The sequence below is a fragment of the Diospyros lotus genome, chromosome 4 (genome assembly GCF_014633365.1).
Source record: "Diospyros lotus cultivar Yz01 chromosome 4, ASM1463336v1, whole genome shotgun sequence".
NCBI classification, from domain to species: domain Eukaryota; kingdom Viridiplantae; phylum Streptophyta; class Magnoliopsida; order Ericales; family Ebenaceae; genus Diospyros; species Diospyros lotus.
Window position 1 is genome coordinate 4,689,534 of NC_068341.1, and position 72,089 is coordinate 4,761,622.

Consider the following 72,089-nt stretch of genomic DNA (forward strand, 5'->3'; position numbering starts at 1 on the left):
GTGTGGATAGAGGCCGGGAAGAAAACAAAGATAGGCTTGGGGAAAGGTTGAATGAATTTGGTTAGTATGCTTAGCTTAATAAAGAAGACCAAATAGAAAACAGAAAGGAATAGAAATCTTGTTAAGACTAGCCTAATGATTAGACTAGGCTGCATTCTCATGGATGTTAATATAATTCTTAACAAGAGTTTGAAAATCCATAGTTGAAGGACTTTCCAAATTGTAAAATTAAAAGTTCACCATATTAGTATAAAATTGCAAGATAACTCTAGAAATCTGCATCCTCCTCTATTCATTCTCCAGCCAATGCTAGAAGATTCTCCGGTTCTCTCCTTTTGCCAACTCCCATGGCAAATATTCTCAGTGCCTCTTCTCTTTTTGGCTGTTAGTAGATTGAAAAGAGTTCCTTCCCATCACCTGGAATCTTCATCCACCTTTATAGGCATAGGATTTACCTCTCTTGCTTCCTAAATCTGCATCCTCTCACAGCCCTCTTTCTTTCTTTCTTTTCTATTTTTTACCCAGCTCTTTTTTCTTTTGTTTCTTTTTGCTGGGTACACCCTCCAACTGAATATCTTGCTGAAGGGTAAAAGACTATATGAACTGAAATTGCAAGGAAGGACTGGCGGAATTCATTTTCTATGTCCAAAGAAAAAGAAGAATAAAGGGAAAGTAAAGAGTTTCAACACTTTAGTCAGATCATATTTCTTGAGAACTTCAAGAGAGGAGACAGAGAGAGGTTTTTGGAGAGAAAAACAATCTTTAACAACTAACTAGGTGCCAATACCATACTCTATTTGCAAAAACATCATGCCAAAGTGCACCCTTATATATACATCGCCATGTGATCGAAGATCAGAAAAAGAAATGAAGATATGTTTAACAACTAACAGAACAAAAATCACATATATAAAAGGATTAAATACAAAGAAAAAAATATTGAAAGAGTATCATACAATAGGATCCAGAACGAAGGAGGGGATCACTCACTGATCAACATTGTTGATCTTGATTTCTATGAGTTCCTCAATGGGTTGACGGCATATAGGGCACTTATTTGTTTGAAGCCTCAATTCTTTTGCACATTCAGTGCACATGCACTACAAAATAAGAAACTCTCATGTCAGAAAATAAGCAACTGAAGTAATAGAAATAGAAGACAGAGACCGCATATCACAATTGTTGCGCCAACCTGGAAATTTCACCATTAATATTAACTCAATTACTCCCACACCACAACAAACAAAAATTTAAAGGAAAGGATACAAAGGCCATGGGAAGATTATATAGTTTGATTTGAATATATCCAAAGTAACATTAATCATGAAAAAGAAAAAAGGACGAGAAACAAAAAAGCTCTTAGACCCTTTGGGTTAGCATTTCTTGCAAGCATTAAATATCGACTACCTAGCCTTTTTTTTTTCTCCTCATAGTCCCAATTGATTCTTCAGTACATGTCTTTGCTGGCAAAAATGGAACAGCAAAGTGTTTCAGGGCCTGTACAGATTGTTCTACAAAAAGAAACTTTTATTCGTCATTTCTCCCATATTTTACCCACAGATATCCTAAGTGCTAAAAATGTATACTTCTAGTAGAGTTTCAAGCAGCAGACTAGAAACTGACAAAAAGCCAGTATACCATTAACCATTTGAAAGACATGCTTCACAAGTTCAGCAACAGCTGATTAGTCAACAAAGACAGTAAGTTATAAATGAACAAAACACCCCCAAAGAAGAAATGAGAGACTTATGAACAGGCAAACCCATGCTCTCAGTGTGGGGAACATCAAATTTTATGTAAGTTGAACTATGCCAAGTCCATATTGGAAAGTCACAGCAAGCATGGGCAACATGCCTTAGGGTTGAGCTCAACTAAGTGTGTGCTTGAAGGCAGTTCATGGTTGAGTTAATCTAGAATTGTCTTGGGTAATCTTGAGAGTTTATGATTTAAACTAATCCACATTATGTACTCAAGACAATGAGCTTGCCCTGATCCCATTATCACTCTCAAAAGCTTGGCTTCTTGTCCAGTATGATGAATCCATGACCATTAACACTATGTTCATTGCACAATTACACATTTGATTTCCACTCATAACAATACAAAACAATAACTTTTAGATAGACTCTCACCATATGTCGGCATGGAAGGACAGCTGTATCCTTAGGTCCTGTCATGCAAATCACACACTCTTTGCCTGGATCTTCATCTTTGAAGCTTCCAGCAGTTGAATTTGCGATTCCATAAATCTCACGAAGTTCATACCGAACCCTATCAATCCATAATATCTGTTTGATCACTCTCACATCAAAAGCATTGTCATTGTTCTTGTGAATAACAGCTTGAGTAATCTGCATATGAGGGGATGAACTTGGTGAAGGATCAGTAAGACTTTCTTCTGTAGGATCAGCTGGCACAAATGTTTCAGCAGAGATTACAAGAGGGAACATATCTTCTCCTGGTGATGGTGTAGAAAGTTCCTCCAATTCGAAGAAACCCAAGTCAATGCCAGTTCCAGAAGGTTGACGAAATTTCTGGCCAGGCCCTTTCTGAAAAGGGACTTTCACTGGCACATAAGCTTCAGGAATTACTGGAAGAAATTTACAATTGGGCTCTTCCTTGGCAAAGTAAAGAATGGTAAAGCTGTCCATCAGAAAGAAACATAAAATGATATTAAATAGCAAAAATGGTAAATCACAGAAATCAAATATTTTTATGTTTCAAAATTAACAACTTGAAAAGATCAACATGTGGCATCAAGTCGTTCCAACTTGGTGAAGACATCATGCAAAGTTAAGTCAAGATTTCTGATCCCATGTAATATATCCCTGCCGTGATAGTATTTACATTTCTCCAAATAGATAGAACTGTCTGTCAGAAAATGTCCAACTCATCAGTTATTGAACCCAGGGATGCTGTCATTCAGTATTATTTAATTTAGTTTTCTGGAGTCAAACTTTCTTTCATTAATAAAAAGTTATCAAATGTAAGGATGTCACATAGCTAAACATGAAACAAGTCAGTACTGTTCCTTTCTTAAGCTAAAACCTTCCACTGGACAGGATTATCTAAAGCCCACCACCAGAATAGTTGATTGAATGGTTTTCTGAAACAATAGCTAGTCCAGCTATAAGTGTTATCCTTAATTTGGCTACCTCAGTTTGCCAAGGGGGCAATTTTCAATATGCTTCTTTTTCACATTAACATTGAAACTCAATATGGCTTTCTATACCATAATCAAGAAGATTGAATTTGGGTGGTTGCTTTTGTATTTTGAAGAACAGGAGAATCTAAAACAGTAGTCATAAAAATATTTTCCGAAGATAGAACAAGACAATAACTTGCAAGCTGCTCAATTACAAGCAAGAACAACTTAGTCACCTGGTATCTAACAGAGCCATGATGAACATTCAAGTCCAGGCAAACTAATACGAAAGGGTTTTCCATGTTATCAGCTGCTTGGTTCATGGCTACGCAACATTCTACAGTACCTCAGGACAATGCTGTAGCTGAACCCAGCTTCATTCTTTCTTAAGAAGTTTGCTTTCATTTGTGAAGACTCTCTCATTGAAAGAGGGCAGTAAAGAAGTACAAGCTAATAGGAATAAAACTCTTCTTATCAACTGATGATTTCCAGAAAGGGTAGACATCTGTTAGCTTTATAGTATGGTACATGCTTAGACTTGTACGTGGTGCTTCCTAAGTTGTACCTAGTAGAGTGTATATATACCTAATACACATGAATAAAATATTTAACTTTTTTGTCTCTTTCTCAAAACATCCTCCCATTTGTACAATTGCAGTGCCCCACCTTCCAGAGTAAAATCAATCCAGGATAGCAGTAAGTCATCTTTGGCAAGCTTATTTATCTGCATATTTACTTTCTTAAATAAATATCCCTAACGTCATGTTGTCTGGTCATGAAAATAATCCATATTCTCCTTGTTCTATGTTTTACAGGAGCTAATGTTTCATCATGTCCACGAGAAAGTAAATGATAAAGTGAGACAACACATGATGACTTCAATCCTGCAGCAGAATATATACAACATTCAGTTAAAGAATTGGGATAAAGGTTAAGTTAAAAGTCTAAAAATATTGACCAGAGAGACATGATACTAACAAAGAGAGCAACAAAAGCAGATGTAACCCAAACTTCAACACCATCTGCAAGTGTGCATATTGAACTTGGAGTGATTTGAACTTATTATTTCTGTAAATCACTCAAAGGTCCAATAGAACAAGGGCTAGCTAGTAGTAAAATAAGGATGGCCATACAAGCAGTATATCCCCAACTTTCTCTTGAAAAATACAAAATTTGAAAAAAAAAAAAAAAAAAGCGCAAAAAAATATGAAACCAATACAAATAGCAACAAATCCAAGTATAGCGAGTGTGAGTCATGGTGAAAGGAAGGCTGAATTGGTTGATGGCCTTCTGGGAATTATGATGCAACAAGCATGCACAAAAACCATCAGAGCCAGAAAGAAGAGAGCTAAAGCAATTCAGAGAGAGAAAGCAGCAGTGGAAATCATATATGGAGCAGCAAGGATTTTGTTTATTCTTTTGCAATCCCCTCTCTCAATGGAGTTATGAACTCCATATTTATAGTGAAGGGATAAAGTTAGAGAATCAACATCTTCGGATATGAACACAAGTCATGGCCTAGAATCCTGTTAGAGGAGTGACCATATGTTGGAGGGGTGGCATTGGTATCGATCACTATATATGCATTTAGTACCTGAACAAACCATTGCCAACGTTTGAGTAGAAGCATTTATTCATACTATTGGCATTTGCTCATGGGAGTATTCACTAACTATTTGTTCATGGAAGTATGGAGAATTCTGTAAGCTTTTGTATTGTGTTGGACATTAACCCTTGTCAGATATTTATCCAATGATGTCTTGTTATTTTTTAATTTTTTTCACTACCAGCACTTTTAGGATAGGATGCTTCTAACTTTCCATCATTTCAACAAATTAGACAATGAAACAAGTTAAAAAAAGTTGAAAATCAATTATAAAATAAAATAAATGCAGATTTAATTTATTAGTCCTCATTTGTCTCTTCTCCTCAGTTCTACAATCCATTTCTCCCCTCAATTGATCAAGAGTAATCTATTCTGCATTTGGCCACAGAACTGGATGGGGCTAAGGTTCTTCGTAAGGGTCTGGATTTAACTATTCTAAATATACAGCTGCTATCATTTCCTATTGTATAGTTTCCTATTGTGTATAGATTTATAGTTTCCTATTGCATAGATTGATTGCTTTTCTTTTATGTAAATATCTCTTAGATTGATTGCTTTCCTTTTTATGTAAAACCTCTCCTATAAAAGAAGAGCCCGTGTAATTAGATGTGTGAAATTAATAGAAACAGAATTTTTATTCCATTGTTTACATGGTATCAGAGCCATCACAGCCCTTCAAACCCTAGTGCCTTCATTGCACCTTTCAGCACTGTAGTACCTTCTGAAACCCTTCCTGCATCACATACATTCTTCTTGTCTTGTTGCCAGCCTTCTCGCATTTTATTTAAGCTCTCTGCAGCGTGTCTAAACTATCTGAAGCAGTGATAACCGGAGAAACCTCACCAGCAGTAGATGAAGTTCCAGCAGCAATTCCAGAAGCTGGGCATGGAGCAGCAGCAGGGGAGTTGCCCAATTTCCACCTATCCTATCGACTAGATGGGAGAAACTACTTGCAGTGGGCTCAATTGGTAAGGACATTTCTTAAAGGAAGGGGTAAGATCAATCATCTCACTGCCTCTCCTCCAAGGGCAACCGATCCTATGTACCCAAAATGGGATATTGAGGATTCCCAAATAATGTCTTGGTTGTGGAATGCTATGCTTCCAGAGGTAAGTAAGAATTATATGTTTTTGGGTACTGCTAGGGAGATTTGGGAAGTTGTGAAGCGAACTTACTCCAAAATTCAAGATGCATCAATCATCTATGAAGTGAAAACTAAAATTAATGGTTCTAAACAAGAGGGGTTGTCTGTCACCGAGTATTATAATCATATGAATGGTCTTTGGCTTGAGTGAGACCACTACCAAAATATAAAGATGATTTGCAGCATGGATGCTGCAACCCTTAACCAAATAGTCGAACGGGATAGGATTTTTGAGTTTTTGGCTGGCCTTAACCTCGAATTTGATCAAGGGTGCAGCTACTTGGTCGAGAAAAACTTCCCTCTCTTAATGAGGTATTTGCTGTGGTAAGAAGTGAAGAAAATAGGAGGCTGGTGATGCTAAGGGAATTTGCCACTGACGGATCAGCAATGGCAGTGAACAAAGGAGAGGGGACACGGCCTAGATCTGGGCGAATAGAGGCTCAAACTCGAGCCAATGGAAGAGAGGGACTATGGTGCACTTATTGTAAGAAACCCAGGCATACCCGTGACACATGTTTCAAGCTTCATAGCAAAGAGGCTGTCCTAAATAGGAGTGGAGGAGGATTCAAGAATCTGTTTGCAAGAAATCAGGTTTATCTATCACACAATGAGCAAGAGGAGGACCATCCGGGAGTGAAAGCTGAGGCTGACAGCAGCTCAAATCTCACTCCATTTAATGCTGAAGAGATCAACAAGCTGAAGTCCTTCCTCAAATCAATGCAAGATGGATCCTGCTCTCTAGCACAGTTGGAAATCCCAGGTAAATGTACTCATTCTGCATTCTGTTCTACCTTAAAAATTGATCGGAATGATGTTTGGATCTTGGATTTGGGAGCAACAGACCATATGACACCTAACCCCTATGTATTTTCCACCTATCAACCTCTCAGGACCACCAAAATGATCACAATTGCTAATGGCACAACAGTTCCTATTGCTGGCCATGGCAGTGTGGATCTTGGCCCTAATCTCTCCATCAAACCAGTCCTTCATGTCCCACACTTATCAGCTAATTTGCTGTCCATCATCAATTCACTAAAACCTTAAATTGCCAAGCTGGTTTTTCACCTAATATGTGTGAGTTTCAGGCACTAAAGACAGGGATGAGGATTGGTGTTGCTAAAGAAAAAGGTGGGCTGTACTGCTTTGTAGGGAAGGCTTCTTATCTATCTAGAAACCAGCCACTGGTTGCTTGTTCCTCTCAAACTACAGCAGATCATCATAATATATGGCTGCATCATTACCGCCTTGGTCACCCTCCATTTACTCTATTAAAAGTTATGTTTCCTACTTTATTTCATTCTATTGATCCCAATATCTTTCATTGTGATGTATGCATTCTTTCCAAACAACATCGTGTTCCTTATCCCATGAGTAATAAAATCAGTTCTAAACCCTTTGCTCTAATTCATTCTGATGTATGGGGGCCTTGTAAAATTCCTAATTACTCTGGGGCTCGGTGGTTTATCTCCTTTATTGATGATTGTACTTGAATGACATGGATGTTTTTGCTAAAAGATAAGGTTGTCATAGGAACAATGTTGCCAAATTTTTGTAAGATGATTACTACTCAATTTGGAACACCTATACAGAAACTTAGAACTGATAATGCCCGAGAGTATTTTAATCACCATATGCATCAGTTTTTCCAACAAGAAGGAATTGTCCATGAATCTTCCTGTATAGATACTCCACAACAAAATGGAATAGCTGAGAGGAACATGAGACATCTCCTTAATGTGGCCCGTACTCTTCTTCACCATCATAGAGTTCCTAAAAGTTTTTGGGGAGAGGCTGTCCTCACTGCTGCCTTTCTTATTAATCGAGTACCCACAAAGCTCCTTCACCAACAAAGCCCTCTTGCTTGTCTAACTACTCATTTTCCAAATTTTAATGTGCATAATCCTCTTCCTCTTAAGAGTTTTTGGGTGTGTATCATTTGTTCACATATCCAAACAACATCGAGATAAGTTGGATCCAAGGGCACTTAAGTGTGTTTTCCTAGGGTATTCTCCTACCCAAAAAGGATATAAGTGTTATCATCCTTCTACTCGCAAGTTGTATGTCTCCAAAGATGTTACCTTTGTTGAGTCCCTTTCTTTTTTTGGTACCTCTCCCCTTGGTCCCCAGGGGGAGAGACTTTCCTATGGAGACTATAGCTTCGATGAAAGCTTTGATGATACTCTCTTGTCTACCTCTCAGCATACACCTCACTCCAGTTCTAATTCTCTTGACCACACCAGCCCTACTACCGCTCAAACAACTCAGCCATCACCAACCCGACCTTCTCATCCTCTCATTAGTCTGTCCCCTAGCAGTCACAAAGAAGTGCATGCTTAGGTTGAGTTGGGTGAACAAGCGGCCATCAAACGGCTGCCCTCTCCAGTTCGGTACAAGGGGTCTCCTTACATCTACAAGCGAAGGCAGCCTATCCAAGACACACATCATACACCACCCTCGGATTCTGGTCTAGGTATGAATCTCACACAAGATACTTTTTCTTCTGATGGCCCTATCTTTGATGATTTAGACCTACCTATTGCAGTTAGAAAAGGGGTTAGGAGTTGTACACAACATCCCTTAACCAATTTTCTCTCCTATCATCGTCTCTCTCAAAGGCATAAGAGTTTCCTAGTTTCCTTGGATTCAATTATCATTCCTAAGTCAATAAATGAGGCATTACAGGATCAGAACTGGAAACAAGCTATGTTGGAGGAAATGAGTGCCCTAAAAAAGAACCATACATGGGATCTTGTGTCCAGACCTAAGGGGATCAATCCGGTGGGGTGTAGATGGATTTTTAATGTAAAATACAAGACTGATGGCACCCTAGAGAGATATAAGGCCAAGCTGGTAGCTAAGGGATACACACAATCTTATAAAGTCGATTATCTTGAGACATTTGCTCCAGTCGCAAAAATGACCACGGTACGTATTCTCCTCTCATTGGTAGCCTATTTTGGATGGAACCTACAACAACTAGATGTAAAAAATGCATTCCTCCATGGGGATTTGGAGGAGGACGTATATATGGAATTGCCACCAGGGTTCCAAGAAGGGCATGAAGAGAAGGTATGTCAGCTCAAGAAAGCTCTATATGGGCTTAAGCAGTCTCCTAGGGCTTGGTTTGGACGGTTTTCCAAAGCTATGAAAGTTTTCGGATATGACCAAAGTAGGGGAGACCACACTCTCTTCATAAAACACTCTAAAGAAGGTAAAGTGACAGTTCTATTAGTATATGTAGATGATATGATTGTCACAGGCAATGATAAGGAGGAGCAAGAAAAACTCAAGGAAAGGCTATCCAGGGAATTCGAGATCAAAGACTTGAGGGTTCTCAAGTATTTTCTGGGAATTGAAGTTGACTATTCTAAAGCTGGGATCTTCCTTTCTCAAAGGAAGTACGTGCTGGACTTGTTGGCAGAAACAGGGTTAACAGGTGGAAAAGGGTCTAAAATCCCTATTGAACCTAACAGTAGGTTATGGAACAACCCTAGCAGCCAACCAGTGGACAAAGGAAGGTATCAAAGACTTGTTGGAAGGCTGATTTATCTCTCCCACACAAGGCCTGACATCGCTTTTACAGTTAGCCTTGTGAGCCAGTTCATATATAGCCCAACTGAGGATCATATGCTTGTTGTCAGAAAAATTCTAAGTTACCTCAAGTCCACTCCAGGCAAGGGAATTCTATTTAAAGCAAGGAATGAGATGGACATCAAGGGTTTCTCAGATGCTGACTATGCTGGGTCTATCACAGATAGGCGGTCAACAAGTAGTTATTGTGTTTATCTAGGCGGGAACTTGGTGTCATGGAGGAGTAAGAAGCAAAGTGTTGTAGCAAGATCAAGTGCAGAAGCGGAATTTAGGGCTATGGCCCTTTGCCTTTGTGAAGTTTTGTGGCTCAGAATTATCCTTGAAGACCTGAAGATTCAAGCCCAAGGACCAATTAGCCTTTGGTGTGATAATCAATCAGCAATTAGCATAGCCCATAATCCTGTCCAACATGACAGGACTAAACATGTTGAGATAGACCAACATTTCATCAAGGAAAAATTGGAAGCTGGCCTAATTCATTTACCCTATGTGCCATCCGAAGAACAAATTGCGGATATCCTAACCAAAGGGCTACCAACGAAGAGGTTTGAAGACTTGGTAAGCAAGTTGGGAATGTGGGATATACATTCTCCACCTTGAGGGGGAGTGTTAGCATTCAGAGGATTCAATGTGATATGAGTTTCCTAAAATTGGTTTAGGGAATCTTGCCTAAACCAATCTTAGGAAACTCTTCTAAATATACAGCTGCTATCATTTCCTATTGTATAGTTTCCTATTGTGTATAGATCTATAGTTTCCTATTGCATAGATTGATTGCTTTCCTTTTATGTAAATATCTCTTAAATTGATTGCTTTCCTTTTTATGTAAAACCTCTTCTATAAAAGAAGAGCCCATGTAATTAGATGTGTGAGGTTAATAGAAACAGAATTTTTATTCCATTGTTTACAGTAACCCACTCTTCAAAGCTCTTGTAAAACTCTTTTTTTCTTTTTTGCACTTGCACGTAACCTGAAGATTTTTAGATGGTTTTCTCTTAACTTGTATTCCTCACTCTAAATTTTTTCATCTTGAGATTTGCTTTTAAACTACTTTTTCTCCTAAAAGAATATATTTCCAACTGCCTGGCACTTTAAGACTGGCTGGCTTTATAGTCATCTCACAAAATTTTTCTTTTAACTTGGCAAGTGTCAGTCTCAAAATACAGAACAAGTACTCTTCTACATGTGTATACAATCAAATGTTCACCATGGAGCATTTTCTCTTTTCCTTTTTTATTTTTATTAGTTTCTCTGCTTTTTTAGTAATATTAGTAAAAACTCACCATCAATTGTGTGAACCCTATATAAAGACGTGAGATTAAGAATTTACAATTTACTGGCAACCAGCAATGAAACCACCTAGCGATCCCATGGGCCATTGTTAAATATGCTCTTGGCACCTCCTCAGCTTGGCCAATTTGCACCCTCTGCCCAAGCCCTTTAACAATCATGACATATCATTGCTTGATGTCATGTACCGTGGGAATATAAGGGTACTATTGCAATTAAATGTAATAGAGGGACTGAATATGAAAGGAATATAGGCGGAATTAGTTAGTTGTTGTAAGGGATAGTACAGAATTTGTTGCTGCTATGGCAGCTTGTACATTCCCCATACCTGTAATCGGTTACAACACATGAGGAGAGAATCCCTGCTATATATGGATACTCTCTCTCTCCCTCTCAGATTATTGAGAAATATTATCACTCGTTCTATTGAATTCCCCCTCATTTCTCTCTGATTTCCCTCTCCCGATTCTCTAAATCCTAAATCAGATCCTCGGGATCTGACAATCTGGTATCAGAGCACCATTCTTGGGCGTCGATTGACAACCATGGCCGACAGGACAAGAATGAAGCAAATGGAATCTCAGCTACAACAAGTACGAGGGCAATAGCGGAGGTGCAGAATCGAGTGGGAACGCTCGAACTCTCTATTGAAGCGGGAGTCGATTCCAGAATTGACCAGGCAATGGAATGTTGGAGGCTGGAGAGTCGCAAGCAGAGCACTTTGCTTTGGGAACAAATGATGGAACAAATGCAAATGATCGCGCAAATGTTCACCCATCAACAACCGTTAAGGCTCTCTCCCGAGTTTCCTCCGAGAGACAAAACAAAGCCCATTTTTCCAGGAGTAGGGGTAGAATCTCAGTCGGTGGGAACGTCGGAGTTCGAGTTTGATACGAACACGGTGGGGGAGAATGTAAGGGAAAGGAGGCCGGGAGCTTCGGCTAATCGACACCACCCGAACTACCCCACGCTGAAGCTCAAGATTCCATTGTTTGAAGGAGAGAACCCAAGGTGGTGGTCAAGAAGATGTGAACGAGTATTCTCCCTATATCAAATTCCGGAATAACAGAAGGTCACCATGGCTTCTGCTTACCTGAATGATATGGGAGACGCTTGGTATCAAGGGTGGCTCGCGGTCAAGGAGGGAAGCCCCTGGAGTGTGTTTGTAGAGGATTTGTGTGTAAGATTCAAAGATAAATGCATGAGGGACATAATCGAAAAATTTAACAAACTCAAACAAAAGGGGACGATCCAGGTCTATCAGCAGAAATTCAAGGAGCTAAGGTCGTTGATGATGGTGCATAATCCTCAATTGTCCGAGGAGTACTGTGTTTCGAGCTTCATTAGTGGCCTAGGGGATGAGATAAGACCTATGGTGAAGATGATGTAGCCCCACATGGTGAAATAGGCTATGGAGAGCGCAAGGTTACAAGAGATGATCGTTGATGCAATGGCTAAGAAACAGAGGAATCAGGCGAGAGGAGTGATCACAAGAGGCTGGCAAGTTAGAAATAGATTGGCACCCAGAGAAGGGGGATTCCAAAGTAAAGGTGTCCTGGCCCTACCTTCCATCGCTGGAGGTAAACTGATGGAGCAGAGGCGAATAGCTGGTCTATGCTACAAATGTGGAGACAGGTATTTCGTGGGCCATAAGTGTAAGAGACAACTACTACTGTTGGAAGGGGAAGATGAGGACAATGAGGAAGGAGAGGAATTATTGAAAAATGAGATGGAGGATCAAAGGGAGATTTCATTACATGCCTTGAAGGGGGTGAACCATAGTAAGGTTATCAAGGTAGAAGGAAGGGTAAACAGTCACCCGATCCTGGTTCTCATTGATAGTGGGAATACCCACAGCTTCTTGGATGAAGCTGTGGCAAGAAAGTTAGGGTGCGAAGTCAGCCCTTCCCTTCCCTTATCAGTAATGGTTGCCAACAGCAGCAAGGTGATGAGTCAGTCGTCCTGTAATGATTTCTGTTGGGAGATGAATGGAGAAAATTTCTCAATTGATCTGAGGTTGCTAAAGTTGGGAGGTTGTGATATTGTGTTGGGAGTAGATTGGATGAAGGGAGTTAGTCTAATCAGTTTTGATTTCAATAAAATGGACGTGACTTTCGAAAAAGATGGTAGCAAGAAGGTCCTAACGGGCAATCCAAAGGTGGGAGTGTGTAAAATCATCTCGGGTAAGAGGTTGCACAGGATGCTCAAGAGCAAGTTATCACAGGTGGCTCAACTATTTTCTATCCATGCCATGGAAGTTACCCTCGGGGAGCAAGGAGATGAGCACCGTCAGGCAAGGACACTGGGCAATAACCCTCATAGTCCATGACAGGTACAGGAATTTGACTTACTTACATACTATTAATTGAATTTAAGGACCTCTTCTCCGAGCCAAGTTCCCTACCACCCAAGAGACCTTATGACCATACTATCTACCTTAAGCCTAATGCAAAGCCTGTTAACCTAAGAGCCTATCGATACCCTCCTAGGCAGAAAACAGAGATAGAAAAACTCATCAAAGATATGCTGCAAAAGTCCATTATTCAACCCAGCCATAGCCCCTTTGCATCACCGGTATTGCTTGTTAAGAAAAAGGATGGGTCATGGAGGTTTTGTGTTGACCATTGTCAACTTAACGCCATGACCATCAAAAACAAGTTTCCCATTCTAATTGTGGAAGATCTCCTTGATGAGCTTAAAAATGCCTCTGTCTTTTACCAAATTAGATCTCCGATCAGGCTACCATCAAATCAGAATGCGGCCTGAAGATATCCCTAAGACAGTTTTTAAGACTCATCAAGGGCATTACGAGTTTCTCATAATGCCCTTTGGCCTAACTAATGCCCCCGCAACCTTTCAGGTGTTAATGAACAAAATTTTCGAACCATACTTGCGTAAATTCATCCTAGTATTCTTTGATGACATCTTAATTTACAGCTCTACCTTTGCACAACACCTAAACCACCTGAAAATTACCTTTGAGGTCCTTAGAATCAATAAGCTGTATGTTAAGGAGTCAAAGTGTACTTTTGCTAAGCAATAGGTTGAATACCTTGGGCATATCATCTCCAGTTCAGGGGTGAGCACTGACCCTAGTAAGGTGGTTGCAATGGTGTCCTGGCCCAGGCCGCACAATGTGAAAGGGTTGAGAGGATTCCTAGGATTAACCGGATACTATCATCGGTTCATTAAGGGGTATGGCATAATCAGTCGACCCCTTACTAACCTATTGAAGAAAGATAGATTTAAGTGGGATTCTGAGGCCGAGGAAGCTTTCTGCAAACTTAAACAGGCTATGAGCGAAGTGCCAACTCTAGGCTTACCTGATTTTAACAAGCCATTCATCCTAGAAACATATGCAAGCAATAATGGGATTGGAGCAGTCTTGGTTCAGGAAGGCAGACCCATAGCCTTTCTTAGTTAAGCCCTTACCCTAAGACACCTCGGGTTGAGCATCTATGAAAAAGAACTCTTGGCAATGCTAATGGCAGTAGAAAAGTGACGCCATTATCTTGAAGGGGGGAGTTTTGTGATCAAGATGGACCATGAAAGCCTCAAATTTTTGCTATAACAGAAGCTGCATACACAATTACAACAAAAAGGTATGACTAAATTAATGAGTTTGAACTATGTGATTCAATATAGGAAGGGTAAAGAAAACCTAGCAGCAGACACTCTATCCAGATGTCTTAAAGAGGGAAGTGTAGCTGCAATCTCAACTATTGTCCCAGATTCGTGCTAAGAGGTTGCTGCTAGTTATACCTCAAGTGAGAAGACCCGGGAGATCCTACAATAGTTGGTAGTTGATCCCTCATCCAAACCGGGCTACACTTTAACCAATGGGATGATTAGGCACCGAGGGAAGCTGGTGATTCGGGAGGAGGAATGTCATGAACCTAGGGTTTAGCCTAGGATTGGAATGACAATTGGAAGGAACTGATGAATAGAATTAAGAACAGAATGTTGGAGAGGAAGAAATGGACAGAAATAAGGAAAGAATGTAGAGAGAAATGGGGGAGAGAAATAGAGAGAAAATGACAGGAACATTGTAAAGAATTGTAGAGAGAGAATTATAAATTCATTTAATCAATTCAAGCATAAAATCTCTCCACTTACAATTGGCCTTTTTATAGGCATAGCTAGATGCTTAACTAATTTCTAACAACATCCTAACAGCACCCATGTGCTTCTAACAACTTGTAAAATACCTCTAACTAACTATTATACCCTATTACAATAATGCCCATTTATTACTCCTAGGGTCATGACAATTTCTCCACCTTGAAAGGTTTCTTGTCCCCAAGAAACTTATTACAATCAAGTCATTGTTTCTTCATCCAATGCTCAACTTCACCCATTGGTTTTTTCTTCGTTTTTCCTTCTTCTTGTCTTGTTTTTCCTTTTCTTTTGCTTTCTCTTTTCTTTCTCCTTAGCAGCAATAGCATTACGTCTTGTTGCCACACCAATGCAAACATGAATAAGCAAAACAACAAGGGTCTCGGTCCCTTCAACAAAGAATCTCTTCCCCTTCTTCCTTTCATCTTGTTTCGCTTTATCCTTCTGCGTCCTCCATAGCTCCAGATCAGAAACATATTGATCCATAGTAGGAAATTCAGCAACTCCTTCCATTCCTATTCTTTCAAGAGAAATAGATTTAAGACCTCCACAATCTAAGGCTGTTGTGGTCATTTCCATTCCAAGATCTTTGGCTCCCGGATTGCTAGCGAACATCTCAGCTTCATCCTCAACAGTTACCTCCTCCAATGGTGTCATATTGAGGGTTTTAGCAACAGGATTCTTAGTACTAATGGGGGTGCGTGGGGTGCTTCCAATCGTTAGACTGCCATCCCCCAATTCTTCAATCCCTTCTTCCATGTACTCCTCAATCCTCTCCACCTTCTCGCTGCCCATTTTACCCCAAGCCAAAGAATCCTTAGCTTTTAGTAGGTCCAAAATAGGAGGAAGGATTCCAACACCAATATCTGTGTAGATTGAGGGTCCTTCAGTCAGATTTTCTTGATCCAATGCTATGCCATTTCCCACAAACTTCTGATCCGAAACACCCCCAAATCCTTCAGCCCATGCACTACCCAAAGAAGGTAATGAGTTGGCATCTTCCTTGTCAATTTCACCTAAATCGGTATACTTCTTCTGCTCAACATTGGAGGTGAGCAATGAATTTGCTTCCCGCCTCCTCAATTTCTCTTTCAATGGCCCTATTTTAAAGAATTTGTCTTTGTTAAAACTTCCGCGATAATCATCGAAGTATTCAGCGGGGAAGTTGTAATGATACTTCTTGATTAGTATACTGCCGCCCCTAGCTTCACGAGTAGGACACCCCATTGAAAATGCACTGCTACCCATAGCCGAATTTTTACCAACAACATACTTCAACAACAAAGAAATAGGAGTTCTATACATTTTGGATCCAACCCCTCCGCAAGCTAATCAGTTCTGAATTTGAATTGCCTTAAACGACACGGAATTACCATCGGAAGCACTGGGCTTGCTCCTATCCCAAAAATTAAACGAAAATTCGGATCAGCCGACACGTTACAATCAAGAGAATAACTTCGCTCTGTGATGCCTTCCGATTGGGACCGTGAGGTGATCAGAAATCACTTGACCCTGCTTCTCCCTCAATCCTTCCTCATTTGACAAGGGCTATTCACCGAATCCGTTTGAACTGGTTGCGACAACCTTCCTCACCCCTGTCGTTAACTCCAACGGAGCTCCTGTAACCTGTCTTTGGTTTCAATCGCACACGCCTACGCCGTTTGCTTCACCTTCGATGGATTCACGCTCGCCTTGGACAGTCGCAACACTCCCAAGTCCAAATCGCGACCTCCTGGTTGTTCGCATCACCCTCTGGTCACCCACTCCAGTCGTCCGACCAACCCGCGTCACTGCTGTCGCTCCCTAAGCTTGCCTAGATGGCCAAGATCGGCTCTGCTTGCCATCGTTGTGGATTCACAATCGCCTCCCCATCGATGACTCCTTCTAACCCAATCACCGACCACAGGCTGGAGGTGCCTTAAGCTCCGGCTAAATTGTTGTTCGACCAACTTCCTAACCTCACTTTGTTCCTCGCTCTAATCAAAATTGAGAGAACCGCGCCTTCCTCCTCTGGATCTGCCTGCTCACTGGTCGCGTTTGATAATGGTCGCAACACCTTCCTCATCTGCATCGCCCTTCGACAAACTTCTGCCTACTCCCAAACGCTTGGGTTGCTTGCCTTCATTGATCGGTTCTGTTACTCAGTTGGCACCACTCTAATACGTAAATCGACTCTAGCGCAACCCTCGCTGGCTGAATTTCGCAACCAATAATCGACAGCCGCTTTGTCTTCAAAACTCGAGTCTCCTTTGCGACTCATTGCTGTAGTTTATGGAAATTAGTTGGTACACCATTGATTTCGCAGCTTCCACATCACCCGAATTTCGACACAGAGATCACTTCTATAACTGCCTACCTCCATCGCAATCTCCCCGCTCTGCTCAATCAATTCTGACGAGAGTTGTCCAAATCAACTACCAAAATTACATGAACCACAGCCGAAGAAAGACCGTTTTGATATCATTTGTCATGAACCTAGGGTTTAGCCTAGGATTGGAATGACAATTGGAAGGAGCTGATGAATAGAATTAAGAACAAAATGTTGGAGAGGAAGAAATGGCCAGAAATGGGGAAAGAAGGTAGAGAGAAATGGGGGAGAGAAATAGAGAGAAAATGAGAGGGAGATTGTAGAGAATTGTAGAGAGAGAATTAGAAATTCATTTAATCAATTCAAGCGTGAAATCTCTCCACTTACAATTGGCCTTTTTATAGGCATAGCTAGATACTTAACTAATTTCTAACAACGTCCTAACAGCACCCATGTGCTTCTAACAACTTGTAAAATATCTCTAACTAACTATTATACCCTATTACAATAATGCCCATTTATTACTCCTAGGGTCATGACAAGGAAGCACTGAAAAAGAGAATTACAGAGGCACTGCATGCCTCTCCCATTAGGGGACACTCGGGTAATGTGAACACCTACCATCAGGTCAAACAACTCTTCAGATGGCCAGGACTTAAGAAGGATGTTATGGAATTTGTGATCAGGTGTGACACTTGCAGGCGGTGCAAACCAACACATGGGCTACTCTAGCCTCTGAATATTCCTAGGGGTCCATGGGAGGATATCTCAATGGACTTTATAGAGTGGCTGCTCAAATCAGAAGGTAGAGACTGCATTATGGTAGTCGTGGACCGCTTCACCAAGTATGGGCATTTTATGAGTCTAATTCACCCATACACTGCCCAAGAGGTGGCCAAAGTATTCTTAGAAAAAGTGGTTAAACTACATGGAACACCTAAGGCTATAGTCTCTGATAGAGATAAAATCTTTACTAGCCTGCTGTGGAGGAATTGCTAGGATTACTGGGGGTGAAACTGAAGATGTCCAGTGCATACCACCCTGAATCGAACGGGCAAACCGAAAGGATTAATTAGTGTTTGGAGATGTATCTCAGGTGTACTTGTTTCCTTCAACCAAAGACATGGCACAAATGGCTTCCGATGGCTCAATGGTGGTACAATTCCAGCCACCATTCAGCCATAAAAATGTCCCATTTTGAAGCCCTTTACGGTTACAAACCACCCCTCCTATCAGCCCTGGCAAATAACTCAATAGTGGCATCCCTCGATGCATACCTACAACAGAGGCAACAAGCTCTGCAAGGGATTAAGGAGGAGCTGGCTAATTCTCAAAATTGAATTAAGCAATTTGTAGACAAGAGAATGAGTGAAAGAGAATTTCAGGTAAGTGACATTGTGTATCTAAAGCTGAAACCTGGACACCTAAGGACCCTACTTCCCCACCCCAGCTCCAAATTGCATCCAAGGTTCTATGGACCTTTTCCAGTTATTGCAAAGGTAGGACTGTGGCATATTGATTACAATTACCGAAGGGTTCTAATATACATCCAGTTTTTCATGTTTCACTCCTCAAGAAGACAGTGGGGGCACAACCAACTCGCTCCATCCTACCAACTCTTCCCCAGGCTGAAGACACTATTCGGGAACCTATAGCTATACTTGACAACAGAGTTATCTACAAGCAAGGCGCCCCAATTACTCAAGTTCTCATTAAATGGTCTGATCAACACTCAGACGGTAACACATGGAGTATCTCCCAGACATCTTAAACCAGCTCCCTCGCGCGGCCAGCCTTCTCCACATTTCTTATGGACAAGAAAAGTTTTGAAGGGCGGGGTAATTGTCATGTACCGTGGGGATATAAGGGTAGTATTGCAATTAAATGTAATAGAGTGACTAAATAAGAAAGGAATATAAGCAAAGTTAGTTAGCTGCTGTAAGGGATAGTACAGAATTTGTTGCTGCTATGGCAGCTTGTACATTCCCCATAGCTATAATCGATTACAGCACGTGAGAAGAGAATCCCAGCTATATATGGATACTCTCTCTCTCCCTCTCAGATCATTGAGAAATATTATCACTCGTTCTATTGAATTCCCCCTCATTTCTCTCTTTCTCTCTCATTTCTCTCTAATTTTCCTTTCCCTATTCTCCAAATCCTAAGTCAGAACCTCGGGACCTGACAGAACTCTCTGCTCAAGCAATCCATATTGTCAACTTATTGAAGGATGCTTGCAGCACCTCCACAGCTTGGTCAGAGGAAAGGTGTACCGCTCATCATCTAAGATGCCCACAAGGGTGTTCTCTTGGAACACCCACAGTACCCCAATGGCTCAATTAATGAAACTCTCTTCTTGAGCACTCTATTTTTCATGTACTCACCATGAAAATACAAGGTTTTTATGTCCGTTTCCTCTTGACATTCTTAATTACATTCTAGAAACTACTTGTTCATGAGGTAAATCCAACAACCTAGGCTGAGGCTAGGTTTCTAACTAACAAGACTTGAAGGGACTTATGAACTGGAAGCTGGGCCTCTACTGGTTTCGTAAGGCTTCCCCTTTCCTCCTTTAATGGAGTCAGTCTTGATCAATCACTAGAGAGAGAGAGTCCAACTACTACGTAGATTTTGCTGCGTTGTGCCCACTTTCCCATATCTCAACATAATAGGTGGCACTGCCACCACTATATCCTTGATCACCAACGCCCCCACCATTAGAGTGTTAGGCTACAATATAGTGCTCACATTCCTTGGACACAAGATTCAAGCCTAACTTCTCTATGACAAATAGGGGCATCAGTCATTATTGAAACAATAAACCTACTTCACAACAAGCCTTTACTCCATCCAGCAATACAGAACTCTTTCTCTGTTATCACTCTCTCTAATGACTACAAAACTTTACTCTATCCATCAACAAACACAAAATTCTCCCTCTGTTACCACTCCTCTCTCTAGCGATTACCAAACCTTCCTTTTTGGCTCCATCAACCTCCATGCTTAATCTATGGCCTAATTCCCTGTAGATTTTCCTCCACCAACTTACCAGCAACCTTCCACAATATTATTCATCTCAATAAATTGTATTTCCTACTTGAAGCACATATTTTAAATTTGCTTGGACGGTCCCCAATCATTTGTAACCGCAATATAATCCTACAAACATCAATCTTTGCTTTTGCAATTTGTGATCATTGTGAGGGATTACAAGGAAACAAAAGTTTCCTGGTAATCCCTTGGGTACGTTTCATACATATGCTTGTTACCCTTTTACCAGTGCCAAATAAAAAAAGAAAAATAATAAAACTACATGCCAGCTATGCTCCAAATCTTAAATCCCACATGACATTGCTGCATCACAATCCAGACCCAGTTCAACGAATAGCATAAGCAACCAATTCATCTAGACCCCCAAAAGAATTTAATTTATACATGAACGTAAATGGTACAAAAATTACGTACCTCCCATCAAACAGTGCATCAAAAACGAATGAGATCAGATGATGATCTGGGTTCTGCTCATCAACCTCAAGCCGCAGCGTATCCTTATGCACATTCACATCATTCCTGACCTTCTTAGCCTGCTGGTGTTCCACATACGGCGGAGGCGGCGGCAATGGCGGACCAGTCATCGGAGGAGGCGGCCGAATTCCAGGAGCCGACCAGCCAAGGTTGTGGTAAGCATAGTGCGGGGCAAAATTCGCACGCCCCGCCATGGGATTGCCGTAATTTCCAGCACTGTACCCACCAGGGTAGTAGTAGGAAGAGTGAACCGGAGGAGCAGGAGGCGGCGGCGGAGGAGGAGGAGGGTGCGCAGGATAAGGGTAGGAAGACGGAGCAGGATAGGGGTCAGAGGAAGAAAATGAAGCAATGAGATGAGAAGGAGGTGGGTTTTGATGGTAATTGTTGTTTCTTCTTCTTCTGTTGTTGCTGCTGCTGTTGCTCCATGATATCCCCATCTTACTACACACAGAGAACGAGAGACGAATTTTGATTTGAAGACGGTGGAATTGGAGAGAAGAGTAGAGAGGGGTTTGACGGAAAGTCGAAGAAGAAATACACGGTAGACGTAGTAAAAGGAAAAATCTACAAGATTGGTTCGGTTCGAACTTCGAATCGTTGCCAAATCGGAGAGGCTGAAGAGGAAGGGGATTATTCTGGAAGCTGCTGAGACTTGGATGGTCTGGATCCAAACGTGTTTCGGCTTGGACTTTTCTCCTCCCTCTCTCTATCTCTCTCTAGGTGTCAGCGTTGATTGTAAGTGTGCTGGCTGTGTCGCCTGATCTTCGACGCTGCTGGTGTGGTGACAATATTTAACGATGTTTAAGAAATTTCCATCTTTGTATTATTGCTACTTTGATCTTTTCTTCATCTTTTGGGTTGATCTGTTACGGATATTATTTTATATTTCTTTAGTTGTATTTTGATAAAACCCATTTTATCTTATTACTTAATTGTTGAAATTATTTAAATTTAAATCCACATCTAAAACATGGTTCTAGAATTTAGAATTCTTCCATCCAAATGACAACCAAGAAATAAAGATGAAATGTAGAGAGCATGGGGCCCAGACTCCATATCTTTTGAGGTCAGAGCCGCCCTCAAACCAAACCCACGTTACTTTTAAAAATATAACCCAACTCTTTTAAGATTTTTGCTTAAACTACAAGTTCTATTGATTCAAACGCTACCTATAATTCTTGCCCCGCCTGTAGGATTAGATTTCGTAAAATCAATTGAATACTTCTTTATTTATCTTACACGAAAGAATAATCTATACTATTTGTAGATGAACAGGAAAACCAATTGAACGAGGAGGCGATGGAGATAGAAAGACCTCCACTGAGAATCAAACAAACAGATCTGTTTAGCTGCAGCCTACAGTACATTAATATTCAAATACCCACAAACAAGAAGGAAAAAGAAAAAGAAATTCCAAGAACAGATGGGAAAAACAGATTCACAGAGATCCACCATCCATGACCATGACTGGTCCTGCATATATATATATATATATAAACATGCTGTAAAAACAACTTCATATATATGTATGTATGTTTATGTATATATATATATATATATGTTCAACAGAAATCGGGCCTCGGCTTCTTGCGAACAGATATGCAGCCCCTCTGATGATCCCTGAAGATTCTGATCTCTGAACAATCCTTCAAATCTTCAAGACTGATGAATTGCTGCTTCACCATCCTTGAGCAATGTCCCACACTGTCGTGTATCCAAATGTAAGGGTGGCACGTTTCATCATAGTAATACAACAAGTTCCTCATTCCTCCACCATTGCCGGCGCCGCCGGGCATGAAAGCCTTGTAGATGGTCTTGCATTTCAGTCTCTTGGAAGAACCAGGCTTCAAAGTGTGGACTCTCTTCAGGATTGATCCCACCCTTATCTGAAGTTCCACTGGCTTGTCACTGAGGTTCCAGATCCTCGTTCCAAGCCCCGAAACCTGGCTGTGATCGCGGCAGCCATTAAAGCACCTCACAAGCGAGAAGAGTCCTAATCTTTGCATTGTTTCCTGTGGGAAAATGAAACTATCTCTGGTGAACTGTGTGTTGTGAAAAGATCAGCTCTATCGACCGGCTTCTGTGATCTCTTGTGGAAGCTGAATACTTTCAACTTTCGGTGTTCATATAATATTCTTTTCTTGTACCCAGCGGCTCTGATCATTGGATTGTGGGTCAGTGAGAGTAGAAAAATACAGTAAAGATGGGTGCCATACACTTTAAATTTGGCTCAGTTTCAGGAAATGGTAGGGTCCCAAACGTGCAAAACCTACTTGAGAGGACCGTGGGGAAGCAAAGATATGAGTGGTAACTAAAATTGATGAACAAACGGCAACAAGGTTGGCGCGCCTTTTCCCTCTTCTGCGTCTTCTTTTCTAAAAGGTTTTTGTTTTAGACGGAAAAAGAAAGGTTCGGCACTAGGACTTAATGGAGTCAAAAGATTATGATTAGGCTGGGAATGATGATGTTTGCTTCACCTTTCATTAATTAATTGAGCATTTAAGCCTTCTGATTTGCTTTTCTTCCAAGGCACAGGTAGAGGTGCCCTGCAGTGTACAAAGCAAAGCAAAGCAAAGCAAATGGTGGTGGGAGAGTCTCGTGAACTGCATATCAATTTGATGGTGGCGACCACATATCTGGTGGTGGTGGTGGTGGAGGTGGTTGAAGAAAGATCAAAGCAATCTGCCCTGTTGACAAAAAAAAAAAAACTTTCTTCCGAAAGTTAATTTTTAGATTATTATGCGTCCTTGATGAGTTTACTAAATGTTCTTGATAAATTTATTTATTACACATTTTAAAGAGAACTAGCTACCAAATCTCTACTGCATACATGCCTGACCACACTGGTGGTTTAGAACAAACGCTGAAATTACGAGTTGATCAAACATTGAACTTGAATTCAATTAACCAATCAATTGTTGGGGAGAGATAGAGAGACAACTAATCTTTGCCTGAACCATCAAAGGTTTCTAATCTATTCAATTGCTGCAAATTAAGTCGCCGACAACCATGAATCTTGCTGTTCAGCAGACGTCAATATTCTGGTTATGAGCTGAATTTTCACGCCAATTTCCCTTCATGAAACATGGTATCAGGAAGAAGAAAAACATTGCTACTCCAATCATGCATTGGGAAAAATTTATTTCATAAATGTATCAAATGGACTGATTCCAGAAACACATGGGAAACAGACCCCAACCCAAGAGTTACGCCATTGCTATCTGAAATTACACGATGATAGATATGCAATGTGGCTGTACAAATTCGTATCAGATTAATGCTTAATATTGATTAGAGGAAGTATAAGGCTTCTAGGAGGAAGGTAAGGAATTTACAAAGACTAATTTTCAGTTTTCATGGTCGTCCCTGGAGGGGTCTATCTTCACGACAAGTGGCTGGTGGAGGTACGATGTTGGATCAGCCACGGTTGGCAGCTCTGGTGAGGCTCCTATGCCGTCTATTGTATCTTCGTTTTCAGCCAGGGCTTTCTCTAAGGCAGCCTTTGCAACTTTAGCAACACAAACCAGTAGGACAACTGTGTGCAGAAAAACCAAGACAGAAAGAAACAAGATCAAGTGATTTTACAGATAATAATGAGAAAGATGCTAATCATGTAGGCTTGACGAAGAATTTCACAATTTTCTCTACAACTTCGTTGGGCAGCGATTAACTTATTGTAGATTGAAGGGAGAAAGAAACTGAAGAACAGCATGCTTAAGATGTCCAAATCATAGCACTGCTAAGTGAAGCCCAAAGCTTCATCTTGATGCAATTGGTTATTTCCCTTCTCAAAAACAATATTTAATCTAAATATCTCCATGCATTTAGTTGTTTTCCTTCTCAAGGAGGACAATCTATTCTAATTTATTTCTAGATTTTTTTTTGGCAACAATTCAATCTACAACTGAAGTAATATTCTCCTACCGCAACTTTTTGCTCCTACAAATTAAATGAATAAATAGTGTGATTTGATCAATTTACACCCTTCACAAATCATCCTAACAAAAACATTTCTCCATCATCCTAATTTATATATTAAGTAGAAGACCTTCAATTTACACACACACCATAGCTTAATGCTCAAAGCTTCTCTGTAGCAGTACTTCAAAGAATTATTTTCCTCCAGACTTTCATTAAAAAACATTAATAAATTTAAAGAGTAATGCATTAAACTCAGCAATTAGAGAATATTGAAGAAACAATACAGTTGTAGACACCTCCAGTGTTTAACAGTTTAGTTTCGTTTAGCCCTTATACTTTCAAAGAGTGGATAAAAAATTCTAAGCATCTTATTTCCGCAGATTAAAAACAAAAAAGAATAGTAACGAATACCTACTGCCTTATTATTTCTTTAAAAATCTTCAAAAGTTGTAAGTTCCAAATTTCTTGTGAAAAATATGATTCATCAAAATGAAAATGATTTAACTATTCAACTGTATTAATAAATATGCTGTTTTGGCCTGATTGGCATGGTAAGAGACTATTGCTCCACAATGCGAAAGAAATCATGCCATATAGTGAAGATAACTGAATGAATGCAAGTCCAGGTAAATGAAGGTAGGATACAATACATAGCACAAGCCATCTCTTTGTATAAACTATGTTTCATGAATATTCATATAGCTATATGTAACATAAATTGCTACTCACCAGACATCAAAAATCCTGTTATAATCATTACCTGCACACACATAAAAGAGTGGATGTCAACTTTCATACGCATAGAGATTTTGATAAAAGTCTCTTAAATCTTAAACTGTGCTCTCAAGCACTTCCTGGCCCCATCTATGGAAAACCAAATTGCCAACACCTTTAAGTGTTCATAGGCCAGTCCTCAGGATTTGATTTCATGTCCCGAGCTCTCAAAAAATCTACACAAAGCAAAGTCTAAGCCTAACCAAAGCTGAGAACTACCTTCATTGCACAATAAACACAGCAATGGTCAACTATCAGAAAAAGGAAAAAGAAGAAGAAGAAGAAGAAGAGAAGCAAGGCATTTTACTTTAAGGCGGCTTGTAATCTAATGTACAGTTGAGAAATGATCGAGAGTATATATAATATATGCGCAAATAAGGAGCAAAACCAGGTATCCACGAAATTCAATTTGCCCCTCTGTACCAAAATATTACTTGAACAAAAATACTGATCTAGCTCACTAGAAGTATAGTTCTTCCCATTAATTGAACCTGTCAATTCACACTAAAGCCAAATTCCAGCAGAAAAATGGCAGGAGGAAAACATCACAAAAAATAGAATAGAGAAAATTGTGCCAAAATTAAAATAAAAAAACACTGTTTGTAGAGGTTCTAAGTTACAATAGTTGCTAAGTGATTCAGTCAGAGAGAAATTTAACATACTCAACTGTTGACCTATTATATTAGAAATCAAACACAACATTTTGGTTTCAATCACAAGGAGGAAGAAAAGAGATGCCAAGTGGGCTTGACTTTCTTAAATACAAAATGAACTACAGCTCTTACCCAACGTGTTTTTGAAAATTCATGCCATCCATGTGTTACATCAGAAAGATCCTTCAGAGTTGTTCCAACATACACAAGTGCAAGTGTTATTGGCTGTGCCAGAAACAAAATGAGATATAAGTACCAGGAGAAATAGATCATGACCATGTATGAACTTGTCCATCTCAATTCAGAAACAAAATAAATAATAAATAAAATCGCAAATACAAAAGGCGATCAGTAATAATCCCAAGTTACTTGGAACCACATGATTATTTGAGATTGATTCCAGAAAAAGAATGCAATAAAGAATCTAGCCATCATAAAATTATAAAATAATAGTAGTTGAAGGTACATATTTGGTACCATCATGCCCAACCATGAAGCCAACATATACTCTGCCAGTGGAACGGGAGTCACGGACAAGAGGTAATTCAACATATTGAAAGGAAGAAGAGGAACAAAACGAAGCAGTAAGACAATCTGCAATGAGAGAAAATGTTCAAAACCTTTAGTGCCACAGGCAACAGTGATAAGAACAGAGATACAAATAGCAAGAAAAATAACAGTAAGAAAAAAGAGTAAAGCTAGAACTATCAGAGGCCATGGTACATTGATGACAACCCCCTCAAGGAAATAGTAAAGAGAGAACCTGACAATTTTGAAGCTGGAGTTTCAGAAGCAGCATTTTGACACTGCCTTTAAAAGCCAAATTATATTATAAAATCAACATTTACTCATTTTAGTAAAAGGACCAAAGAATTTTTTCTGTCTTTCATTATATTCACTGATTTATTCTTGGATCAACTGTAGAGACCAAATCACTGATCAGTGATCACCAATCCACCTTATAGATGGCATGCAGACTCCTTATCCTTCCCCCTTTATCAAGTTACTCCCAGAACGATTGCAGATATTTGTTATAAGAGGAACCGTGAATGGAAGTATGAATAACACAACTAATTGGAGGAGACAACAAGAAATCCAAATAGTAAATAGAAGAACTGAGAAGCTGAAGGTAAGATACAAAATACACAAACCTTAAATCCCGATCTCCGAATGGCAATTGCAACTGCCTGAAACTGTGGATAATCTTTTAGCTTGGATGTAACATATGACCTCCCAATCTGTTTAGGATATATAGGATGATATGTAATGAATGTATACAGAAATTTCTTTTTTTTCTTTGTTTCCTGTTTTAAAGTTCATGATATATAAAACTCTTTGAAAGATATAAGAAGAAAAATAAAAATTTAAATTCTAAGAGCCCCCAAACAAAAGTAGAGTATTAGATAAAGAGAGTAGGCAGCCCTTAAAGCTTTGCCAGTTAAGTTTTTTTTAGAACATGCCACTTAAAAACAAGGCAATAACCCTCTACCATGGTGTTTCACAGAAAAGAGTAATTGAATGAGGTAATTAGAGGGGACCTTAGATTACCAAATGTCAACCTGTGTATACCATGGAATAGAAGAAAATGTGATCAATAGATTTTAGAAGCTTACTGTTCTGCCAATAAGGAATGCAGCTACGGCACCCAGAGTAGCACCAATAGAATCAGCAACAAAACCCACAGGCAAGCCGAATAGATAGCCACCGCCAAGCTGGACGATGCCATTCATCTCATAAGATTACATTGAGGGGAGAATAAGGAGAGTGTCTCTTGAACATGCATCTTTAAAGTTCATACAATAAAAAAATTTCAGGTATGATACAAGAAACAAAAATAGAACACCGTGTATCTTTGAGCGCACATGTGCATGCATGTAAGAGAGAGAGAGAGAGAGTGTGTGTTAAGAAATTATTTCCAAAAAAACTGGAAGCCATTACAGTTAGAATGAAACAAAGCCACCAGAATATTTCAAGTCATTTAAATTGTCAAACCAACTATTAGACCACTTCAGGCTACAATTTTTATTTTTTTTTTCAAAGTGAAGGACCAAGGTTTGCTGCACTTACCAACAAGCAACTGCTAAGCAAATACTCCAATTCCTTGAGTCACATACCAAGAAAATACTCTAACCTTCATCCTCATCCATACCACATCCCCAAGAATCCACCTCTAAAAACCTCCCTCATACCCCCAGCCCAAACCCCAAGGCTAAGAATGACAATGGGTCAATAAATGGATCTCATTTACCCATTTAAAGTTAAAATGATTATGAAAAAATCATATTTTGGGTCAGACGATAAAATTTATTTGAAAATAAGCCCTGATTACCCCTTTAAAATTGAAATAAGTTTGGAAAGTTCATATCTGAAGGATATAGACATAAGACATATTTTGAACATTTACTAAATGGGTATGCAAATGGGTAAACAAGTAACCCATTGCCATCCCTAACCTCACCCCATCCCCCAATAGCCAGGATCCTCCCTAACAATCCAACTACCGGAACTCTCCAGACTTCAAGAGTTATTTACTCTTCAACACCAAAAGTTCCTTGCTTTACTAAATTTCTCAAGCAATCACAACTCACCTAGCCTACCTTTCAAGGTGCCTGAAGGCAGATGAATGTACTGTTCAAGGGAACATGCTGGTATTAACTCATACGATTTAAGGATCTATGTTGATAAGGATTTTTAAAATACATATGTGTGTGCGTGTGTGTCTGTGTGTTGGTTGTTGCCTAATGAGTAGGATCCTTGGCCTTTATTCAGATACACAGGCTTGGGACACCATCATCACAAGCCTCAACAGACTGTAAAATTAAAACATCAAGCATATGCAGGTGCAATGCTTAAGGCATGCGAGGTAAATAAAGTCCCACAGATGGTAACACTCCATCCCAAGTGCAAGTTGACATATAACTTCGACCACTCAAAGTAGGTAGTAAGGTACAATCTAAAGTGGGAAAGATAAAGGAACAACAAGATGTTTAAAATTATCCAACAGAAAAATAAAAAAATTACATACAGTAAGTACTGAAGCTGGAACTGCCAGAACAGTTAGGGGAATATATGCAAGAGCCCTGCAAAGTTAAGCACATATGAGTCAGAAGGCGCAGATGTTCATTATTAGAAAAATTATACTCCTGTCAACTAAGACTTACTCTAGGATAAGACAATGCTTACATCTAATGCAATGTGCTTTAGACAGCCACGAAATCAAGAAACAACCTAAAGTATGAATAATTCTGAACCAAATTTTACAGGAATGCATTAATAAGGACAAATTTGGGGCATGGATGCGTTCAGAGATCTATGCTCCAGCAGGGAAGGGATTTAAGATTTATTCCTTCTTCAGGCACAAGGCAGAGCATGGAGGTGTAGGAATCAGGGACTGGATGAGCAAAGCTTGACCCTGCTTTATCCTTATTGCCATTCCAAATGGAAGCTACTTTATGTACTCTGCTAAAGCAAAGCTTGACCCTGCTTTATCCTTATTGCCATTCCGAATGGAAGCTACTTTATGTACTCTGATAAATATGCATGTGCTCTTGAGACCTTGGAAAGGATAAAAAAATCAGTTTCCCACATGTTGGACATTTAACCAAAGGTATGAAGTTTACCATGGAAGTCATATTGATTGCCTCGAGGTTATATTAAGCATATGCCAGTTGCTGATTGAATTATAATCAGAATTTTCAAAAATTCCAATTTGACCATCAACCCAAAGCCTAACGCTATAAAAACATGAGGATCATTTGAAGTTTTGGTCCAAAATAAGTCAATAAAAATAATTCAAAAACATGCAAGTTGCTGATCCAATTAGATCAGAATTTTCTAAAATTCCAGTTTGACCATCAACCAAAAAGCCTAACACTATCAAACATGAAGATAAATTAAAGTTTTGGTCCAAAACACATCAACAAAATTGAGGTCCACTGTAAGATTATCGGTGGTAATATTGCTTATTTTCCTAGAGTTTCTTCTTTTTTTTTCTTTTTGATAACTAAAGACCTCGTTGAAAAGAACAAAAAGAAGGGGAAACATTACATAAACCAGAAAAACCTGTAAGACTACTTAAGCAAATCCAAAGTGTTTTTTTTTTTGGGGGGGGGGGGGGGGGGAGGGGGGGGGTTAAGAAAGCATGGGAAAGGAGAAATGTTCCTAATCCACAAAAATATATTTAAAAAAAAAAGCCAAGAATGGCTCTCTTGATAAAATTAAACTGGCTCTCATATCCTCAAAAGCCCTACAATTATACTTCCTCAAAATGGACCACAAAATACAAAAGTGCTCATCTAGGTACGTTTAAGCTTCTTATTAGGGAAAGCCTGGAACCAAGCACAAATCATCAAGACATCAACTACACCTTATCCTAACCAAGTTAGGATTGTTGGCATGGCATCTATAGTGTCATTGACTTCTAAAAGTCATATTGACAATACTAATCCATGCAAAGGAACAATGTGCAAAATTTTATGTCAGATGCTCTTCATGAACAACCCTCTAGTGAGGGAATGATGAAACAAAGTTCCAACACCATCTCCATATGAAAAAGTTTCATGAGATGGTGGTGAATGAAAATAATTGATATGATCGTGTTCCATCACATAGTTGAGAACCTCCTAACAGTAGCCAGCACTAACTTACTCTACACCAAAAACAAAGCAAAAAAGACACCGAAAATGCTGAGCCATTGTACAATGCAAAAGAAGGTACTCTATGGATTCACCATCTCTTTTTTCACATAAAACACAAATCCAACATCACCTGACTGATCCTTCTCAGATAATCTGCAGTTATAATCAGCTAGAGAGAAGCATCAAAACAAATAAAGGCTTGCATGGGAGGGGTTTCAATCTCCATACCACTTTCCAAGGAAAGCCTGCTTCCCCTTTTTCATAGATGATGACCTCATAGAATGATCAAACAACGGACACTCACTTATTAGATGGATGCAAACCTACTGATCCTTATCCAACCCAATGGTGAAATGATCATGTAATAAGCCAAAGAAGGCATTCATGGAATCAAGTTCCATTCTTGGAGATTGTATCTAAAAAAGGGGACCAGCCACACCATCTAAGGAAAGAGAAAGACATTCTTTCACCATAGCCATCTTATTCTAAGTTCTAACAAGAATCTAACTGATGTTAGACATAAGAACCCAACTGCGTTAAAGAAAAAAGGAAAATAGATATGATCTGCAGGGCAGTAAATAAATTTCTGGAAGAAAATGATAATGCAACAGCTCACTTACAGCATAAGTGGACCCCAAGGCCCAAGATCTTGTTTAACCCACACCAAGAAGTCCTTCAATATCTGCATGAAGAAATTCTTTTCAAAAATCCATATATGAGTTGAAAATAAAAAAAGAACGATGTTTGTCTACAAGAACCATCAGGATGTTAGAAGTGCTGCTCTGTTAAGCTGAGTACTGCATTCATCTACTTACATTGATGTAAATGAAATCACAAGCTTCTGCAATAACCAAAATACTACTAAGGAAAAAGAATTGGGCAATCATATGAACATCTGGTGGCAGAACAACAATTAGAGAAGTCAACTCGCATAAAGCTGGTAAGTAATAAATTCAATAGATAAAGACTCCACCTATGGCCTGACTACTTTTTCTCTTTCCTAGCTACTAGCGAAATGTTGTTTCATATGAAGACACAAAATCATCTACCCACTGCTAAAAACCATACCACAGTATATACTTGAGACGCATACACTAAAATTAGACTACATTTAGAATTTACAAAACTGAGAGTTAGTCTTACTTGGTAATGCATTGTAAGATTAACTTCATACTGATAAAGAGTAAAGCAAAAAATCAAAATTAAGTATAGCCCTCCAGGAAAAGTTGGAATTTCAAAATGGAAAATTGATGGACTGAATGTAGGAATTGAAAAGACCATAGTGAAGGTGACTCCATCGTGATCATTTCCTCTAACGATTATAAAGTACTAACAAACTCAAGAGAGCTGACAGAAAATCAAATGATCGAAAATAAATAAATAAATGGAGTTCGATAAAGACAATATACGAAACCTAAAAACAACATTTTCAAACAGATAACTCAATAACAACAAATTCAGGAATTTAAAGACACGGAACCATTCGCACCAAAACGAACAATCGTATTAAAACCGAATTACAAGCGAAGAAAATCAGGACACAGACAAGAAAACTAGATCAAAAATCGCTGAATCTGCCAAAGTAAATACCGACGTAAATCAACAGAATTGACGAAATGAGAGGGGGAAAACAACCTTTTCGACGGGGAGAGTGAGAAAAGCGGTGGCGATGGCGGCGAGGAGGAGGAGGAGGAGAGTGATCTTGAGGAAAGAGGTCCAATTAAAGGCCATAATGGATAGCCTGCGGCGCCAGAGAGGCCTGCAATGGTCGTCGTCGCAGTGTTGGTCCTCCGCTGTGGCTTGCTTCAGCGACATGCGAGGCCTCAAACCGGCTATGTTTGCCAGTTTTCTTCTGGTTTCTGCCCCAATTGGAAGTTTTCACTTTTATCTGACCCCCCCCTCTCTCTCTCTCTCTCTCTCTCAATCACTCGACTCTCACTTTCCCTGCCCTTCTTATAATAATGGATCTGGATTCTGTCCGATCCCGCTTCCAAATACCCACTTCGCCGATCTTAGGATCCCCCTCCTCTCTCTCTCTCTCTTCTTTGTTAAGCCACGCCAAGCAAGGAAACTGATCGTCGCTCGTGCCAGCAAACCTTCAACCGGTTCTCACACGTTGGGGGGACGTAAAAGCTAAGCTTTTAGATAGAGTAAATCATAATAATTATTTTTGAAATTTAATTTAATTGTTAAAGTATCACTCATCTTTAAGAAATGACAATCATTTTCCTATAATTATAAATAAATAACAAAATGACCGACATACCCTTTCTTCCCCCCCCCCCCCCCCCCCTCTCTCTATTTTCCTCTCATCTCTTCCTTGTTTCTAAAACATTCAAAAATATTACAAAAATCCAGTACTCACTTTTAATTCTTCAAAATTTTCACACTTTGTTGAGATCTCGACATAAATAAAACCCATAAGTCCATCATGCAAGAGCCTGACTTTAACTAAATGTAACTCAAGTTTTAGTTATTATCAGTGTTAATAAAAATTAAGTATGATAAAATTAAAAAAAATTGAAATAGAAAAAATATGAAATTTAATAGAGAAAATGATCTTCACTTGATGAAAATTCTTGGTGTGGTGGATTTATAATTCCTTTGAAATATTATGTAATATATAAAATTTTTACAAATTTAAAATAAGAAAAGAAGCTGATCAAGCTCGATCTTCGTAGATATTGCTTATTTGAACTAAGAAATGTTGAGCGGATTATATCTTGAGCTTCTTGTTATTTTTTTTATTTTTTTTTTGTGTGTGTGTGAGAGAGAGAGGGAGGAGGAAGAAGGAATTGGTGTTTAAGAATTTACAAATTTTAATTTTTCTAATGAGTTTTATTCATCAAAACATATAGCTAAATTTTAATAAACCCAATGACCATATAAAGGGATAGAGAATGGAGAAAAATAAAGAATTATTTTCATGGCCACCACTAAAGAAAACAATTAAAAAAAAAATAGAAAGATGAGAGAAAAAAGAGATAGACAAGACAATGAAAAATATAAGGGTATTTTAATTTAAAAAATAATTAAAATTAAATAACCATGGGTAGATTAATGCATCAAAATTTGTAAAATTAAGAAAAATATTTTCAAATTTTTAAAGATATCACCTGTGTTTATTTTAAGACAACCCTTTCTACTCTATGATAGAATCAGGTCAGACCTATTGAGTTGATCAAGCTAGCCTTCAGCCCATGCAAGCTTTTGCAAGAGGGCCTGCATGGCTCAACCCAATGTGAGCGACTCATGAGTTGGCCCATAGAGTTGGTATTTTTATTAAATTTTTTTTATAATTTGCATTGTTTTTCATTGAAAACTAAAAAAATAGAAAATTACAAGCATACAAATTAGAATATAAAAAATTTAAATTAATAAGTTGAATGAAGTAATATCTCAAAACATTGCCAAATGCTAAGTCGGAAGGTACGTACAAATTTAAAATTTACTAAATATAATGTACAAAATTTTAAATAACACAATAAAACAATTTTTGTACTAAAATAATAGAACCACGTTATATTTTGATTGTTTCAAAGTCTCAAGGCATAAAGAGTTATAATTTATTTTCTTTTTTCTTTTTGGTATAATAATGAGAACGTAGTAGCTAGCATGATGCTAATGGGTCAGTGAATCTCAAAGAAGGCCAACCTATGGGCCCCAATGTGAGTCCACAACAAATGCTCAAATAACCTTGGATATCTAAATGGGCCATGGCCCACAAATGTCAAGGTTAAATTGGGGTCTGCATTTGGTGACTCTACTGTAGCTCCAAGAGAAATCAATGAAAATTCTTGTGTGACAGTAATGAGACAATATTATTTTTTAAAAGTATAGACCATTAGTTTTTGAAAGTAGGTTCATAGAGCATCTGTAATACTTTATACCAAATAAAGGCACATAAATTTATTTGGAAAAATCGATGTGAACTCTTTATAAATAGGCCAACTTATAAAGAACTATTCTATAATAATAATAATACTCTTACCAATTAATTCTTGCTCTAATCTAACCAAATTCTAATTTTAGAATATACTTACTTGGCTTACGGTGCCCCCACCCCCACCCCCACCCCCAAGCACAAAATTCTTCCTTTCCTTGCCGTCAATTGAAAGGGAAGGAAAGGAAAACAAATAAAGAATTCCCAAACATAATTGAAGAGTTAAAAGATTTATATACTTCATTGAGAGAGGAAGGATAATTAAATCCGTTACAGAAGAGGCTTAAACAATGAACCCCCAAAATGGTAAAAAACAAAAATTATGCTAACTTGGAAAGGGGAAACCATGTTACAAATATCTCTCTCTCTCTCTCTCTCTCTCTCTCTCTCACTATAATACATACATACATATATATATATAGAAGTAGATGCGGGCCCTAGCAGCAGCTCAGCTGGGCCATGCCAGCAATTAAAAACGAAGCACACCACTTTGTGTTTGCCTGCTCAATCCAGCTTCGTGCTGCCCTCTCCAAGCCATAATCCACCGAAATGACAACCAGCTAATGGTCCGATTGCAAGTGCTTGGATTTGATGAAAACCCCCAAAAATAAAAATATTAAAAGATCGAAAAGAATTTGGAATTTGGAACAGGTCGCATGCGGCGCACGTTAACGGAGCCTGGAGCGTGGTGCTATCGTGAGCAGAAGAGGTTGAGCAGCACGTGGCCAAGCATGAGGTCGACGAAGTAATGGTGGCCGACCTGGCCGTCCCTCCACCGGGCCTTGGCCGGAGCTCGGCCGTAGTGGACGCCGTCGTTGCAGCGGTTATCGTAGTGCCACGGGAACGTCATGTCGAAGTGGTCCACCACCCAGTCCACAACCCCGCGCCGCCGCAGCTTCTCCAGCAACACCCCGTTGAAAGCCTCCATCTTGTGCGGGTTGAACGCCAGCGTCCGGGCGTACCCGCCCGTCGCCACCGTGCTCCGGAACACCACCCTCGGCGCCGGCAGCCCCCTCTCCGACACCGAACCCACCACCTCCGCCCAGAACGCCGCCGCCCTCTCCGCCCCCTCCGTAAACCTCCTCACATTCTTCCAGTAGACCCCGTCGTGCAACCCGGAATTCAACACAACCGTATCCGGAACCGCCTCCCGGGAGAAATAACCCCTAATCAGATCCCTAAAACCCTCGTCGTCCAGCGAATGCAGGCCCTGGTAGTTGCCGGTTTCATTCTGGTGGCCGTTGAATATGGTCGTAATCCGAAAAGATTGAGATGGGTGTCTCGGATTGGTGATGTTCAAATCGCATCTTCTTGGGACTTCTTTGATCTCATCAAGGCCGAGAATAAGTCGAAGAATGTTTCTTATGGTGTCGGAGTGATTCGAATCGCCCCAGAAAAAAATCCACCGGTTTTTCAAGCAGTTCCACGCGCTCTTGCCGGAGAACAGCTTGAACGAGCAATGCGCGGAATAGGTCCAGCCGTTGCTCTCCAGCGCCGCCAAGGAGCCGTCGCACCAGGGTTTCGGGCATTGTAACCTCGGGTCAAGGCACAGGAACCGCCCGGCGTTGTCGACGGAGCAGCTCGGGTTCTTGGCGTGGCGGGTCCAGCGGCCGGACCAGAGGTCTCGGGTGAAATCGGACTTTTTACAGACAGCTAGCTGCGGCAGTTGGGCTGACGATTTGGCGAACTTGATTGGGATTTTGCGGAGCTGTCTATCGAATGCGGACTTGTAAGGGGAGAACTTGAGGCCCTCGTAGCGCCGAAAAAGTAAGATCACGGTGAGATTGAAATCGCCGGCAAAATCGGGGTGAACTTGGAGGCTGAAAGCATAGCTGCCATTGCCAAAATCCTTGATTGGAGGACGAGATTTCCAGTTTTCGCCCGAAAGGTCGGTTTCGAAAAAATCCCCGCCCCAGCAGATAGCCTTCCCTGATTCATCCAAAGCATGGAAAACAAACTCGTGGATTTTCCCCGTTGACAGCTCGATTCCGCCGTGCCCGTCCAAGCTTGGAATTGAAATATCCACTGTTCTTGCCTCTCGACACGGCTCGCCTCCCGGAACCCGCCATCCAGTTAGCAGAGTCGAGGTGTAGTTCGGCTCTAGCTCGGCTGAGATCCAATGCAAATCACTCTCTTCACTAAAATCGGTATTGTTGGACTCTTTCTTAGACCCAGAATCGAGAGAATTTTGTTGGGTATGCGTTAAATTAGCAGAAACAGTGGAATTTTGCGAGGGTTTTTCCTGGGTTCTGGTCAGATTTGGGTGGGTGAGATTCAGATTTGGTACGTTTGGTTTAGCTTCTTCGCGCATGTGGAGAGTCGGGCGAATAGAGGCAATATTGGAGGAGCTTGATTTTTCCTGGGTTCCATTCCCTTTACTGACCTCGACCACCACAAAATCCTTCTGTAATTTTCTGAGACTCCACCCGTCAATCCCCCAAACAACCAACAAGCCAAGAAAGAAGGACAACGTCAACAGCTTAAACGACCAGTGAATCATCGGACTAGGCCGGGAAAACCATGAATACGCCACGGCCACACCTTTATCGGGCATCCCAACAAAAAAAAGCAACTCCTCCCAGAAAAAAGATCAAAGACCAGTTGTCCAAAAAGCTCAGCCACTCAGCTCCCACCCAGAAAACCTGCAGACAAACACATTCCCAGAGGATTTCCCCGGATTTTCTCGAGAAAAAAAATGTAACCGACGATTGCGCGTCGACCTACCCCAATGCTCCAGTTTTCAGCCAGAAAGAAACAGCAAAAGCTTGGAGACGTACGTACCCGACCGCAGTTTGGCCTCTGCTTTCAATGCGTCTGGTAACCTCCCTCTTTTTGTAACAATCCAAAGACTGCAGTTTTATATTCGATTTAGGATCTCTCTCTCCCTCTCTCAAAGTAACTCGACTTAATTAAAAGACAACAATCTCATTCTTACATTAAAAATATTAAAAATTAATCCCAGTTTGTATCCAACGAGAAATTTAGCAGATATTTTTTTGAGGTAATAAATAAATTATTTCTTCGGATAAATTAATGCCTCGGATTCCTGATGTAATTACTGCGACGCGATGAATAATTGATGCCGACGCTGAGGAAAAACTAAAACTAATAATAATAATAAAAAAAAAAAAAAGCAGCCGCTCAGCGTCGGTGGGGCGGTGCGGCATTTTGGTCATTTAACCGTTCACGTACGGTAGTTCAGGACAGCGAAGCACGTCGACTCACCTTTATCAGTGTTTGTTTATTTCCCTTTATTTATAAAATCACGAGTCGAGAAAGCGAACGCGTCTTTGAGAACTGAGACCAATCTCTATTATTTATTATTATGTCTCACTGACTGACTATATATACTTCTTAACTCTTCACAAAAATAGTCACATCTTTCTATACTTTTACAATCCCATTTAATATATAATAAACAATACAAAATTCAAAATTGTAGTTGATACTAATAAATATAAATATAATATAATATAATATGGGAACTAATCTTTTGGATGGGGGGATAGTGACTTGCGAAAGGGAACACCAATAATGTCAAAAACTCAAAAAGTGATTTCCAAATAATCAATTGAATTGAATTGAATTGAATGGTGTTGGCCATCGCATCGCATTCAGATGTAACATCCATTTAATTATTAAGCTTGATTTGAATACCCTCCTAACTAATATATAACAAATAACTACAAGACATTTCTGCATCCGTGGCCGGTAAATTTCATTTGTTGTTCTTTTTTTTTTTTTTAATTCAATTAATTGATTGATTGCTTGTACTTTAGTTAATTGCTCCTATAAAATCACTGGCTCGGGAAGAATTTTTATTGTTTCGTGCGGCTTGAGGATATATTTATTTGTCTATATATAATATATGACTGCATCATATATAGACATGCATGTGAGCTCATCACGTGAAGTTCATATGTATGATGCGCCAATCAGTCGCGGAGAGATGGATGGATCAATTCTCCCAGGGGCAGATAGGATGGGAGAAGCAGAGAAATGGTGATGCTCATGTGCATGGGATGAGGGGACATCCATGATTGGCAAGGGTATGATCTCCATGAAAGATGCATGGCAAATTGCATAAGAATGCCCCCCTCAATTTTGGACAAAAGGTCATTTGACCCCTGCAACTGTAAATTAGATTTATTGTATCTCTTCACTTATAAAAATTATTATATTGTTCTTGTAAAATAATATAAAATTTATCCGACGTTAACAAAATTAGAAGAGGGCGTGAGTCTTACCCCTCTCCATACTGATTTTAAACAAATTTGACGCGAGCAATAAAATAAAACTGCTCAACTTATAATTTCATAATAATTGTGTCCAATTTTTAATTTTGTAACAATTAGATATCTCTTGATCCAATCAATATAATACGTTAACAACATGTGTGGTTAAGAAGTGTGAAGGGTTAATTTCACCGACATCCATCATATTTTTCTTTTTTCTTTCATCACATGTGTGATTGCATGAAAGAAGCATGGCAAAAAGGCATAAAAATCCCCTTCCAACTTTGGGCAAAATGTCATTTCACCTTCTTATCTTTAAGTTAGATCTTTTGTATTACTCAACTTTTGATTTTATAACAATTATGCTCTTCAATTTTTTATTTTGTAACAATCACACATTCCTTAATCCAATTAGCATAGCATGTGAATACACGAGAGGTTGAAAAGGGTAAAGGTCAATTTTATCAACATCCATCATATTTTTCTTCCTTATTTCTCACACTGACGACCTCTTACCTTATTTGCCAAGGTTGATTGACTCTCGCTTTCCCCATTGCTAATCGATCTTTTATTTTTCTCGCCTTAACTGTCCTCTTGCCTTTCATATTGTCGATTGACCCTAGTATTTCCTTCTTCATTGTCAACCAACTATGTTCCATTCTTCATCGCTTTTCTTGTTGTCGATTGAACCTAGTCTTGTTTTCCTCTTTATTTACTGACCAAGTTCCCTTATTCATCACGTTTCTCACCACCGACACACATATGAGAATCACCAAAAATAAATCACCAAATAAATTATATCCTTTTAAGCTGAATCAACAGTGATACCGAGCAATTAGAGTTTGTGTTTATGAATCAACGACGATAAAAGGTAATAATGATTCGTGTTATATGAAAACGACATCACCGAGCATGGAAATGTTGATTCGTGATTGTGAATCGACTATGGCTCGACCAATGTGTGTTTGTGAATTGACTACGACACTGAGCAAATATGAGACTAAATCGATTTGTGTTGCATGAAAATAAAGACACCGATATGGAAATGTCAATTTATGTTCATGAATTGACAATGACGCAACTCAGTTTGTTTTTGTGAATTGACAATCGGATTGAGCAAATGGAGTCGTGTATCGATGACGATGCCAAACATCAAATACTGAGTAATTAAAGTTGTGAGTTGACGGTGACACTATCAGACTTTCACCTATTCATCAACTACTTTGACTGAGAAGGGTTTAGGTAAATTGACAGAATTCGGCCATATTAGATATATGACTTATACCCGTTGTATCTTATTTATTAAGAGACACAATTATTACTAAATTAAAAGTTGAGATGTACAATAAATTCAACTTAAAATAAGGGGGTCAAAACAGCCAGTGTCATTTTTATGCCCCAGCTGCATCCTTTCCATCGCGCACTCATTGATTCTTCTTCTTCTTCTTCTTCTTCTTCTTTTTCATTGATTGCTGCCGCCTGCAAACAAATGAATTGTATGAGATTGAGATGCTTCCCTTTCCAATGAAATCCCAAAATTCCAACCCAGTTGCGTTCCTATCCATTCGCACAATAATAATAATAATATATATCTATATATAGAACCACCCAAAAACAAACAGAATAATAGCCAAAAATAAATTCTCAGAAACAATTAACAGAGAGTTATGCTGATTTATACATTCAGGTCGATATTTACGTCGATACTCTATTAATTAATTATTAATACATTTCTTATTAAATCATTCAAGTAAGAGATATATTAGTAATTCATTCAAGCAATAAATGTATATATTTGAATGAGTTATCAATATATCCTTTACTTAAATGATTTAATGAGAGATATATTGATAATTAATTAATGATGTGTTAATATGGGTGTTAACCTAGATGTGTAAGTAGCATTACTCTTTAATATATATCTTTTATTTGATGATTTAATGAGGAAAAATGCTAGAGAGCCCGACGGATTTATCGACGGGCTTACCGAAAGAGGGCAAAAAGACCATTTTGCCCCCACGCCCTGCTCTCCCCTTCCTCCTCCAATGGATTCTCCCCCCCCCCAGCTCTGCACCTCCCCTGCCTGCCATGGCCGCCGCTCGCCTCTCCGCAGTCGTCCGGCCTCGCCTCGCCAACAGTCGCTGTGAGCGGCAAGCAGGGGAGGTGCAAAGCGGGGGGGGGCAGTGGCTCACTTTGCAAATTTGCAAAATAGGCAGGGGCAAAATCGTCATTTTGCCCCCGCTCTGTAGGCTCGTCAAACCCTGTAAAGCGACTCTTTAATGAGAGGTGTATCAGTAATTCATTCAAATAATAAATATAGATATTTAAATGAATTATTAATACACTCTTCACTTGAATGATTTAATAAGGAGTGTATTGATAATTGATTAATGGAGTGTCAACATAGATGCCAACTTGGATGTGCAAGTAACATTGCTCATAGATAGCATTTGTTAAAATAAGCAAGATAAGAGAGTATCAAGATAAGATTGAAATGCTTTCCAAACTAATTATGGAATGATTAAGATAATGTTGGAAAGTATTTCAAAATTTCTATAAAATTGTTTTTAAATTTTTTTTAATCCATTTAGAATTGTATTTTTTTTCTATACGTTTATTAAATGCATATGATAAATATTGAGATAAGAATTTTTTATCAAAATATTCTTATTACCAAATTTATTCAAAACAGTATGTTAGCATCAACAATAAATTTGTGATTAAAATAGTATTTTATGATTAATGTAAATTATTAAAAAATAAAAATAAAACTTAAAAATAGTGTTTTATTTTTTAAATTCATGTTAAAAAATACATTTTAAAAAGACTTAGAAAGTATAAATAATTATTAATAAATTTACAATAATTTCACTTAGATAATTAAAAATTTTCAAAATAGATAATAAAATAGAAAACTAAATAAAATAATTTTAAAAAATTGGTGAAATAAATTTGTATTAATTATTTTATAAGGAGCATATGAATATTTAAATTTATCTATAAAATATTAAATAAATTTATTTAAAGGGAGCCAAATAAATTTATATATAAAAAATTAAATACATTTAATAAACATATTAAAAAAATAAACATCTAAAATACTTTCCGTTTTACCTTTTCCACCCCTTAACCAAACATTACCTTAACAGAATACAAAAATATTTAAAGGGTGCTGACACGTGTCAAAAAACAGACAGCCGTCAAGGACAAGCAGCGTTCCGTTACGCATAGGAGAAGACGAGACATTGACCCTAGTGTTTCGCGAATTACTTACACTTTCCTAGTTTTTATTTATTTTAATATTATTATACGTACATGTACAATAATGTACTTCATCTTCATGTGTAATTTGTAAAACACTAAGCTAAAACGTCGGTTCTTGTCTACCCTTATCGGAAAGCCACTGGTTTTATTAATTTAACCAAAATGATTGAGGGATACTTAATTTAATATTTTATATTATATATCATATTATATTATGAAAGAATTATTTTGTGCCTCATCTAATAATTAAGGTAAATATCTTATCAAATAAATGAATAAAAATTATTTTGAATCTCACATAATTATTAAAATAAATATGACGTTCATGTGATGTGATGGAATAATTAAAGGATTTAATAAAATAATTAATTATTTAAAATTTAATTTAATTTAAAATATATATATAACTTTTGATAAGCCTTGATATGAGGTTGCTCCTAGCCTCCACTGTTATAAATAGGAGCTTCATCCTCTTCTTATTCGGTACACAAAAAATAAGTTACATATTTTACATTTATTATTAAAATAAAAATTAAGAAAGATAAATCAAATTCGACTATTTTTGTCATCAATTAATAGTCTCTTTTACGACTTAAGTTCTAATGAATCAAGATATATTTTAATTTAATTGCATTATTTAAAATACATGAAGTTTTTGTGATTTGTGGACATGACATTTTATTGTTTGCTATTATCTGTACGAGCAATATTATAGCTTACAAAATGATTGATGGATACTTAACTCAATATTTTATATTATATATAATTTCCTCCCAAATGATCAATTAGTGCAATTAGTGTCATTTTTCTCAATAAATTTGATATTTTTTAATTAATTAATAAAATCATGCGTAATTATTTAAGAATGATTAGGACATTGTAGTCATTTTCTTTTTAATATCTAAATCTGGTTTTTGGGTAAAAATGATGTTAAAGGGGCTTTTTAGTAAAATAATAATAATACAAAAGGATTAAATATTCTAAATTATAAACTTTGAAAGGGTTTAATAAATTTTACTCTATTTTCAATAATTCAACCTCATCATCTCACTTTCCTCGCCTCACCTTAATCCCCAGTGAACTCAAAATAACTACAAATATAATAAATTAACTATACATTTTTTGTTATAAATACCATGATTAAGTAGATGTTCATTCATCTTCTAACCTTTACTCCTTTCATTATAATTGTAACATATGACTACTCCTTTATTCCTTCATTATAATTGTAACATGTGACATTTGAATTTCTTTTCTTGTAAACCTATAAATAGAGGTATTTTATGTTGTGAGAATGCTTTTTGATAACAAGGATAAAGGAAATTTCTATTCTCTCGTCTCATGAGTTTTTCCTATTTTTCTTGCCTTTATTCTCTTTAGTTTTATAAGACGTTATCAGCACGATTCTCTGCCAATTTGTTTATTCTAGCATACAAATTCAAGGTAAGTATTCTAACTTTTCTTTATACTTTATGCATGTTTTGTTCATAGGTCACCTATGGCTATTTTCTCTTATCATATTGTGTATATTATAAACGATGATAATGTATAGTTGATTAGTTTTCTTATTATTTTATTTCATTATTCTATAGTTATTTTCTTTTCATTGTTAATATGAATTAAGTTTACAATTTATCTAATTATTACTTTTTGTGATATTATTCTCCATGGCAAATCTTACAAAACTGGAGTTTGTGGCACTTGACAGTACTGGAAAAAATTATTTATCGTGAATACTAGATGCTGAAATCCATCTTGATGCTATGGGTCTTGGAGACACCATTAAAGATAAAAATGATGCATCTAGCCAAAACCGTGCTAAGGCTATGATATTCCTTCGGCGTCATCTTCATGAGGGACTAAAATCTGAATATCTCACGGTAAAGGATCCCCTTATTCTTTGGCAAAGTTTAAAAGAAAGATATGACCATCAGAAAACGGTAGTTCTCCCAAAAGCTCGTTTTGATTGGATGCACTTACGATTGCAAGATTTTAAATCTGTAAGTGAGTACAATTCTGCAATTTTTAAAATCAATTCTCAATTGAAATTATGTGGAGAAAAGATTACTGAAAATGATATGTTAGAAAAAACATTCTCCACGTTTCATGCCTCGAATATGCTCCTGCAGCAGCAATATCGAGAAAGAGGCTTTAAAAAATATTCAAAATTGATTACATGCCTTCTTGTGGCTGAACAAAATAATGAGCTTTTGATGAAAAATCATGAATCACGTCCTACTGGTTCTACCCCATTCCCTGAAGTGAATGCGACAATGTATAACAATCGAGGACGAGGTCGTGGGTATAGAAGAGGACGTGGTCGAGGTCGAAATAATTTTCGATATCATGGTGGTCATTATAATACTTCTAATTTGAAGAAAATTACACCTAATGAAGAAAAGCATGAGACGGGAAAATTTCACAAAATAAGATCCCCAAAACATATTAACAGTGTATGTTATAGGTGTGGAATGAAAAGTCATTGGTTACGTACATGTCGTACTGTTAAACATTTGGTTAAGCTCTATTAAGCCTCCCTGAAAGAGAAAGGGAAAAATGTTGAAACAAACTTTGCATCTCAAGGTGATTTTGATGGTGATCATCTTCACTCTTTGGGGACAATACACTTGGATGTTGCATATTTTTTTTGACGGAAATATTGATGATTTTTCTGATGGCAAAATTAACCCTTCAATTGGTGATGAGAATGTCCATTTCTAAATTTGTTATCTTCATGTTGCATTAGCATTGGTGTGTTTATTTTTTTGTTGGTGTGTTTCTTTTGTAATTTGTTTTCTTTTACTTGAATCTTATTATTATTATTATTATTATTTTTAATGAAGAAGCATGGATCTTTCACTTCCTTTTGTTGGTCTCAATATCAATGGTGAAGATGTATGCTTAGCAGATAGCGCCACAACACATACTATATTGAAAAATAAGAAGTATTTTACAGATTTAAAATAAAATGGGAGCCACTGTTACTACAATATCAGGCAATGTAAAAATCATTGAAGGCTCCGGAAGAGCAAGTATTTTATTGCCTAGAGGAACGAAACTTACTATTAATGATGCTTTATTATCTACTAAATCAAAAAGAAATTTATTGAGTTTCAAAGATATTCGACAAAATGGATACCATGTTGAGACTATGAATGAAAATAATATAGAATATCTCTATATTACATCAAATGTCTCTGGTAAAAAATGTGTATTAGAAAAGCTACTTGCCTTTTCTTTTGGTTTGTATTATACAAACATTAGTACAATTGAAATACATGTTACAATGAACCAGAAGTTCATTAATAAAGAAAGTTTTATTGTTTGGCATGACCGGTTAAGCCATCCCGGGTCAATAATGATGCGAAAAATTATTGAGAATTCACATGGATATCCATTAAAGAACCAGAAAATTCTTTTGCCTAATGAATTCTCATGTGTTGCTTGTTCTCAAGGAAAATTGATTATTAGACCTTCACTATCTAAAGTTCGAAATGAATCACCTACATTTCTAGAACGTATTCAAGGGGATATATGTGGACCTATTCATCCACCATGTGGACCATTTAGGTATTTTATGGTATTGATAGATGCATCCACTAGATGGTCACATGTTTGTTTATTATCCACTCGTAATGTGGCATTTGCAAGATTACTTGCTCAAATGATTAGATTGCGAGCACAATTTCCAGATTATACAATCAAGACAATTCGTCTTGATAATGCAGGTGAATTTACATCTCGAACTTTTAATGATTATTATATGTCAGTTGGAATAATTGTTGAACATCCAATTGCTCATGTGCATACACAAAATGGTTTAGCAGAATCTTTTATTAAACGCCTCCAATTAATTGCTAGACCATTACTCATGAGAACAAAACTCCCAATTTCTACTTAGGGTCATGCAATTCTGCATGCAGCAACACTTATACGCATAAGGCCAACATCATATCATAAGTTATCCCCATCACAATTGGTGTTTGGTCAAGAACCAAATATTTCCCATCTAAGAATATTTGGGTGCGCAGTATTTATTCCAATTGCTCCACCATAACCCACTAAGATGGGTCCTCAAAGAAGGCTGAGAATATATGTGGGATATGATTCTCCCTCAATTATTAAATATCTTGAATCAATGACAAGTGATGTTTTTACAGCACGATTTGCTGATTGTCATTTTGATGAGACAAATTTCCCAGCATTAGGGGGAGATAAAAAACAGTTAGAAAAGGAAATTATATGGAATACATCATCACTATCTCATTTTGATCCTCGCACAAATCAATATGAGCTAGAAGTTCAAAAATGAGTTCATCTTCAAAATATTGCAAATCAATTACCAGATGCATTTACTAACCTAAGAAAAATAACTAAATTGCATATACCAGCGACAAATACTCCTGCAAAAGTTGATGTCCCTGAAGGACTACTTGTAGCTAATGAATTTAAGACACATTTAAAACGTGGTAGACCAATCGGTTCCAAGGATAAAAATCCTAGAAAAAGAAAAGGAGTACGTGATCAAGATGGCACAATAAAGGAGTTTAGTACTCTTGACGAGACTCGAGACATAATTGATGAAAAAACCCCAGAAAAGGTTCAGGTACCTGAAAATAATGAAAGTGATGAGATCTCAATAAATTATGTCTCTACAAGAAAAAGATGGAACCGAAAAGAACAAGTTATCGATAACATTTTTGCATATGCTATAGCACTTGATGTTATTAAGGAAAGCGAGGATATTGAACCAAATTCTATCGAACAATGTCAACAAAGAAATGATTGGCCAAAATGGAAGGAAGCAATTCAAGCAGAATTAAATTCGCTCACAAAACCTCAAAGTTTTTGGACCTGTAGTCCGAACACCAGAAAGTGTAATACCGGTTGGATACAAATGGGTTTTTCTGCGAAAACGAAATGAGAAAAATGAAGTCGTGAGACATAAAGTTCGACTAGTTGCACAAGGGTTTTCTCAAAGACCTGGTATTGATTATAAAAGAACATATTCCCCTGTGGTGGATGCAATTATATTTCGATATCTAATCAGTTTTGCAGTTAATGAAAAGCTTAATATGCGTCTAATGGATATGGTTACAGCTTATTTATATGGATCACTTGATAGTGATATTTATATGAAAATTCCTAAAGGATTTAAAATGCCTGAAGCATATAACTCAAGTTCTCGAGAAATGTATTCAATTAAATTGCAAAGATCATTGTATGGATTAAAGCAATCTGGACGCGTGTGATACAATCGTTTGAGTGAATATCTATTAAAAGAAGGATTAGAAATGATCCTATTTGTCCATGTGTCTTTATAAAGAATTCAAGATTAGAGTTTGTTATTATCGCAGTGTATGTTGATGACTTAAATATTATTGGAACTCTGAATAAACTATCTGAGGCAATGGAATACTTAAAGAAGGAATTTGAAATGAAAGACCTCGGGAAAACAAAATTTTGTCTTAGTCTGCAAATTGAGCATTTGACAAATGGAATTTTTATTCATCAATCAACTTATATAGAAAAGATCCTTAAACGATTTTACATGGACAAAGCACATCCATTGAGCACTCCAATGGTTGTTAGATCACTTGATGTGAAAAAGGATCCATTTCGACCTCAAGAAGATAACGAGAAACTGCTTGGTCCTGAAGTACCATATCTTAGTGCTATTGGTGCACTAATGTATTTTGCTAATAATACTCGTCCTGACATAGCATTTTCTGTAAATTTATTGGCAAGATATAGTTCTGCTCCAACCAAAAGGCATTGGAATGGAGTTAAACAAATATTTCGTTATCTTCGAGGAACAAATGATTTGGGCTTGTTTTACTCAAAGGAATCTAAATCATCACTAGTTGGTTATGCAGATGCAGGTTATTTGTCTGATCCACATAAAGCTCGATCTCAAACAGGTTATGTATTTACATGTGGTGACATTGCAATATCATGATGTTCTACAAAACAGACTATATCTGCCACTTCTTCAAATCATGCTGAAATTCTTGCAATTCATGAAGCTGGTCGAGAATGTGTCTGGTTGAGGTCAATAACTCATCATATCCGGAGTACATGTGGATTATCTTTTATCAGAGAAATGCCAACCACATTATACGAAGATAATGCTGCTTGTATTACACAGCTGAAAGAGGGATATATTAAAGGAGATAGAACAAAACATATATCACCAAAATTCTTTTTTACTCATGACCTCTAGAAAAATGGTGACATAAATGTTCAACAAATTCAATCAAAGGATAACTTGGCAAATTTATTGACAAAGGCATTACCAACCACGACATTTGAGAAGTTGGTGCATGGCATTGGAATGCGACGGTATAGAGATCTCAAGTGACATTAATTTGAGGGGGAGAAATATGCATTGTACTCTTTTCCTTGACCAGGATTTTTTCCCACTGGATTTTTCTTGGCAAGGTTTTTAATGAGACAGGTTTTAATGCATATTATACACTAATATAATGTATTCTTTTTCCTTCACTAGGATTTTTTCCCACTGGATTTTTTCCTAGTAAGGTTTTAATGAGACATATATTAGTGTAATGGACATCAAAGGGGGAGTGTTATAAATACCATGATTAAGTGGATGTCCATTCATCTTCTACCCTTTACTCCCTTCATTATAATTGTAACATATGACTACTCCTTTATTCCTTCATTGTAATTGTAACATGTGACATTTGAATTTCTTTTCTTGTAAGCTTATAAATAGAGGCATTTTATGTTGTGAGAATGCCTTTTTGATAACAAAGATAAAGAAAATTTCTATTCTCTCATCTCATGAATTTTTCCTATTTTTCTTGCCTTTATTTTTTTTAGTTTTATAAGACTTTTGACTATTTTAACTCAGACACTATATGAACTTAATAAAATTAACCCAGAAGTTAAGTGGATTGGAGTGCGAGGATAGAACAGACATAAAAAAAATGTTATTTAATTATTTAGATTTAATATTTTAAATAATATTTATATATTATGTTGATATAAAGATATAAAATATCAATAAAAATGAAAAAAAATTAAATTTTCAAATAATATTTTAAAAATAGAATATGGGTCGCATGGTTAGGTGTCACCTCAGTGCCTTGTCTTCGCATTAAATACGATAGCTTATGTATAAAAAAAAGGGAGACAGTATTACGTAATAATTTAATGATTTAGATTAAAAAATAAGTGTTAAACTTGTGATAAATGAGATGAAAGTGCCATAATTCTCTATTCAAAAGTATCAAAGTATATTGAGCGTACCAATACAGAGTAGTTTGATCCACTTGAAGGGTAGAGCCAATTCAGGTGAGAGACTTTTGCAACAAATTTTACTTGAAATTAAAAGAGAGAGAGAGAAATCTTAGATCATCATGTTAAATTAAGGTTGGAAATATTACCTAACAAACAAATTAAGTTTTTGGATTGAATTTGGATTAAACAAAGTGGCACCCATGACCCATGACCATGAGACAAGGAGAAGGAAAGACTATATTATATGAAATCAAAGTCAAAACACCGGAGAAGTTGTTAAATTGAAAATGGGAAATGAATAACACGAGGAAAACTATGGATAAATTCAATGAAATAATAGTAATAATATTAATAAGAAGAAGAATAAACGGTACCGTATTCAGGTCCAAGGATCATCCCAGCCTTTAGGACCCTCTCTTTTAATGAAATCCATTATTGCCTGCACAGCTTCTTCCACCCTGTTGGACAGGGAATGGTTTCCCCATTCAATCTCTACTTTCTCGGCGCCGCCCATTGCTCTGCATATTCTGCATTAGTTGAGGCCAAGCCAAGCCATATACACACACATATTATATATTTTATTTCCACTAATCGTCTCGTCCTCTTGGATTTTAATCAAATTGCGAAGATAGAAGGACAAACATATGGAAGCTGAAGACAAAATGGCAAATATATGAAATTAGCTGAACAAACATGCCCTTGCCTGTCAACTAAGGCTGCTTTGTCAACACAATCCGGCACGTATTCATCAGCCATTGAAAAGATGACCTGCACCAAGCAAGCACCTGCAACTTTTGAGTTGTTTGGATCACAATTCACAACCCACCTTCCATAAACTAACAAGAGATTACATCCCTCTTTCACAATTCCTGCACGAGAATGTGGTTGCTTACACATGATAAAGTTAGAGTAACCTAAGAGTAAAAAAGATTCATTATCTAAAGATCAAATAATAAATTACGGCCTACTTATATTCAAACAAAACTAAATTAAACTGTTGTTGGTGGTCAAATCAAATCATAAAATTATAGTTTGATTTGGTTTGAACCATAATTTTGGATAGTTAAGATAAAATCATTGACCTTTCCATTGAAATATGCAAATAAAACACAAATTATACATGACATAATTAAGGTTTTATATAATGCAATATCAATTTCTTTTCAGCATATACATACCTGGCATAGTGTGGTACACATGTGGCCAAGTCTCCTTTTCAGCTGATCATCATTGAGATCTGAACTAAACAAGTCATCATCCCCATTGTATGCACAGAGGGACTGATATCTGCAATATGCTACTTCTTTCAGCCACGGAGAAAATGCATCACTATCTTCAGCATGAATAGGAAACCAATTAAGATGAAGAATATAAAATTCTTTCTCTTTTATTTATTTTTTTAATTTTAAGCACAACACTTTTTGGCTTAAACAATAAAACGTATCAAGATTTAACTGCACTACATGATGCCGACTATTTGACTTTTACACTAGTGTATAAAGAAAGTTAACGGGCACTTTAAGAAAGAAAAAATGTTTGTATTCATTCTCAAACTGGGGGTTGGGAGTAAAAATGCGAACAAATTAAGTTGAATACCCTCACCTTGAGGCAGTGATTGGGGCAGCCGGATTTGCTTCCCTTGGCATTAACTCCGGAGCCCGGCCTTCACTTATCATTTGTGAAGCTAAGTCAATCATAGCAGCTGTTTCAGGAAGAGTTGCTCTGTGTTCGCGATCACTTACTGGGGCCTACGCATCCAATAAACATTATGATGAAGCTGGATTTTCATTTAATGTGCAATATTCTGGAATAAAGCAAAATAAAATAACGTATGCAAATAACAGAGTGCTGCAGCTTCAAACATAAATTGATCTGCTAATAAAATAACTCAAATTACATGATATGGGGGCATTACCTGGAAGATAGCAGCACGCACTGCCTTGGAACATGCAGTATTTGCTTGAATGTAATGTATGATATCCTACGTATGTTTCAAACGAAAGTTAGCTAACTTTGTATATTAGATGCATGTAAGTTTTTTAAACTGAAGGGGAAAAAGAAAAGGGGCAAAAAAAAAAAAAAATGAAGAAGAAGAAAACCAAATAAAAGCAATAGGGACTCACCTGACAGCCACTACCATGGCCAAGCAGTATCACACCCTCAGAGTCCTCCTTGTTTATTAAGTAACGGACCAATTCGTCAAGTTCCATGGCATCCTGCAATGTGATTCAAGTACAGAAGCGAAGCCTCTTAAGTGCACTTAAATAAGAAAGAGAGAGAAAAGGCAAGAAAACTGTAGGTCAAGCATCTCATCATGGGTATTAACAAAAGATTGTGGATGCAGATGAGCAGTAATAGGGCAAAATAACATTCTCCTAAGACTGATATTCACTCTCAGCATCAAAGCATAATAATCAAGATAACACTTCAAAAATAAAGGAATGGTAAAAGAACTGAACTTTCACTACAAGAAACAACAAATTCCTTTCCCTTTTTGTTTTTCGTGCCAGTGTAACTTAGTGACCCTGAAGGTTGAAGAAAACTACAAATTGAAGTGATTTACTGAACCTTACCAGGAATATCACCCCATAAAGCACCGGATCAACTATTTAGTAACGGCATTATTCATTTGACAGTTCTATACTCTGGTCAATTACTAATCTAACTGTCAATGCTTAATAATGCTTCCGCACCTGGCTGTTTTCTTTTCTTTTTGTTTTTTACATAGTACATAAACGACCAAATTTTCAAATAAGATCACTTATGCGTAGAACACAAATTCCTTGGAAACATGAAGACCGGGATCAGTCCTTCACACTTTATGTCTATAGTATTGTGGCACACCATGTTCAGTTCCAAGTCCATTGGAATGATCAGCATTCCAGCTAACTATAACGAACTATTCTGTGTTGCTAATCAGGGGCATGCTTGAATACCTTAATGGTGGTTTCTGGTTAAATAGTTCAGACAGGATTTAGATATTTCAGAAGATCACTCTATTCTCTGTTGCTACTCAGGAACATGCTCGAGTACCTTATTGATGTTTACAGATTAAGTAGACCAGCAGGACTCAGATGTCCCACAACAAATGAGAGGCCAAAAGGTATTACGCACCTTACAAATAAGAACTCTAAGATTCATAAAACAACCTAAACAACATTGACATCGATGATTAGGTGAATGGAGTTTAAGATCCAGAAGGATGTCATGACACTGCACACTGGACAGTAAGCATGGCGTTCACCCAAATAATAAAGCAATTATGCATGTAGCTTGCTTCCTTAAGAAATTAGACAGAGAAATAAGTGAAAAAATGCTTTCATGAGTTGAGAATAAGCATAAATCCAGAGACTTTTTCAAATGCTTCAATGAGGAGTTACTTGTTGCAAGCTTGAGATGCCGTATCCATAGTAAGAAGATGAGAGCAGAAACTGAACTAGAGACCATTCTTCTTTCTGTAAAGCAATTGCCAGGGGTTCCAAGTATCTGCATTAGAAAATATATGCATCATTTCTGCTACATCCGGAACCAAGAATTCTAAGAGGGGAAAATAAATGGAAAATTGAATTACTCAAACATGTACATATTTTGGGTGGCAATCTTATCCTATGTTAGGAAGGAGGATTTCTCAAGGGTTAAAAAAGAGTAGCAATTTAACTGGACAATTAAACCAAAAAATGATTTTTTTACAAATATCTTTCTTCTCATTTCTAACTCAACTTAAACAATAGATAAATGTAGCTTTAATTTCATTTACTTTTTTCCTGTATTCTGCCTTTTCTCAGTTGGAAATGCGAAAACTACTTATGAATGAGTTCCTTCGAGTAGGCAACAAATGATTTCTGCTTAACAGCAATGCTATGATTTAGATTTGGTTTTCTAAGAGCATACTTCTTGGCGTGAATGCTTCTGCTGGAGTTAAAACTTCATCTTATTTTGAACTTGCGTTTACCTAACTTCTTTGAGGAATCTAGGAGATCGGCAAACTTTTGTTTTTTTAATTATTTTCAAATTGGTAAGGAAATAGAATGAAAGAACTAACAGTTATGACATAAATTCATGCTCAATGCGCTACAAGAGTAACCATCCGGACTCAAGAACACTAACATACTCAGTTGCTGAAAATCCTTCATTTAGTCCACCAATAAAAATTACTTCTCGTTTATACTCTCCTGTTCTAAATGCAACCTGCACAAAAAACAAGAGTTCCGTGATCATCAGAGAAGAAGATGGTAAAAGAGACAATCTAACCATAAAGGGTCATGTGAGACCACAAGTAAGCTGACAAAAATCTGCCTGATTTTCCTTGAAATCGAAGAGTAGAATAATAAGAGGACATAGTAGAAAATATATGAGTCACACAAGTAAAAGAAGAATTCTTAGTTCTTTCATTGTTACCCATTAAAGAGACTGGATGTATACCATCAGGAGCCAATTGAAACTCAACCAACCTAAAAATCCAAATTTTTTAACCTCTGTATCATTAATTCCCTACAGAATAACTAAAATATTATGGAAACTCAAACTTCAAGGCAGGCAAGGTTTCTCTTTTTCCTTTCTTTTGTTTTTGACAAGTGGGAGATTTGTCTGGACAGAGACTTAAATTTAATTAACCTGATATAAGTAGGCTGCGAAAGCACATAATTAACCACAGAAAAAGCACTAACTATCATATTGGATGTACAACATTTCCGCTAGCAATTTAAAGAATATAGTTACTCTTCTCCTTGTAACAAGTCAAAACTTTCGAACAATCCTGTATACATTTCAAATTCAATGTGCCATAAGAGGAAGCAGAATATGTATGAATATTATTTCCCCTCTCTAGAAGATCAGAAGCAACAGCCTATGAGATCTCATTTTCTCGAACACGAAACATAGCCCCTGAATCAACTTCAGTTGAAATGAAAAGAAAGAGAGAATCGTACATACCTGAATAGGCTTCGGTCCGTACCTGAACATCACTCCTTGAATCTGGTTCGTCTGGTGGATCGGACCGACAGCGTCACCGGAAGCGGCCGAGTTTGCGGCGATTTTGATGCTTTTGGACCGCTCTGGACGGCCGCGGACAATGCCGGAAAACCAAGAGGTGGCAGTTGTTGAAGACGGAGTTACCGGCGAGAGATCCATATTCATCGAGCATTGTGAATCTGTATCATTTCAACATATGCGTTTGCGTGTATACAAGTCCACACACAAGATCGAGTTTCCCTGGTGATCGTTAACGGTGATGAACAGTATAACTCCGCATGCAATTGCAAGGCTATATATATATATATATTACTATTTAATTAATTAAAGACTAATTAAACAAATTTTAAAATTATTATCTAAATCAAATAATCAAAATTATACAGCTATTAACCATTTCACTTTCTTAAAATGAGTAAGATAAAGTTATATCAAAATAAAATTAAAGTGATGTTCGAATCAAAATATAAAATATTCAAGATAAATTTGAGAAAGATTATAAAATTTTTATTAAACTGTTTGTCAAATTTTTTAAAATACACTGAACGACATGCGTCATTTTTTTTTATCTGTAAAATTTAAGATATACTCATATAGAGAGAAATAAATAAATATATTTAAAAAATACTAAATAAAAAGTCACGTAATTTTTTTTTAAAGAATTGTCAGATAAATTTAATAAATATATTTAAAAAATAAAATATTTTTTATATTTTATATTTTTTTATTTACATCTTAATTAAGCTTAATATAAATAAAAAAACATGAAAATGCAAAGCCCATATCTACTCGTCCGTGAACCATGACAAGAATGCTACTGTTAAGCAGTACTGAGATAACAGCCCGGCCCATTTGGGCTAGTATTGATAAGTCATGCGGGCTGGCCCGAAGGCAGACCGAACGGGCCTTAATTTCTGTTTTTAAAATTTATAATTTAACAAAATAACATCTTACACAATATACAAATCATAAATAAAAATAATATAAATATTACACAGAAGCAGGTTGAATATTTTAAACAATAGTATTATTATTTTTGTATAATAATTTGTGTAAATTAATTATTTTATTATACTAATTTCACTACGCATATAAATAGAGATGGCAAATGGACGTGTCGGGTCGGGCCGGGGCCGAGCCGCCTCCCACTTGGCCCACTCATTTGGTGGGCTAGGTTGAATTTGGCCCGCAAGGTAGTCGGGTCGGGCCGGGTCAGCCAATAGGAATTGGGGCTGGCACAATCCTATGGCCCTTAATAAATGGGCCAAGGCCAGGTCAGGACGGCTTAGCCCATGGGCCATTTTTGCAAAGAGACAAACATGCTGCGAGTAACTTCTCTTTTAAAAAAATATTTGAGATATGCTATTTGTATAGAAGATTATTTACATAAACATTTATGGGTGTGGAAAATTAATTATTTTGCCCCTAGAGTCTCTTTCCCCCCTCCCAAAAATCCGCGCCTAATTTCTATCTCTCACAATATCTCTCTTTCCCTCTTTCATTCTCTTAAGAATAAACAGTAGTCTGGTTTAAAATCACTCAAACACACAGTAGGGTTTCTGGTTTGTTGAGTTTGAGCACAAACAGTAGCTCCCCAAATGGTTTGAAAGAAACAAATGGTGCTTGAACAATTGATTTATGATTTTTAATAGTCTTCTCTCTCTCAAATAATATTTCTGTTCATAGAAATCAGCTGATAGTCTCTTAATCTTAGACATATAAAAATCAACTGCAATTTTATTTATAGAAAAAAAAAACCTTTGGGCAGTAATAAAATTGATTCTTGTATATAGATGATCAATAATTGCTTTTTTAAATATAGGTTAATAAGAAATGAAGTCAGTGGCAAATGGAGATCAGAGGCAGATTACAACTTTTACAAAATAACAGATTATTTGACTTTTAGTTATCATGGTGGACTGCAGAAACCGCAAGATTTTTTTAAAGAGGTGGTTCGGTGTGAGTTGAAAAATCTTCAAATCGCGGTTTCTACGGTTTAGAGATTGGAGGTTCGGTTTAAAACCGAACCACCTGATTATATTTTAATTATATTCAAAATATATATATAATATAAAATATAAAATAAAAAATTCAACTGTGGGTGGGGGTGTTTAACCCACTAACGCTAAATCCCCAAATCACTTCGTCTCTCCTTCTCTTCGTTTGTCAGTGTCGACGACGTATCCCCCGTCGCACCAAGTCTCTCACCGACAAACCCATGCCCCTGCTGCCAAACACCTGGCCCTGACCCACCCACCGCACCCAGACACAGACCGAGACGAAAGCGACGAACCGACCTATCCCCCCGCTACCACGCACATGGACCTGACCCGCCTGCCACACCCAGGCACCGACCAAAGAAGAGTGACGAAGCTTGCGACGAACGGACCCCTGTTGCACTAGATTGGCTCATGACGCCATTTAGATCAAGGTATTGCAATATCTTGACGAACCAACAAATCGTGGAAATTGAACCGCACCGCACCGCAATCTGCAGTGCAGTTCGGTGCAGTTTCTCCTCACTAAGCTAGATTAGTCGGTTTGCTTATCAGTGCAAACCGCATGTGCGGTTCGACGAATTTTCTTGGCCCAAAATTGACCAGATCGAACCGTGTACACATCTACTATAGGCTACAAGACAAGCTGAGACGGGAGTAGTCGCAGGAAGTAGATCAGCCGGAACAACTAGATTGAGTAGTTAGATTGTTGGATCTTCATAATAAATGCCGATGTTTTTCTCTAGGAACGGGGATAGACTCTGTCAAGGTGAGGGGCGATGGCACTGATCCAATGGCGAGTCCGCTTCAGTTTTAAATTTGGAGCAGGATGGTCAATGCCCTTGTTAATGAAGAACGATGGAGAAAAGTGGCGAATGGTGGGTAAAGCAAAGGAGGAGGCAAAATCGATTGCCCGCTTGTCTGTCCATCTTTCTGTTTTCAAGTGCATATTGGCTCCAATTTCTTACGAGAATTTGATGCAAAATATCTCCAATTTATCATAATACAAAATATCGCCAATTTGATACAAAATATCGTCAATTTCCCGCACTTGTAAATGTTTCTGTAAACAGTCTTACGTACAAATAGCATATCTCATAATATTTTAAGAAAAATGTTATTGGTACACCTTTGTGTACACCTTGAGCTACACAAAGGTGTATCAATGACAAAAATATCCCTCTAAGGCGCATAGAGGCGCGTGAGGCGCATGGAGAGGCGCAGGGTATTTTTGTCATTGATACACCTTATGTAGCCCAAGATGTATAAAAATGATGTACATGTAGCATGACTCATATTTTAATGGATATTTGGAATTATTATTTTTCTCTCAACTATCTTGTCTGACTATCTTTTCCTCCTACTGGTTACCGAGCAAACTCAGCAGACTTTGCCTTTTGCAAAAATTAAGGATATAAAAGGAAGTCAACATAAGTCCTGCAAAAAGCTTTTGGAAACTTTCTCCACATATACATACATGAATACATCCCCCCACTCACAGGCCTAATTAAAAACCAACCCGCTTACAAAAAACCACATTTCTCTCTCTCTTTCTCCATGGACTTCAATCTGAAGCAATGGAGATACCAGCGGCAACAGGATGAGTCAGACCCGCAACCACAACAACCCTCTGCGAAGTTACCAAGACTTCTCCTTCAACCTCATCAGCAACAACAATCGGACCCATCACTTGTCTCTTCCACTGCCCGCCCTTCCTTTGTACTTGAACTCACCAGCACCAAACTCACCGACCTGTCGGCTCCATTTCCACCTGATCATTCAACCACCACCAGGCTTTTCAGTAGAGGGTGTTCAAAAAAATAGATAAACCACAAAAATTGATCAAATCGAATCGCATCATACCATGCAATTTTTTGAGAGGACGAGTTGATACGATTTAAGAAATCCTCAAACCGTGTCGTTTGCGATTTGAGGATTTCTCAGTTTGATTTGAATCTAACCGTCCGAGTATAATGTAACACATTATGTTTATATAAAAGATTATTTATATATAATTTTTTATTTATTTTAGTTTATAAGCTAAATGGTTGATGAAACAATTTAAGAAATCATAGAAATCGCACCACAAAAATGGGTAGATTAATATTTTCGATGTTTTGGGCAAATTGCGAAAATTGCACCACATTTTGCGGTGCGTTTGGTGCGATTTTTTGCGCACCAAATCAGGCAGCGTATTCTGATTTGACCGAAAACTGCACAAACGTTTTGGCGTATTGAAAATGTTAAAAATTGGCTAAATTAACCGAACCGTGCACACCCCTACTTCCCAATAAGTGCGTGCTCTCTCTCTTTCTTCTTCGACACTAATTTTTCTTTTCTTTTTGTGGATTGTTGGTTTTGGTGTTTGGAAAAGATGGGAGAAGGCTACTTTAGCTTGGCACAATGGTAGAAGCTTGAGCTACATGCATTGATCTATAAGCATATGCTGCTAGGCCAGGGCGGTCAGTGGGCCTGCCAGCACACGTGCCATTTTGGCCGGCCATTTGGTGGGCCGGGTCACGGGCCACAGATCACTGGCTTGGCACGACCCACATTCTTTTGACCAGCCCGACCTGGCCTGTCTGCTATAGTATCGAACCGGGCTGAGCTGTGAGGTGAGCCGACCTTTGGACCGCCCGGCTCATTTGCCATCACTACAAACAAGCAATAAAGAATATATCGAGGTGATAATTCAATTCTCAAATCTCATTCTCAAGAATTCAATAACTATTTGAGATATGTCATTATCTTAATTTGATCAAAGGGATTCTCAATCAGCCTAAAATAGTCGAGCTTGATAATCAAAAAATAACTTCAAATATCCCTACATGTCTTACCTATGTAAGGGTTGGGACCATATGTAATTCATAATGCTAATTACATGTTACTCATATTCTCTAATAACTTAAAGCGCCTGTTTGATTGGGCATATTTTTCATGAAAAATAGTCATTTTTCATGTAAATTTCCATTTTAGTGGTGTTTGATAGACCATATTTTTTAGGTAATTCAAATTTTCACTTTTGCTCACATGATGCCCAATTCTAATTTTTGCTGGAAAATCAATTCTTAGAGAGGTGGTTGGAAAAGAAATTCCAGGCATTTTGGCATTTGGAGAAGAAGGAGAAGCAGCAGAGGAGCCAAAGCACGAAGGAGAAGAAGTGGGGAAGCCAACGTCGTCCTACAGAACCTCAACCATCTCATAAACAAAATCGACATCCTAGAAGGCGACGATAGCGTCGGCACTGTTCTCGGCCTCCAATTTCCACCAGGTAATGATATTTTGTCCTATTAATTAAGTAGTCCCTTGGATGAAAGCGAAGAGTTTGTGCCTGTGAGATCGAATCTGAATCGATTATTGAATCTGTAATTGTATGTATTGTATGAATAGGGACGCTGGGGTTTACGTATTACAAGGAGAAGTTTACGAAGATCGACAATGAGAAGCGAGCGAAGGAAGTAGAGGTGATCGAATGAAGGTATCTGGATTTAGGGTTCACGTTGTATCGAGTTCGATTTGAAGTGATTGAGAAGAGCGAAGATTGCTGCATCACGAAAGCCACCATCAAGTATGATTTGAAGGAAGAAGCTGCGGCGAACGCTTCCATCGTTAGCATCCAATCGCTGGTGATGATTATGGAAACCGCCGCCGATTATCTCACCGTCAACGACGAAGATTGATGGCGATGGTTTCATATCTTACCTGTTTCGTCATTAATGTATTTTAATTTGGTTAGTTGATGTTGTTCACTAGACAGTTTCTCTCTACATATCTATGAATTCTGGATCCACGCACAGATTAATACCAGCAGGGTGTGTGTATGTATATTTGTGTATGTATATTTGGTTTTTTGAATATTTTGTATAGTATATTTGGTTTTTTGAATATTTGTGTATATATATTTGGTTTTTTTGAATATTTTGCATAATATATTTGATTTATTTTTAGGTAATTTTTAAGTAAAAAATTAAATCAATCAAACGTCATCAATTGATATTTTTCCTAAAATTTAATTCTAGGTAATTTAATTCTTTAGAATTTATTTTCTTTCTACCTAAATTTCACCTTTACAATTAAACGCACCCTAAGTGTTAAAAGCTAAACTCAATTCCGCCTTCTGTTACAAGTACACACATTTTAGTAATGCGTACCATCCATCATCGTCAATCTACATTAATTATAAGTATTCCGACATTTCCTTGCGAATAATTTCCAATATTTTTGCACTTAACAATGGATCAAAATTGGGATAGCACACTTATTGCGGGGTGATCAATCATGAATGCGAACCAGAGGGAAGAACATACCAAGTGGAAACAAATAGAAAGTGCTGTAGTCCGATGCTAAAGATTACTTTTGGTATTAAATCTGATATGAAGTGATACACTTTATGGGCTAAGTTTTTTGTTAGAGTGGTGAGAATATCATCCTAAGATTCAATGTTTGTTGAAGTTTTAAGTTCTGAAATTTGAACTGTTGTCCTGATTGACAATGTCACGTTAGTGTTAGACAACATAATCAAATCCATTGAAATCCTTGAGAGTTATATCTTTTTCATATGTTTTGGGTACTTCAAATTCGGTGGTCACTTTTTTAGCAAAATCTGTTATCTCAAGGGTTGTTCACTTTTAAGTCTAAAGTTTAAATCTTGCAGCAATCAAATTCAAATAGGAAATGTTTGTTTACAACCTATTGAAAGTTGAGGTTTTGGGGTGTGAATTTCTATAAGGTTAATGTATTGGGTTGCTTATGATTTTAAGTTTGACTAGGGTTGCAATTAAACTAAATTGAGTCGAGCTTTGTTAAGCTCAAGCTCAGCTTAGTGAGCTAGTATCTAGGTTTGAGCTCGGCTCGTTAAAAAGTTGACGAGCCAAACTCAGGTTCAATAACCATTAAAGAAGAGGTTGTGCGGTGTTGGCGGCAAAGATAGGGGGTGTGTGGTGGCAATAGAGAGGGAGAAAGTTGTACATCGACGAACAAAGGCAATAAATAATGCTTCAAAGAAGCAGCAAAAATGGGTGGTGTTTTATAAGGGAAGGGAGTGCCCGACCATGACGAGCATCAATTGAAAGGGAGAGGTGTGTGCAATGACAAAGAGCATGGGAGCTATGTGGTAGCAACAAGGGATGGCAACTCAACAACCGACTTCAGAAAGGTAAGGCTTGTGTGATGGAGTGGACAACAATAGCTAGAAATAGTTTAACTTGAGATGGAGACTTGCAGCGGCGTTGGCAGTGGTGGGTGGCAAGGTAGTTAAAATCGAAATTTTAAGTGAGATCGAAAAAGGGTTTATAAAATCAGATAGTAAAATCGTAAGATTTTAGAGATAATTAAAAATACTCTTTAATTTTTATAAATATATGTTTATAATAATATACTTTTATAAAAATTAAATTAATATCATTTAATAACCTAATTATTCCTTATTATAACTCAAAAGATATGCTTTCAAAATATAACTCAAAACTAACATGTTGGTATAGGCAATTTAGAGGCAAAATATAGCTTAAAATTCTTTAGAGGATGATTCTAATATTCTTTATTAGATTTAAGTTGCAATTTATATTTGAAACGTAAAATCGTTTGAGAATCTCTAAAACATAAAATTGTAAAATTATACACTTAAAATTGTAATTTTATAAGATTTTACCTCAAATAAGATTTTACATGGAATTTGAATCATTTAGAGATCTCTGAAATATAAAATCATAAAATCATACGAGTAAAATCGAAATTTTAACAACAATGGTGGGTGGTGCATGTGGGCGATTTGGTCTCTTCTTTGTTTCTTAATTTCCTTTTCAATCATCAATTCACAAATCATAATTCACAGCTTCCTTTTTCAGTTTAAGGGTTTCTAATTTTTAAGTCAACTATTTATATGATGAATTTGCTTAAACCTAATTTAATATTTTACTTTGTTATATATGCATACATTATATTATATTAAATGATTAAATTAATATATATAATAGTTTTAAACATATTAAATGTAATGATATTATTATAATAATTTAAAGATATACAAAAAAGTTATGTATACACAAAACAAGCATGATTAAATATAAAACTGATAAATTCTTATCGAAAGCAGCACATATATAAAAAAATTCTACATTTCTGCTCAAACAACATTTGCACAATTGCACATACTCAAAAAAATCTAAGGCAATAAACAAATGACAAAATAACTAACAGTCCAGAGTTCTAACTCTAATTTGTAAAAAAGAAAAATCTGTAAATGGAGCATACAAATACAAGTATGAAATGAGACTGAGATATAGATACAAATAGAGAGAGAGAGAGAGAGAGAGAGAGAGAGAGAGAGAGAGAGATTTTACAAACATGGGTGCTAACTTTGAAAAAGAAAAAAAAACAAAGAAAATAAATGAAAATGGTTTAGAATAATGGTTTAGAAAAGAAAAGAATGAAGAATTAGAGACTGTCAAATTGGGTTGAAAATAAATGAAAAGTAAAATTAAGAATAATGTTGAAGTCTCCAAAAGTCGAAAATGAAAAGACACATTAACTAACTCAAATAGTAGAGATAAGAGAGAAACCAAAAACTTCTTTTAGATGGCATATTTGAAATTGAGTCAAGTATTATGATTTTTTTTAAGAAGATAGTGGAAGTTATGAGGGCAAATCAATGATAAATTTAAAAATTATCTAGGGTTAGGGTTTCTTCTTTTAGATGGTGGGGCAGTTTCCCCCACCTTGTATTCGTCCCTTGTGAATGATTCGATTCATTTATGACTTTATTAGGAAATTAATAATATGGGGTCTATTCTTGAGTTTGTTTTTAATAAAATTCTCATCTCTTTCGGAAAAAAAAAAAAAAAAAACATAAAATGATGAGCTCTCCATATAGTTGATGATGCCCTAATTAACTAACTAATTAAAGTGTTATCGGGTGTGTTTAAAAAGTTAAACGAAATGATAAGCCTGGCTTCTTTTTTTAAAAATGGAAGGTCCTAAATCTTAAAATATGAAATTGTTAGAAAGTTACACAATATAACTCACTATTCACGCATGCTTAGTATTTCTTAAAATACAAAAGAAAGAAAGGAAAAGGGAAAAATTCGTAGTTCTTATGAATGTTAAGTGGGGCTATTCGAATCAAAAGAAGTGGTCCAAAATCAACAAACCACTTCTAATTAAACTATTAAGACAAATGCAAATTGGTTGGGGGTATAAAATATGTTATCTTAGAGGCCGGTTTTGCATGGATTCTTTAAGGTTATAATTAGCAACGGTTGTGCATAAAAAAAGTATATTATTATTATTATTACCTTAAATTAATGGTTATCTCTCTCAGGTTTTTTGTGGCTGGCTGTTAATTGAAAAGCTGATTAGGAGTGTGCCATGGCTTTCAAGCCTAAAAGAATTGAATCGACCTCTGGGGTATGCCCAGCTAATTATTAGTAGCCATCTTGTTCGAGTTTGGTTTAGACAAGTGTAAACATATGGCGCCGTTTGGAGGAGGGTCATTTTCTTCTCTTTCGAATGGATCGATGCGCTTAATTAACTTAAAAAAAATGCTATAATTATACTACTACTAGTTGCTCCACTCAAAGTTAATGGAATGATTAAGCAAGCAGCTAGCCAGTTTGTCCTTTCGATGATTTGAATAATCGATGAGAAAATGGGATGCAATACAATTACAAGTTAAAGGTTTCATTAAAGACAGATTATGATGACTAATCCTTTAATTATATAATTTACATCCCTCAGTACTCTTGTGTTATAGTGGCGCTGGTGCTGGGTGCTGCCTTTTTGAGTTTGATTTGATTAGGAAGGAGTCAGCCCCAGCCTCAGCCTCAGCCTCAGCCTCAGCCTCGCGGCGCACGAGGCTAATCATGCGACCAGCCATTTTTAGAGTTAAAAACATGCAAAAAGAATAATTCCTTCCAACTCTGATATGGTTTGACTACATTTTAAAATTCTCTCTTAATTTCATTGATTAATTAATTAAAATTCATCTCTAGTTGGCCTGTAGATAATGTTAAAATTTCCTCTCCTAATCATTGTTCCCATGGATTTCTGGTCCACTAGCCTAGCTAGTTAATCGACACTTATTTGTTAATTAGGCCAGCTACCGGTGCCATGCTCTTTGGTCTCACATGATACTCTTATTTAAAGCTTTCTAAATTATCTTCATCATAGTAAGACTTAAGCACAACTGGCCGGTTCCTAGTTTGAAGTTCTTCAAGGATTATTGATGCCCCTAAACCATCAAGCTAGCTAATGTAATTAGTAATTTCTTAACACACACACACACACACACATAACTTTCTTAAATTATAAATAACGATCATCTTTTTTACTAATTAACTTTATTTGAATTTGAGATTGTTCTCATGTTTTAACTGCGCACCCAATTGTTTTTAAATATATATACATATTTTGAAAAATAGTATCTTTGGATTGATAATGATATAAAATTTATTTCTCTCTATTTTTATATTATAAAAAAGTGAATAAACTTTAAATTCTTTTCCTCGTAGGTGATTAGGGAGGAATTGATCAAATGAAGAAAGAACTTCACATGCCGCCTATAATTCACAAAGAAAGGAAAAATAAAATTAAAAAAAAAAAGAAAAGAAGAGGAAGGAGCTGTAGCTATATATATATATATATATATATAGAGCATCTCATTAATTCTCTACTATAAGTCTATGGCTAACGAGATAGGGCTTGTTTGAAGTACCCTAGTCATAGTAAATTGCTAAATATTACTGTAAGTATCAATTCCTTTGCAAGATGTGTTGTTTCACCGTGGCATTGATACTTTTGGAATCATTTTGTTTTTCTTGCTTCCACCAATAGATGTTACCAATAATAATTAATTGATCTTGTAAGATTTAATAATTGGAGTTAGAAAAGAATGGTTCTACAAATACTTAATTAACTAGTCATAGAGATAGACAGAATTGAAATAAGAAAATCATGATGAAGATTGATGAGAAAAAAATAATGATTCTTTGGGGAGGGGGGGATTCAAATTTCAAATTCATTAGCATTTGCCAACTTTGTTCCCTCACCTTTTATGTGTTCCATGGGATTCCCCGTCCAGCCATTTACCAATTGCCATATACAAAAAGAAAAATTAATTCTATATATAAACACCCACAAAAGTTTTTTTCTTTCAACCACACATATATCCCTTCTGTTTCTTCCTCAATTTCTTTTGTATTTTATTTACTAAAATTAATAATATATCATTTCAGGGATGGAGATTTTTACAAATTGTAGTGTTGTATTATATTGTGATTATTACGTTTTAAATATATAGTATTGGTTTAGATCTTATTTTAGAGGGACGATCGAAGATGCAATGAAAAGAAAGACCCGCAACCCTAGCTTCAATTTTAGGTTTGTTGGACGATTGATGAATGAAGGCAGCTAAATATATTGAGAAAAAGAAAAAAGAAAAAGACTCATATTTTAATTCCTTAATGGAACAAATCGGGTGACACTTTCCCCTTATGTATATTTAATGTACCAATCCTTCCTTTATTTATTTATTTATTTCTTGTAGGACCAAAGTCAAATGATTAGACATGAAACAAGTAATATTAATTAATAAGCAATTTGTGCTAAGATAAATAACATAACCTCCGCTTTGGCTTTGTCTTTGTCTTGTCCAATAGCTTTATTCTCGTGAAGAAAAGAGGGGTTGAAGTTTAGTTGCTTAATTTTTATGCTGTGATTCTATTTGTACTCTTTAAAATAATAATATTAAATATGCAGCAAACAGAGAACACGGGAAGAATTTATGTGGGAAACATTTTTAATTTGGTGTATATATAGTATAGGGAGTAAAACTTTAGGACATGTCCCTAGCTAGCTAATAGAATCCACTGTTAAGGGTAACTTTTACAATGTTATGCCTCAAGGCTCAAGCTTTTGTCCAAACCTATGAATGTGAATGTGAATATTGTCTCCTTATTGTCTCTTTAGGAATATACCCGCTGTTTAGTCATGGAAAGTGATTTCTTTTTTTATTATTATTTTTTCTTTTTACAAAAATCTAAATCATGCCATCCAATGTTAATTTGATGTGTAGAAAACTAGTTTTCAATTTGAAAAATTAGAATATATATATATATATATATTCAAAATAAAAAAAGAGACTAAAAAGGATAGACAACTGATAAGATGTCAGATATAACTCTCACGAGTAGACAAATAATATATTAGATAAGTGACAATAAATTTATTTATTAATTAATATTCATCTTAATATTATCATTTTATAAGATTAATTTTTTTTATTATATCTACATCGTGTAATGTCCCTTATAAATTAAAAAGTTTCAATTGAAGTGTGAAGTTTTTAGTAACAATTTTGACTAATATGGAGAGTCAATAGATTACAAACCTAGAAAAAAAAAATTAAAATTTTGCCATTGTCGCTATTATCTGATGTCATCGACGCTTAAAAACAAAATTTTGTAATCTCAAAAACTAAGACTGCGTTCTCTTTGTTGTTTTCAGGTCATTTTTAGTTTTCAGTTTTCTAAAATAAAGACAACTCATTCTTTTTACTGTTTTTAAAAATGTATTTTTGGAAACAAAAAAAAAATTACAAAAAAAACTCAAAACAACAAAAAGTTGTTTTGAGTGTTTTCATCCAAAACAAACTCAAAACACATTTATTTATTTGTATTTTATTATTATAATAGGAAAAGATATTATAAAATTCATTAACTTTAAAATATATATATTTTTTAATAATATATTAATATTAAATATTTTTAATTTATTGAATAATCAAATTTATTGAATAAAATATTATTAAAAAATTATTCTTAAAAGTTCAAAGAGAATGCGTTTTTTAATTTTCTATTTTGAGAAATAATTTTTCAAAATGATAAAGAGAATGCATTTTCAATTTTCTAAAAATAGACTATCAAAACAGAAAACTGAAAATGAATTCAAAACTTAAAATTAAAAATTAAAAAGTAAAGAGAACGTAACCTAATAGTCTAAATAAGATTTTTTTTAAGGCAATGGCTGTATATTAATAAAAAAAAATTATGCCAAATCATAGGTAAGTTTATCTATTATCTTGTTAACAGTAAAAAAAAAAACTAGAAATATTTAATCAATTTTTAAATATAAAGATATTATATTAAACACATTAATTGTAACTGATAACGATTTATTTGAATATCATATATTAATATACTAATTTTTAACACACTATACTAATAATTATAACAAGTATAATCTTACGAAACATATTATTTATAGCAAATAATTATATTATTTTATAATATACTATTAATATAAAATATGAATATAATTACACTGTTAATATAAGTAACTAATAATTATACTATGACTACCTTTAGTTCATGTAGATATATTTTATTTTATTATTACTCAAATGTACATTGATAACGATATATGTAATAATGGTCCCGTTTGTTGCAGTTTAATTAAAGAAATTATAACTTATAGTTTCTTAGATTATATCTTTTAAAACTTAGAATAAGTTGTGAACCTATTTGCTACAACTTCTTAGAAGTTGTAGGTAAGTAGTCGTGGTGTTTGATACTATAAACTGTAAAATAACTTATTTTTGTATAATTGTCCATAATACCCTTAGTAGTTATAGAATGATAATTTAAAAATTAATTAGTGTATATGTATAAGTTTCAAGTGTTATAAAAAAATTAATTAAAGTATAGAGAGAGAGGAAGATGATGAGAGAGAGGAAGAGATTTGAAAATGGAGATGGCGGTGGAGAAGAAAAACTCATGATTGCATAGATAAGAGAGTAATTCTTTGCTAAAAATAAAAGTAAAATTATCATAAAAATGTAATTATTTAAACAGAAATTGTAAAAATTGGGGTACCTCAGTTTTGAAAAAGCTAACTTCTACCTCTTCTAAAAGCTAATAAAAGCTATAAGTTAAAATTCTATAAATTAAAATAAACATTACATCCTAACTTTTTTTAAGCTAGAAACTAGAAATTGTAGCTTTTAAGCTACAACAAAAAAAGGCAATATGGCGTATTGAAATTAAGGAGCCGCGGGATCTGCCAGCGCTATAAATAGAAGATCTCTGATGTCTTATTGCAACTCAGCTTGCCAAGCTCAAGGGACCTAAAATACATACATATATATATGCTGGCAGCGACTCTGTTCTGTAGATATACATTCAGTCGCTCTTCTTCTACTCTGTTTCTCTTTCACTTCTTCTTCTTCTTCTTCTTATAGAATTTGATCATGTTCTTATACTCTGTTTCTTCGCCCTCCCCCCTTTCTCTTTGCCAGCAATTAGCAGGATTTTGATACATATATATATATATATATGATAAGAATCTCTCTCTCTGCCTGCAAGCAGGCGCAGCCCCTGGTGGGCTTCCCGGGGGGGCTGAACATGGAACCATTCATCACTCGGCGGCGCAAGGACAAGGTAGTGGTGGTTATGGGCGCCACGGGCACCGGAAAATCCAGGCTCTCCATCGACCTCGCTGCCCGCTTCCCCGCTGAGATTGTCAATTCCGACAAAATGCAAGTCTACAAAGGCCTCGACATACTCACCAACAAAGTCAGCGAAGAAGAGTGCCATGGCATCCCCCACCACTTGCTCGGCTTCGTCGACCCTAGTGCCGACTTCACCGCCGCCGATTTCCGCCAGCACGCGTCGCTAGCCATCGACGCCATCGTCAGCCGCGACCGCCTCCCGATCATCGCCGGCGGATCCAATTCGTACATCAAGGCCCTGGTGAACGACGACATTGAATTCCAGTCTAAATACGATTTCTGCTTTCTCTGGGTTGACGTTTCCTTGCCCGTTCTTCACTCATTCGTATCGGAGCGAGTCGACCGGATGATCAGAGACGGTTTGGTAAACGAAGTCAGGGAAATCTTCGATCCGAAAGCGGATTATACCCGCGGGATCCGCCGAGCTATTGGAGTTCCGGAAATGGACGAGTTTTTGAGAGCCGAATCGACCGGCGATGAAGAAACCAAGGCGACTCTGCTCCGAGAAGCGATCGAGAAGATCAAGTCGAACACCTGCAAATTAGCTTGCTGCCAGTTGCAGAACATTCTCAGGCTGCAGAACCAGATGGAAAGGAACCTCCACCGGATCGACGCGACGGAGGCGTTCCTGAAGCGGCGGGGCAAAGCCGGCGGCGCCTGGGAGAGCCTGGTGGCGGAGCCAAGCACCATGATTGTGGACCAATTCCTCTTCCAGGACGACTTCGTGGCCGCCGCCATCGCCTCCGTCTCCGCCCCTAGCTCCATCATAGGCGCCACCCCGGCCGCCGTCGCCGCCGCAACTCACTAGAGAAGCCCCCGGCTTTAGTCAATTAATAACAAGGAACGCTGTCGCGGCGCCACGTAGCGAGCTGAGAGAATTGGAACTTCCACTGGTGATATATTTTTTAGGGTTTTCCTTTTTTGCCCTTGTATAGAAAGGAGGGAAGAGCGGTTACTTTCAGGTTCGTTAAGCACCTGCGCCGGCGGCCGATCCGAGCTGGATTTATAATTTTATAATAATAATAATAATAATAATAATAATAATAATAGTACATATATTGATAGAGTGTAGTGGCGGTGTAAGGTAGGTTCTGTGGGCCGTGTAGGCCCCACAGTTTGGTGGACCCCACCGAACTTCGTGTGCCTCTGTGAGGGTTGGGGGAGAGATTTTGGGTGCTTTGGTGTGACATGTTTTTGACATGAGCTGTATTATTCTGAGAGTGAGACAACTAGTCTTATTGTTGTAATAATAATATATAAACGACATTTGGAATATCTCTCTCTCTCTCTTTATCTATATATGTGTGCCTCTCTCTATCTATATATGTGTGCGCGCACGGCGCGTGCAAACTACACTAGATTTATGGATTCATAATTCATATACAATATTTGTTGACAAGTCACAAACTTACCGTGCTAATTACTTATTTATCAATCATATTTCTAATAAGGGCTAATAGTAAAAATAACTAAAAAAAATTCATAAATTTGTAATTTAATTTAATTATTTATATTTTGATAATTAGATTCAAAATGACTCAATTTGATGTAATTTTATTTAATACGTAAAATTAATTTAAAAGATGCGGTCTCATACTAATTTGTTATGACATGTGTGAAGGAGTTGGCGATTCCAATAGCCCACTCCTCTACCTTGGGCTATTAGAACTAGAAGTAGCCCTGACTTCTTAAAATTAACGACCATTTCTCACCCTTTATTGCTTTCTCGTAGCATTAGTGCCACCACCTATCACATTGTTGCCTTCATGATGCCTCAAAACTAAACGTTGAGGCTCTCCTGCCTTATCTGCCTCCATGCTAGCAACCCCTCTAGTGCCCCACCATCCTCAACCAAACCATGCTCCACATTGAGGTCTTCATTCGTCTCCACCTATCCCACCTTAGCGGTGACCAAGCTACTCCTCATCTCAACTGCTTCAACCACCATATCCTTCACTTCCATATTTGGGATTTCGACTTTCTTCAAAGCCTTAGCCATCTTCAATGGCTAGGCCTTCACGATTGTAGCCCTTGACAAAGACATGGAGCTTCTTGATAAGGTGTTGGACGACGGACTCTACCACAATTATGACCAAATTAAGGTCTTAATCCCTCCCATCTCCACACTACTTGATCTTGTGGAATTATTGTGAGCGAGGCTAAGGCAGAGTGTGCTTTATCTGGTTTCCTTAGTGGTGGGCTTAGAGGAGCTGCCACTGGTTCTAGACTTCCTTTGGGAACTCGGCAAGAAAGGTTGGATGTCCTGATCATGACGGCCAGAGCAAAATGACTGGGATTTGTTGTCGACTATTCATCTTTTATTTATTTGTGTATATGTAGATTTTATAAATATTATTATTATATAACTTATGTCATGCCATGTTAGCATAGATACGCTTCTTCTAAAACTAAATTGATTTTACGTTGTTGTCCAGAAAAATATCCAAGAAGAGGATGAATTAGATTTTTAAGTAAATTAATAATTTTAACTATTTTAAAAACTCTTAAATTTGTGATCTTAATATGTGATGTTTGCAGTATGATTAATAACAATAAAATCACATAACCACAAGGAATAAGAGAAATTTATAGAGGTTCGGCTCTAAAGAGCCTAATCCTTTCTCTCAAAACTTAGCTTGAGCTTCCATTAGGGAGAATCAATACTAGCTTTTAATTGGATCTAGGTACATACAATCTTTTGTCTAAGCAAAAATCATTATCATATTACTAGCAAATATAATCCCTTCACACAATAAGTGAGTAAAATAATTTCCTCATATAACAAGTGAGTAAAAATAATAAATTTACAACCAAAGACAATTGCAAACAAGTCATCAACGGTTGAAAATTTCACTAGCCAACATACTTTCAGCGCTTTGAACATTCTCACTCTTGTTTGAATAGTTTATCAAATTTGTTTTATTCCTTGAGCCTCCATACTTACCCTATATATATACATCTTCCAAACACACCAGTCATTAAAGAAAATATTAATATGAAATTTGAAATTAAAAAAATGTTTAAACTTTATTAAACAATAAGAAAATATGTCTCATATTTAATTCAAAATAAATTTACTTTTTACACGAAAAATCAAGATTTAAAAGTTCAAATATAAGCTTTTGAGACATAAATTATTAAAATAAGAAAATATGTCTAAAAACAATTATCTTTTAATTCAAAATAAATTTATTTTTTACA

General features: G+C 36.9%; 6 protein-coding genes across 6 annotated transcripts; 1 reads left to right on the forward strand and 5 right to left on the reverse strand.

Moving 5' to 3' along the window:
- Positions 1-774: 774 nt before the first annotated feature.
- On the reverse strand, positions 775-21,545 carry LOC127799951 (probable E3 ubiquitin-protein ligase LUL4). The gene is made up of 3 exons (XM_052334256.1): positions 20,669-21,545; positions 2,133-2,643; positions 775-1,100 (listed from the first exon to the last, which is right to left on the reverse strand). The coding sequence occupies exons 1-3, from the start codon at positions 21,163-21,165 to the stop codon at positions 987-989; spliced, it is 1,122 nt and encodes a 373-aa protein (XP_052190216.1). The 5' UTR covers positions 21,166-21,545; the 3' UTR covers positions 775-986.
- Positions 21,546-21,966: 421 nt separating this feature from the next.
- On the reverse strand, positions 21,967-23,409 carry LOC127799953 (uncharacterized). The gene has a single exon (XM_052334259.1). The coding sequence runs from the start codon at positions 22,732-22,734 to the stop codon at positions 22,291-22,293; it is 444 nt and encodes a 147-aa protein (XP_052190219.1). The 5' UTR covers positions 22,735-23,409; the 3' UTR covers positions 21,967-22,290.
- A 443-nt stretch (positions 23,410-23,852) lies between these two features.
- On the reverse strand, positions 23,853-32,820 carry LOC127799952 (uncharacterized). Its single transcript, XM_052334258.1, has 9 exons — positions 32,349-32,820; positions 31,334-31,395; positions 29,102-29,156; positions 27,690-27,788; positions 27,228-27,314; positions 26,554-26,670; positions 26,209-26,301; positions 25,379-25,409; positions 23,853-24,263 (listed from the first exon to the last, which is right to left on the reverse strand). The coding sequence occupies exons 1-9, from the start codon at positions 32,526-32,528 to the stop codon at positions 24,076-24,078; spliced, it is 912 nt and encodes a 303-aa protein (XP_052190218.1). The 5' UTR covers positions 32,529-32,820; the 3' UTR covers positions 23,853-24,075.
- A 2,057-nt stretch (positions 32,821-34,877) lies between these two features.
- On the reverse strand, positions 34,878-37,547 carry LOC127800248 (uncharacterized). The gene has a single exon (XM_052334756.1). It carries the CDS (start codon positions 37,208-37,210, stop codon positions 35,348-35,350), a length of 1,863 nt encoding a protein of 620 aa, XP_052190716.1. The 5' UTR covers positions 37,211-37,547; the 3' UTR covers positions 34,878-35,347.
- A 12,166-nt stretch (positions 37,548-49,713) lies between these two features.
- On the reverse strand, positions 49,714-54,600 carry LOC127800250 (UPF0613 protein PB24D3.06c-like). Its single transcript, XM_052334758.1, has 9 exons — positions 54,351-54,600; positions 53,530-53,606; positions 52,799-52,904; positions 51,542-51,634; positions 51,334-51,399; positions 51,021-51,166; positions 50,597-50,705; positions 50,122-50,186; positions 49,714-49,945 (listed from the first exon to the last, which is right to left on the reverse strand). The coding sequence occupies exons 1-9, from the start codon at positions 54,552-54,554 to the stop codon at positions 49,798-49,800; spliced, it is 1,014 nt and encodes a 337-aa protein (XP_052190718.1). The 5' UTR covers positions 54,555-54,600; the 3' UTR covers positions 49,714-49,797.
- A 13,884-nt stretch (positions 54,601-68,484) lies between these two features.
- On the forward strand, positions 68,485-70,163 carry LOC127800249 (adenylate isopentenyltransferase 5, chloroplastic). The gene has a single exon (XM_052334757.1). The coding sequence runs from the start codon at positions 68,713-68,715 to the stop codon at positions 69,694-69,696; it is 984 nt and encodes a 327-aa protein (XP_052190717.1). The 5' UTR covers positions 68,485-68,712; the 3' UTR covers positions 69,697-70,163.
- The last annotated feature ends 1,926 nt before the right edge of the window (positions 70,164-72,089 follow it).

Bases quoted from the DNA above. Each gene is read 5' to 3' on its own strand.
- LOC127799951 (XM_052334256.1), bottom strand. From the start codon at position 21,165: ATGGGGATATCATGGAGCAACAGCAGCAGCAACAACAGAAGAAGAAGA. The intron at 2,644-20,668 runs GTACGTAATTTT...TCTGATGGACAG, and splicing joins GATGCACTGTTTGATGGGAG to CTTTACCATTCTTTACTTTG. The intron at 1,101-2,132 runs GTGAGAGTCTAT...CTTATTTTGTAG, and splicing joins TCCTTCCATGCCGACATATG to TGCATGTGCACTGAATGTGC.
- LOC127799953 (XM_052334259.1), bottom strand. From the start codon at position 22,734: ATGCAAAGATTAGGACTCTTCTCGCTTGTGAGGTGCTTTAATGGCTGC.
- LOC127799952 (XM_052334258.1), bottom strand. From the start codon at position 32,528: ATGTCGCTGAAGCAAGCCACAGCGGAGGACCAACACTGCGACGACGAC. The intron at 29,157-31,333 runs GTAAGTGAGCTG...TTAACTTTGCAG, and splicing joins CCTTGGGGTCCACTTATGCT to GGCTCTTGCATATATTCCCC. The intron at 24,264-25,378 runs GTGAGTAGCAAT...TTCTGCACACAG, and splicing joins AACAGGATTTTTGATGTCTG to TTGTCCTACTGGTTTGTGTT.
- LOC127800248 (XM_052334756.1), bottom strand. From the start codon at position 37,210: ATGCCCGATAAAGGTGTGGCCGTGGCGTATTCATGGTTTTCCCGGCCT.
- LOC127800250 (XM_052334758.1), bottom strand. From the start codon at position 54,554: ATGAATATGGATCTCTCGCCGGTAACTCCGTCTTCAACAACTGCCACC. The intron at 51,635-52,798 runs GTAACTCCTCAT...ATCACATTGCAG, and splicing joins GCATCTCAAGCTTGCAACAA to GATGCCATGGAACTTGACGA. The intron at 49,946-50,121 runs GCAAGGGCATGT...CAACTAATGCAG, and splicing joins AAAGCAGCCTTAGTTGACAG to AATATGCAGAGCAATGGGCG.
- LOC127800249 (XM_052334757.1), top strand. From the start codon at position 68,713: ATGATAAGAATCTCTCTCTCTGCCTGCAAGCAGGCGCAGCCCCTGGTG.